General features: G+C 43.1%; 4 long non-coding RNA genes and 1 other non-coding gene across 5 annotated transcripts; 3 read left to right on the forward strand and 2 right to left on the reverse strand.

Annotated features, from left to right (window-relative positions):
- Positions 1-16,945: 16,945 nt before the first annotated feature.
- On the reverse strand, positions 16,946-29,274 carry LOC105747338 (uncharacterized). The gene is made up of 4 exons (XR_001119411.4): positions 29,160-29,274; positions 28,979-29,028; positions 27,582-28,163; positions 16,946-18,394 (listed from the first exon to the last, which is right to left on the reverse strand). It is a non-coding gene; the product is annotated as an uncharacterized lncRNA (long non-coding RNA).
- Positions 29,238-29,785, forward strand: LOC131274299 (uncharacterized). Its single transcript, XR_009181514.2, has 2 exons — positions 29,238-29,320; positions 29,487-29,785. It is a non-coding gene; the product is annotated as an uncharacterized lncRNA (long non-coding RNA).
- On the forward strand, positions 29,570-29,785 carry LOC131274425 (small nucleolar RNA U3). The gene has a single exon (XR_009181707.1). It is a non-coding gene; the product is annotated as a small nucleolar RNA U3 (small nucleolar RNA).
- A 14,338-nt stretch (positions 29,786-44,123) lies between these two features.
- Positions 44,124-44,598, reverse strand: LOC131274300 (uncharacterized). Its single transcript, XR_009181515.2, has 2 exons — positions 44,505-44,598; positions 44,124-44,229 (listed from the first exon to the last, which is right to left on the reverse strand). It is a non-coding gene; the product is annotated as an uncharacterized lncRNA (long non-coding RNA).
- A 6,708-nt stretch (positions 44,599-51,306) lies between these two features.
- LOC131274301 (uncharacterized) lies at positions 51,307-51,781 on the forward strand. Its single transcript, XR_009181516.2, has 2 exons — positions 51,307-51,400; positions 51,676-51,781. It is a non-coding gene; the product is annotated as an uncharacterized lncRNA (long non-coding RNA).
- Positions 51,782-72,089: the final 20,308 nt, after the last annotated feature.

The raw sequence follows: 72,089 nt of genomic DNA on the forward strand, positions 1-72,089 counted from the left end.
TGGAAAAAATTCTACATCCTATCTTTTTCTTTTTTTTTTCCCCCTAATTATTGAACTTCTCTTAACAAGAGCCAAGAGCCCTAGACCACAGCAAAACCCCCACACATCCACCACAAAACCTTTTCCCTTCCACAGCAATAATCTTACACCCTATTCACATCATATTTACTTAAAGTGATGTACAGAGTCTGAGACAATAGCTTTCAAACATGGTGGCATCTGTGCTTACATTGTGGTGCATACTTTAGGATACACAGTTTTCTAATTTTTTAGTTATCCTATGTTTTACATTATGGTTTACATTATCAGTCTGTCGTCTCCTATATGTTATGGTGTAATATTACATGTTTTATATCCATCCTTGTGTACTCTCACGAAACCCCTCTCTTACCCCCCATTTACCTTGGTTCCACACATTTAACATCCATTTTCCCATCCACCTTGGTGCCCACAGTGACAGCCAACCTCCGTTTCCCGAGGAGCCACGTCCAGAGATAGTTGGAATAGTGTTCAGGGCCTAACTTGCTCAACTGCCCAATGCCCTGGGAGCCACCCTTTCTCTAGAGAGATACAGTTCCCTCTATTTGATGGCATTAGTCCTACCCAGGATGTGGGTCCACCTCCACTCTCACTACTTGGGTCTCTACCCAACGGTGCCACCCACTCTGGCAAAATGAGCATTCAGACATTCCCCAGGAGCCCGTTCCACATCGGACCATCCCCTCCAGGCATTCTAAACAGGTAACCCCCTTAATTACATTTTGATATGATTTTCTCCGCATTTTACTCTCCACCAACACCTGACACTCTCCTATGTTCGTGTGCTACCCCTCCCTCCCCCCACTTTTGGGCAATATTACCCATCCACCCATCCCCAGCCACCCTCAAACCCGCAAAGCCCCTCCCAAAGGCAACCCCTTGCCCCCATTTTACCTCTTCTTTGTGTTCATACTTACCACCAGCTTGTCATAAATTCCACCCCTGCAGATGTCGGTTCACTTCCTTCCTCCACCCCCCGATTTCCTGTAAGCCTATCGTTCAGTCTCTTGCTCTCTGAGGCAGCTTGCTTATTTCATATCATTGAGGTCATGTAGTATTTGTCCTTCAATGCCTGGGTTGCTTCACTCAACATAAGGTTCTCAAGATTCATCCATGTTATCACGTGTGTTTGTAGTGTATTTGTTCTTACAGCCGAATAGTATTCCATTGTGTGTATATACCACATTTTATTGATCCACTCATCTGTTGATGGGCAATTGGGTTGATTCCAACTTTTGGCAATAGTGAACAATGCTGCTATGAAGATTGGTGTGTATATATCGGTTTCTGTCCTTGTTTTCAGTTCTGCTGGGTATATACCCAGCAGTGGTATTGCTGGGTCATATGGCAAATCTATGGCTAGTTTTTTGAGAAACCGCCATACTGTCCTCCAGAATGGTTGGTCCTTCTGCATTCCCACCAGCAGTGGATGAGTGTTCCCCTTTCTTCACATCCTCTCCAGCATTTGTATTCTTCTGTTTTTTTCATAGCTGCCAATCTTATGGGTGTAAGATGGTATCTCATTGTAGTTTTGATTTGCATTTCCCTGATAGCTAGAGATTTGGAGCATTTTTTCATGTGCTTTTTAGCCATTTGTATTTCTTCTTTGGAGAAGTGTCTGTTTAAATCTTTTTCCCATTTTTTAAATGGGTTGTTTATCTTTTTATTTTCAAGATATATGAGTTCTTTATATATGCAAGTTATAAGTTTCTTATCAGATATATGGTTGCCAAATATTTTCTCCCACTGTGTGGGCTCCCTTTTTACTTTCTTGACAAACTCCTTTGAGGTGCAGAAGGCTTTAATTTTGAGGAAGTCCCATTATCTATTAGTTCTTTTGCTGCTCGTGCTTTTGGTGTGATATTCATGAATCCATTTCCTATTACAAGGTCCTGTAGATGTTTCCCTACACTGCTTTCTAAGGTTTTTATGGTCTTGGCTCTTATATTTAGGTCTTTGATCCATCTTGAGTCGATCTTTATATAAGTCGTGAGATGGTAATCCTCTTTCATTCTTCTACATATGGCTATCCAGTTCTCCAGACACCATTTGTTGAATAGGCCACTCTCTCCCAGTTGAGAGGGTTTGGTGGCATTATTGAATATTATGTGGCTATATATGTGAGGTTCTATATCAGAGCTTTCAATTCGATTCCATTGGTCTGTGTGTCTCTCCTTATGCCAATACCATGCTGTTTTCACCACCGTAGCTTTGTAGTATGTTTTGAAGTCAGGTAGTGTGATTCCTCCAATTTCGTTTTTCTTTTTCAGTATGTCTTTGGCTATTCGGGGTCTCTTTCCTTTCCAAATAAATTTCATAGTTAGTTTTTCTAGTTCCTTAAAGAAGGCTGCGTTGATTTTTATTGGGATTGCATTGAATGTGTAGATCAGTTTTGGTAGGATAGACATCTTAATAATATTCAGTCTTCCTATCCATGAACAGGGAATATTCTTCCATTTATTTAGGTCTTCTTTGATTTCCTTGAACAATCTTGTATAGTTCTCGATGTATAAGTTTTTTACCTCTTTAGTTAAATTTATTCCTAAGTATTTGATTTTTTTATTTACTATTGTGAATGGTATTTGTTTCTTGATTTCCTCCTGATCTTGCTCATTATTGGTGTACAGAAATGCTACTGATTTTTGCGCATTGATCTTATAACCTGCGACTTTACTAAACTCATTTATGAGTTCTAGAAGCTTTGTTGTAGATCTCTCAGGGTTTTCTATGTATAGGATCATGTCATCTGCAAATAATGAAATTTTGACTTCTTCCTTTCCAATTTGAATGCGTTTTATATCTGGTTCTTGCCTCAGTGCTCGAGCAAGTACTTCTAAGACAATGTTAAATAGGAGTGGAGACAATGGGCATCCTTGTCTTGTTCCTGAGTTTAGAGGGAAGGATTCTAGGATTTCTCAATTGTAAAGAATGTTGGCTTTAGGTTTTTCGTATATACTCTTTATCATGTTCAAAAATTTTTTCCTTGTATTCCAATCTTTTGGAGTGTTTTTATCAAGAAAGGGTGCTGTATTTTGTCAAATGCTTTTTCTGCATCTATAGATATAATCATGTGATTTTTTTCCTTCAATCTATTTATATGGTGTATTATGTTGATTGATTTTCTTATGTTGAACCATCCTTGCATACCTGGGATGAATCCCACTTGGTCGTGGTGTATAATTCGTTTAATGTGTTGTTGAATATGATTAGCAAGTATTTTGTTAAGTATTTTTGCATCTAGGTTCATTAGAGAAATTGGTCTGTAATTTTCCTTTCTTGTGGTGTCTTTGTTTGACTTTTGTACTAGGGTAATGTTGGCATCATAGAAGGAGTTCGGCAATGTTCTTTCTGTTTCAATTTTTTGGAATAGTTTCACCAGGATTGGTGTTAGTTCTTTCCGGAATGTTTTGTAAAATTCACCTGTGAAGCCATCTGGCCCTGGGCTCTTCTTAGTTGGGAGATTTTTAATAACTGATTCTATCTCTCTGCTTGTGATTGGTTTGTTAAGATCATCAATTTCTTCTTTTGTCAATATGGGCTGCTTATGTGTTTCTAGGAATTTGTCCATTTCCTCTAAATTGTCATTTTTGTTGGAATATAGTTTTTCAAAGTATCCTCTTATGATAGTCTTTATTTCTGTGGGGTCAGTGGTGATATCGCCTTTCTCATTTCTTATTTTGTGTATTTGCGTCTTCTCTCTTTTTTTCTTTGTTAGTCTCGCTAAAGGTTTATCAATTTGTTGATCTTCTCAAAAAACCAGCTCTTGGTCTTGTTTATCTTTTCAAGTGCTTTCTTATTTTCTATTTCATTTAGTTCTGCTCTTATCTTTGTTGTTTCCTTCCTTCTTCTTCCTGTTGGGTTACTTTGTTGTTGTTTTTCTAATTCCTTCAAATGTGCATTTAGTTCTTCAATTTTCCCTCTTTCTTCTTTTTTGATATATGAATTTATGGCTATAAATTTCCCTCTCAGTACTGCTTTTGCTGCATCCCATAAATTTTGGTATGTTGTGTTATCATTATCATTTGATTCAAGGTAGTCATTGATTTCTTTTGAAATTTCCTCTTTGACCCACTGTTTTTCTAAGAGTGTGCTGTTTAATTTCCAAATCGTGGTGTGAAACTTGGGCTTCTGTCCCTTGTAAATTTCCAGCTTGACTCCACTGTGGTCAGAGATATTGTTTTGTATGATTTCAATCTTTCTGAATTCATTCAGCCTTTCTTTGTGGCCTAGCATATGGTCTATCTTGGAGAATGATCCATGTACGCGTGAGAAAAATGTATATCCTGCTGTGTTTGGGTGTAATGATCTATATATGTCTATTAGATCCAGCTCCTCTAATATACTGTTCAAATGTTTTGTTTCTTTAGTGATTCTCTTTTGAGCTGTTCTGTCCAGAGTTGATAGTGGTGTATTAAAATCCCCCACTATAATTGTAGATGCATCAATTGTTTCACTTAGTTTTTCCAGCATTTGCCTCACGTATTTAGAGGCGCCCTTGTTAGAAGCATAAATATTTATGATTGTTCGATCTTCTTGACAGATTTTCCCTTTCACTAAAATGTAGTATCCTTCTTTGTCTCTCACAATTGTTTCACACTTAAAGTCTATTTTGTCTGATATTAATATAGCTACTCTTGCCTTTTTTTGGTTATTGTTTGCTTGTATGATTATTTTCCAGCCATTCACTTTCAATCTCCATGCATTTCTGGGTCTAAGATGTGTCTCTTGTAGACAGCTTACAGATGGGTCATATTTCCTTATCCAATGTCCCAGTCTGAATCTTTTGATAGGTGAGTTTAATCCATTGACATTCAGTGTTATTACTTTCAAGGAATTATTTGTGTTAGCCATATTTTGATTGGATTTGTGTTTGTCATATTTTGTTTGTATTTTTTCCCTCTCTTTTTGTCTTTTTGTTGTTGTTGTTGCTCTTATACTCTCCTCCAACTTTGCCTGTCCTGTTTTTTCCTTTCTTCCTGCAGAACTCCCTTTAGAATTTCTTGAAGGGGAGATTTCTTGTTGGTATACTCTTTCAGTTTCTGTTTGTCTGTGAATATTTTGAACTCTCCATCATGTTTGAATGCTAGTTTAGCTGGATAGAGTATTCTTGGTTGGAAATTTTTTTCCTTTAGTACCTTGACTATATCATACCACTGCCTTCTTGCCTCCATGGTTTCAGATGAGAAATCAGCACTTAATCTAATGGAGCTTCCCTTGTATGTGATGGTTTTCTTTTCTCTTGCTGCTTTTAGGATTTTCTCTTTGTCTTGAGCATTGGATAATTTGACAAATATATGTCTTGGGGTGAGCCTGTTGGGGTTTACGACTAGTGGAGTGCGCTGTGCTTCTTGGATATGTACATCTGTCTCTTTCAGTAGATTTGGGAAGTTTTCAGCCATTATTTCCTGCAACACTCCTTCTGACCCCTTTCCCTTCTCTTCTCCTTCTGGAAGCCTATAATACGTATGTTTGAGCGTTTTGCATTGTCATTCAGGTCCCTAAGTCCTAGCTGGATTTTTTCTATCTTTTTATCGACCCCTTCTACTATCTGTTTGATTTCTGATGTACTGTCTTCCACATCACTAATTCTCTGCTCTGCCTCTTCTAGTCTGCTGATATTTGCTGCAAGTGTGTTTTTGATTTCTTGAACTGTGGTGTTCATTCCCATCATATCTGTTATCTTTTTGCGTATGTCTGCAATTTCCCCTCCAAGTGATGTCTTCATGTTGTTAACCTCTTTCATTACTTCATAAAATTTGTCAGTGATAAATGTTCTGAGATCTTTCATTGCTTGTGCAAAGTTCTGCTCCCCTTCCTGATTTTTGGTTTGTTGATTGGATTCAACCAAATTTTCCTGATTACTGGTTTGGTTTGTAGATTTTTGTTGCTTTCTGGTCATTATTTAATTTTGACGGATTTAATCAGTTCCTTAGCTTCTTTGTCTACTCTTGGAGATTAATTAGCTGTTGTTTTTGCGTAAGTGTTATATCTTCTCTTTGTCACTTTGTTCTTCTTATTCTAATTTCTTTTTTTTATTGACTTTGTAATAATATTACATTAAAAATATATATGTGAGGTCCCATTCAACCCACCCCCCCACCCCATCTCTCCCCCCCCACCCCATCTCTCCCCCCCCCCCCCCAGCAACACTCATTCCCATCATCATGACACATCCATTGGATTTGGTAAGTACATCTTTGGGCACCTCTGCACCTCATAGTCAATGGTCCACATCATGGCCCATACTCTCCTCCATTCCATCCAGTGGGCCCTGTGAGGATTTACAATGTCCGGTGATTGCCTCTGAAGCACCATCCAGGGCAGCTCCATGTCCCAAAGACGCCTCCACCTCTCATCTCTTCCTGCCTTTCCCCATACCCATCAGCCCCCATGTCCACTTTTCCCAATCCAATGCCACCTCTTCTATGTGGACATTGGATTGGTTGTGTCCATTGCACCTCTATGTCAAGAGGAGGCTCAGATTCCACATGGATGCTGGATGCAATCCTCCCACTTTCAGTTGTAATCATTCTAGGCTCTATGGTGTGGTGGTTGTCCTTCTTCAACTCCATCTTAGCTGAGTGTGGTAAGTCCAATAAATCAGATTGTAGGTGCTGGAGTCTGTTGAGGCTCAGGACCTGGCTATCACATTGTCAGTCCAGAGATTCAAATCCCCTAAATATATCTTAAACCCCAACATTAACTGCACCTCCAGCACATTCGCATGAAAGTCTTATGAAGGAAGATCCCATCTGAGTCCAGATCCATCACACATAAACACCATTTCCAAAGAGGGGCCATCTGACCTGGTAGTTAACCCCATCGGCCATGACCATAACTCCCATGGGTCTCTTTAGCCCTCAAAGGAACCAATATCTGGGGGTTGCATCTGCTTTATCTGTCTCTCTGACTCTGCTCAGTTGTGCATGAGGGCAATCCTTCTGACAGCCTCCAGACTCTTTTTTAGAAACTCGTAGCCATATAAACTCATTTCTCCTTTCCATTTCCCCCTTACTTTAGGTCAAACAGCATTTTAAAGTCATGTTATTTTATGTAGACAGGGATATTCTGCTGATCCGCATTGAACCTTCTGTTTAAGGTCATTTTCCAGTTGCATCATCAGTTGGTAGTTGATAGTGGTCCCTCGGTGCCAGGGAGGCTCATCCCCGGGTGTCATGTCCCACGCTGGGGGGAAGGCATTGCATTTACATGCTGAGTTTGGCTTCGAGACTGGCCACATTTGAGTAACATGAAGGCTGACAGGAGGAAATTCCCAGGCACAATGTTGCTCTAGGCCTTGTTCTTATTTTAGGCTTATCAGCTCACAAGCATAGTCATTAGCATCAGGGGCTCACTGTTGAACCCTCACTCCCTCCCGGTCCCCGCCGCTGTACCTGGGAGACTGTCGCTGCTCCCCTAGGGACCACGACAGAGCACCACTGGCCAGGAACCCAGTACCCCCCGTGCTGTGGTTTTTAATTGTTGCCACTATGAGTATATCCAAACATTACCATGCACCCTGGACATATGTTCTGTACAGCTCCCTGTCAGCCATATATCACCTGTCATTGGTATCCCATACCAGTATCCCTCCATTGCCATTGTTGAAACACTCTGTGATCCAGAACTCCCTGAAATTTGAAGCCCAATATAATGTCATGGTCCCTTACTAGGGAATGGCATATAGCGATGGGTTTAAAGGTTAGATAAAGAACATGGATAAAGTTAGATAAAGAACTTAGATAAAGAATGTTGACTTGAAAAAATTCTACATCTTATCTTTTTCTTTTTTTTTTTTTCCCCCCCTAATTATTCAGCTTCTCTTCACAGGAGTCCTAGACCACAGCAATGCATATATATAATATACAGAACTCCCATACATCCACCACAAAACCTTTTTCCTTCCACAGCAATACTCTTACACCCTATTCACATCATATTTACTTAACGTGATGTACAGAGTCTGAGACATTAGCTTTCTAACAAGGTGACATCTGTGCTTACATTATGGTGCATACTTTAGGATACACAGTTCTTTACATTCTTAGTTATCCTATGTTTTACATTATGGTTTACATTATCAGTCTGTCATCTCATATATGTTATGGTGTAATATTACATGTTTTATATCCATCCTCGTGTACTCTCACGAAACTCCTCTCTTACCCCCCATTTACCTTGGTTCCACACATTTAACGTCCATTTTCCCTTCCACCTTGGTGCCCACAGTGACAGCCAACCTCCGTTTCCTGAGGAGCCACTTCCAGATATAGATGGAATAGTGTTCAGGGCCTAACTTGCTCAACTGCCCCAATGCCCTGGGAGCCACCCTTTCTCTCGAGGGATACAGTTCCCTCTATTTGATGGCATTAGTCCTCCCCAGGATGTGGGTCCACCCCCACTCTCACTACTTGGGCTTCTACCCCATGGTGTCACCCACTCTGGCAGAATGAGCATTTAGACATTCCCCAGGAGCCCGTCCTGCATCAGACCCTCCCCTCTGAGTATTCTAAATAGGTAACCCTCTTTATTATATTTTGATATGATTTTCTCGGCATTTTACTCTCCACCAACACCTGACCCTCTCCTGTGTTCGTATGCTACCCTTCCCTCCCCCCACTTTTGGGCAATGTTACCCATCCGTCCCTCCCCAGCCACCCTCAAACCCGCAAAGCCCCAACCAAAGGCAACCCCTTGCCCCCCTTTTATCTCTTCTTTGTGTTCATACTTACCGCCATCTCGTCTTAAATTCCACCCCTGCAGACATTGGCTCATATCCTTCCTCCACCCTCCGATTTCCTGTAAGCCTATCGTTCAGTCTCTTGCTATCTAGGGCAGCTTGTTTTTATTCTAATTTCTTGTTGCTGGTTAAGTTCACTTTAAAGGAAAGTATTAGTGTCAGGGAAAGGCAATTGTGTAAGCAAGGGAAAAGTGTAAAGTAGTATTGGTGATATATGTTAACAAAGCAAGAATATGAGATCTGGGAGGATGGAGGTTAGATTCATGTAAATTGTGTAGAGTTATAGCAGTAGGTAGAGTACCTATTATGAGGTAGGTGATTGAATATGGGAGGAATATGGTATGAGCTAAAAAGCTATTGTTTTCGTGAGAGAGGGAAAAAGAAAAGAAAGGTAATAGTTTCAAGAGTAGATAACAGACAGAAAACAAAACAAAGGTATTAGAAATTAAGACTTAGACACTTCGTGGATCAAAGAAAGGGAGGTGGGAGGTGGAATATAGGAGAGACAGTAGATGATGGCGGATATCAAGATGTAGGGGAAAGAGGATAGTGTAGGTAGGCTAAATCAGTTCACACAGAAATGAGGCAGTGGAGGATGAGAAAACCCCAGCAAATGTGAGGTGTTTCCTGCTGCACCTATTGTATAATTGAGTTAAAATAAAATAAGTAGAAGATGAGGGACATGAGGGAGAGAGAAAACAGAAAAAGAAAAAAAAGAAAAAAGAAAATAAAAAGGGGGGAAGAGAAGAAAGGAAGAAAGGATATGGGGGTGGGCAAAGGGTGGGGAAAAGGTAGGGGAAAGAAAAAAAAAACAGATATACACGAACCACAATTAAAACACCAACTACACAACAACAACCACAAAAAAAACCCTAAATAACTGAATAAAAAAAAAAGACTTTGGGGGATACGCTGTGAGAAAAGACTAGGGGATAATGCGATGTTAGCAATCAGGACATTAAAAAAAGTAAAAAATAAGACAGAATGAAAATAAAAACAAAACAAAATGAAACGATAAAGAAAAAATGCCAACGTTGAAGGCTAGGGCATTCAAGGACCTCAGATGGACCTCAGGGCGTGATGGATTCAGGGGTGGAAAGTCTGAGATATTAAAGACTCAAGAGGTGTGATTCTCTGGGGTGTGGGCCACCAGAGTTTAGGGGATTCAGACCTGGCAACCTCCAATCTGGTCAACAGGAAGCCTAGGAGCCCCGCAGTGTAACACAGCCCTCAGGGATCCCCACAGCTGGGTGCCAGCCCTATGGGGGAAGTCAGATCCGCAAACTCTATATTATGTCTGAACCCTGCAATTCGCTTACTTAGTAGGGCTCATTAATGTGGGTATTTCGTCACTTCAGCTTTTGGACAGCTCCCGCCCTGTGCTTCCACAACACTGCCACTTGAGGGCGCCTTTACACCGCAGCCACTTTACTGGCACAGATCTGAAGCCCAGCCCGTGTCGCTGAAAACAGATTCCAAAACCGGAATTCCCAAGCTTCACAAAATATTCCCTAATCGGCTTCCAGAAGTGTCCCCCTCCCTCGCCGCACCCTGAAACAACTTCCCAATTACGTCCCTTTATTGCCTACAGCCTAATACGGTTGCAGATCGGCAGCCGGGCTTGTGGGGGCAGGGCTTCAGGCGGAAGCGCTATTATTTGTGTCCGCAATCAAAAATTTCCCCCGCTTCACAACAAAACACTGTCTATCTCCCCAAATCGATCTGCAAAGGTGACCCATCGCATCAACCCGCCAACAGCCTGCCCAGGACTCGCGAACTCCCCAGCACCGCAGAGCCACCAAAAAGCTGAGCCGCTGCGCGACACCATGGCTCCACCCACCCCCAAGAGGGAGGAACCCGTGTGCAGGTCTCACCTCCAGGCAATAGAACCCAAATTATATCTTATAGACCAATCCTCTCCGTTACCTTTCCACCAAATCGATGTCCAGACACTTCCTGCCCTGCAAAATCCCGAAAAAGCCCCGCCTCGGAGAACCTCCAGCCGCTCCCAGCCGTCTCTTCCCAGGAGAGACCGCAAGGCAAGTTCACTCAGTGACCATCTTGCTTCCTCCTCCCCAACATCACTCCCCCTTATATTTATTTTTTAATGTAACATTTTGTGTAATCTATGTATCTTTTTTAAAAAAGATAAAAAATGCAATGAATGTAGGAAAAAAAAGGCAGTTAAGGGAAGCAGATGTGGCTCAAGTGATAAGGCCTCCACCTACCATATGGGAGGACCTGGGTTCCATCCCTGGGGCCTCCTGGTGAAAAAGAAGAAGAGAAAGTGTGCCTGTGTGGCAAGCAGGTGGGCAGGAGGAAAGCAATTAAGAAGCAGAGGGTGATCCATGGTTGTGTAGCACCACTTGCCTCTCTGTCTCCTGTCTCTGCTCACCAAAAAATGTTAGCAGAAAGCTCTTGGGTCTGGGCTCTGAGGATCTTGGCTTATGTCACATAAAATAATTTAAGGGCATGCCATAGGGTAGGCAACAGAGTAAGGAGTTTATTAAGAAACAAGAAAATGAGAAAAGTACACAGTCCAAGGCATGGACTGTGGACATGCTGCAGAATGAGGTACGCACGTGGGGCCCCAGGTCAGGGATTTTTAAAGTCTTTCCTCCTCCCTCCTAGTGTTGTGGGAGGGGTTCTTCTGATTTGTTTGCCCACCTGTCATTTCTCAGGGGGCCAATGGTGAGTCCTTTTGAGGTATCCAGGACTTTCCCTTGACACCAAAAGGGTTTCTCATTCCAAATGAGATTGTCGTGGCTAGGATCTCACGGGATCCGTCAGGAGGTTTCTGGGCTGCCGGGCCTCAGCTGTGACCCAAGTCTTCCTTTTCCCTGTACTAACCTGCCTCAGGTCAGAGCATAGAAATCTCTGAAAATAATATTGGTAAAATGCTGGGTGTTTACACATGCAGAAGTTGTGAAATTTGATCTATGCAATAATTTTATTCTATTACTACTTCAACTGTTTGCTATTTTCCTGCAGTACATACTGAGACTTTAATTAAAGGCAAAAAGGAGAAAGTGATTTTTGTGAAATTATATGAGGATTTGGGTTTTTTTTTTCTTTTTAAGGCAGTACTGAGGATAGAACCCAAGACCTCCTACTTGGGGAGCAGGCACCAACCACTGAGCTGCATCCGCTCCCCAATGTGAGTTGGTTTTTTCATTTGTTTGTTTGTTTTTTGGGGGTACTGGAGATCGAACCTGGGACCTCATACATGGGAAACAGGTGCTCAACCACTTTAGCCACATCCGCACCCCCGTGAGGAGTTTTTGAGATGTAGTAAAAGAAGACCAAATGTATGAAATGCCTTCTGCATTTGGCATCAAATACACTACAGTAGGTTTATCATTTACAGTCCCTTCCTGGTGAAGCTGAGTTATGGGCCCCATTAAAGGGGCAGAAACAACCATATAAAACTACAGAGCTGATAAAGACCCTGGAGGACCATGTATCCAATGCCTGGCTTTTAGAGCTGAGGAATGAAAAAGATTAGCAAGTTGGTGATGGCTCCAAGATGCCAGACATAAGTTTGTGGCAGACAGCACAACACATCTTGACTTTCCTCTGTAAAACTATTTGCTGTTTCTCTGTGCTTTTAAAGAATAGAGCCCAGTTAACAATAAATACATACTTATTCAAAGACCTGACTGCTTCCCTTCAGGTCTTCTTAATTATGTCCTTATCATTTTGAGGGTACAGGTTTTTATCATCCTTACATGTTGAAAAGTATCTAATGAATACAGGTGGTATTGAAAATGTTATAAACAATACCAAAAGTACTCTGAGCCAATTATTTGTGGATAAAAAAAGATAACCAACTTAGCTTTTCCTCTATAGGAGAGGAGAGGACATTTTGCATACCAACAGGCAGACAAAAATCATACCTAACTGAAAACAAAAAAGCTACCCTTGACTTTTTGTGACCCTGCTTCCTGCCCATTACTCCATGATATACAAGGCCTAGAGTAATAAATGTTGTATTCTTAGAGAAAGCCATGACTCCCTCGCACATTTTCATGATACAAATCATATATATAATTATGCTTTGGATTCATCTCATATATCAGCAAGAGAGATACATCCCTCATGAGAATAGGGACAATCCATTCCTTTAATAAATTTGGCAATTCCAGAAGAAAGGTATTTAAATGATTTCTTTTGCCATGATTAAAATGATAGTGTTTTCCATCAACAGAAACCTGGAAAGCTGTATTTGGCATGTCTTAGTTTGCTAAAAGCAGCAATATACCAGAAATGGTTTGACCTTTGGTTTATTGGCTTGCCTGCTTACAGTTCTGATGCTGTGCAAATGTCCAAACCAAGGCTTCAACAGGTGATGCTCTTCTCTCAGAAGACTGGCTGCCTGTGCTCCTGGGCTCCTCTGTCACATGGCAAGGCACATGGCATCTGCTGCTCTCTCCCTTCTCTTCTGGCTTTCATTGCTTTCAGCTTCTGGCTTTCCTCTCAGCTACTGTGTTTCTGTGGGTTTCTTTCCGTTCCTGTCTCCTTATTCACCTTATTTATAAAGGTCTCCACTAAGAGGATTAAAACTCACCCTGGGCTACACAGTATTGAAATAATCTAATTCAAAGAACTTCAACTGAATCTAATTAAGAAAACACCACCTACAATAAGTTTACATCCCCAGGAATGGATTAGCCCTAAAAGACATGATATTTTGGGGTCCACAAAAGCCACAAACCTCCACATGGCAACCTTCGTATTATATTTCAAGGTCATACTGCATATATGCTAATTACAAATGTACAAGATTCTAGAGAGAGATGTACTGTCATTGTATCAGAGTGAGTAAAATTTCATAAAAGAGGAAATAATCCAACACTTGATTTTTTTGAAAGAGGGAACTGAAAGAAGGTAGGAAAGAAAGTAGAAACAAGCATTTGGAAAATATAATTTAATCACATACCAATTTTTGCACTAATAAATTCCTAGTCAAAATTACATCAATGCAAAATAGTCCAATGAAATTCAAACAAAAATTTAAAAAACAACAAAACAAGCAAACAATAAGCCAGTCAATGCAAAATATCCCCATAGCCTTTTTTTTTAAAGATTTATTTATTTATTTCTCTCCCCTCCCCCGCAACCCTGGTTGTCTGTTCTCTGTGTCTTACTTGCTGCGTTTTGTTTCTTTGTCCGCGGCATGAAAATCTGTGTCTCTTTTTGTTGAGTCATCTTGTGTCAGCTCTTCGTGTGGGCGGCGCCATTCTTAGGCAAGGCCGCACTTTTCTTTCACGCTGGGCAGCTCTCCTTACGGGGTGCACTCCTTCTGCATGGGGCTCCCCTACACGGGAGACATCCCTGCGTGGCAGGGCACTCCTTGCACGCATCGGCACTGCACATGGACCAGCTCCACATGGGTCAAGGAGGCCCGAGGATTGAACCGCTGACCTCCCATGTGGTAGACGGATGCCCTAACCACTGGGCCAAGTCCATTTCCCCCCACAGCCTTTTAAGCTTCAGCTTATATTACGCACGGTATTCAATACATTTCATAATTTTCATTCTCTGTGATAACTGACAGCTGAAAAGAAATCCCCCTTAACCTCCCCTAGAAGAGGTCCCTTCAGGAAGTAGAGGCAGGAGGTGAGCTGGACAATTGCCCTCTATCAGTCGGGGTCAGGGTGATGTTAGTATTCGAATGCAGGTCTAGTGTGAAATGAGAAGGGAAATAGAAATCTGTCAGAAAACAATGGACCCACAGTGAGCAAACTGAGGGAAGAGGGTCGCCAGCAATGGTGTCCTCCAGAACTTCAACAAAGGGCAGCCAGGGAGCCCAGGGTCATTGTCCTTTGGGCCACTCACTCCCAAAACCATCCTGAGATCCGTCACTAATACTCCCCCCATCAAGAACACAGGCCACTGTCTCTCCCCTTTCTCCCACTCTGCTCCACCCATTACCCAAACCCTCTCACTCCCATTTCAATCATCTCATCCAGAAACTGCTTAAATGGCAGCCCCACAGGCTCTGGGCTGGGAAGTTCTAAGCCTTCCTCACTTCCAGATGCCAACTTGGAGAGGGCCAGGAAGAGGGAGAGGCTGACCAGGGACTCCACAGTCATGTGCCACAGCGCCACCCTATGGCATGCTTGAGAACTTTCCCAAAGGGAAATGAAACTAATACGGAATAGAAATATCATGAAGAGCATTTTGGAAGAAACATTGATGGTACTTTATTTTAAAATATTTTAATTCAGGAGAAAATTACTTTGGATTTTACCCCAATAATTAAGGTTTAAACCATATATGATGAAAGACAGTAAATGAAACTGCGTACGTGGATCCAGTCGGAGAGTAAGAATGTGTTCATGTGCATTTGAGGGCCCTTTCATTTGATAAATTTGAGTCCCTGCTTGATCATGTGACTCCTTCTCACCTGGGCACAGTGGGCTGACTCTCCTTGAAAAAAAAACTTCATTTTTTTTGTCTTTATTTATTTTTTTAATATTACATTAAAAAAATATGAGGTCCCCGTATACCCCCCACCCCCCTCACCCCACTCCTCCCCCCATAGCAACAATCTCCTCCATCATCATGAGACATTCATTGCATTTGGTGAATACATCTCTGAGCACCGCTGCATCTCATAGTCAGTGGTCCACATCATAGCCCACACTCTCCCACGTTCCACCCAGTGGGCCATGGGAGGACATACAATGTCCGGTACCTGTCCCTGCAGCATCACCCAGGACAACCCCAAGTCCCAAAAACACCTCCACATCTCATCTCTTCCCCCCATTCCCCACACCCAGCAGCCACCATGGCCACTTTCTCCACACCAATGCCACATTTTTTTCGATTACTAATCATTATAGTTCATGAATAGAATATCAGTAAGCCCACTCTAATCCATATTCTATTCCTCCATCCTGTGGACCTTGGAATGGTTGTGTCCACTCCACATCTATATCAAGAGGGGGCTTAGATTCCTCATGGATGCTGGATGTAATCCTCCTGCTTTCATTTGTAGGCACTCTTGGCTCCATGGTGTGGTGGTTGACTTTCTTCACCTCTATGTTAGCTGAGTGGGGTAAGTCCAATAAATCAGAGTGTAGGAGCTAAAGTCTATTGAGGCTCAGGGCCTGGCTATCATATGGTCAGTCCAGAGATTCAGATCCCCTGGATATATATATTAAACCCCAGCACCAACTACAGTTCTGGTAAAAGTAACAGGAGAGGCTTGTGAACAAAGATCACATCTGAGTCCAGCTCCATCACACAGAAACACAAACTCCAAAGAAGGGCCAACTGACATGGCACTGAACTCCATCTGCCATGACCATAGAACCTGTGGGTCTCTTGTAGCCCTCAGAAGAACCATTACCCGGGGTTGTATCTACTTTATCTGTCTCTGGGACTCTACTGAGGTGTGCATAAGGGCAACCCCTCTGATAACCTCCCAGCTCTTTTTGGAGACTCATAGTCATATAAACTCATTTGTCCTTTCCATTTCCCCCTTGATTCAGGTCAAAAAGCATTTTTAACTCCTGGTATTATATGTAGACTGAGATATTCTGCTGGTCCAAGTTGACCCTTTTATTCAAGGTCATTTTCTAGTTACATCATCAGCTGGTACTTGGTAGTAATCCCTTGGCGCCAGGGAGGCTCATCCCCGGGAGTCATGTCCCACACTGAGGGGAAGGCAACGCATTTACATGCTGAGTTTGGCTTCGAGACTGGCCACATATGAGCAACACAGAGGCTCTCAGGAGGTAACTCTTAGGCACCCTGCAGCTCTAGGCCTTGTTCTTATTTCAGGTGCAGAGGCTCACAAGCATAGTCATTAGTATCAAGGGCTCATTGTTGGACCTTCATTCTTTTTTGGTCTTTGCCATTGCACTTGGGGAAAAACTTCCTGATGGGTGTGAAATGTTTCCTTATGAAACTACTTTTCCCCATAATGTTTTTGGTATCTCTGGTTTTGTTCTCCTCCGGGATGTCAAACCTTCTTTCTAATGCACAGACCATCTCCTGGAGCTCCTAATTTTACTTAAGGATAAGAATGACAAGAAAAGATGTTAATTTTGCAAATACAAGTGGATAACTCTAGCATGGGCTAGAACATAAGATGATTTGGCTATTACTGCAATTAAGTCAGAATTGTCAAATATTAAAACAATATTGTGTCAAAAAGCTGATTTTATAGTTTATTACATCTCATTTCACAGAGAACCATGCAAATGGAAAAAAACATCAATGTGTTCCTTAATTTCTGTTGCTGTACTTTGCTGCCTCAAGGGAGAATGTGTCAATTCACATCTTCCAGGCAAATGAAGAAAAACCTCAGGTATAGTTTAGACTCTAACCAGGAGCTGTCACCCAGCAGTTTTCATGTTGTGCTCAATCACGTTACACAGAATGACGACTACCCTTTGGCAGAACCACCAAGTATGAATAAATTAAAGGGGCTAATTGTCTGACTGGGTTATTTGTACCAGCACAAAGTTAAGTGAAAGGAATTCCTCAGGGACCCATTTATTGTACTACTGGGTGGATTCCACACAAAGATCACAGCAGGCAAATCAGTAAGACTTGACTCAGACTGTTGTAGCCCCTGCTGGTGCAGGTGCGCGCAGCAGGTTCTCTTTCTGTTTTCACTCTAAGTCAGGCATGGTTATTGTTCAATTTACTTTCCAGCCTGAGGTTATTTTACTGCTCCTGACTAATTCATCAAACAAGTTTATAAAACCAGTATAAAATTACTAGCTTATTGATTAGGTAGTAGGATTCTTTCGCCTTAATTTTATGACAGGTATTAAGGAAAGTATCACACAATGTTCCACTACTTAGATAAGTGAATATGTAGAAGAAACTTTTCCTAGACAATTAAAATGGCAAAATTAGGTAAAATGAAATGTTTATACTGATATGAAACAATTTTATGAAATTTAAGATATAGGCCATAATTTCAGATTGAAAGAGTCTAGTTCACTGTTTCAAAAAAGTACGCGTTACCATTAGAGAATGCATTTATAGGATGCACTTAATTGTGTGAGTCACTTAAAATTTCCAATCAGGGTATTAACGAGTCTTGTAAATTTCTTCACAATAATAAAATGAATCTTGATGTTATGTGGAACACAGAAAGATATTAAAATAACTTAAAAGAATCAATTCATTTCCACATATTCACTTCTTAAAGTTAATCAGAGAAAATAATAATAATAATAAAAATAAAGTTAATCAGAGAGTGATAACACTCTAAAGAATGTTACCCTATGTGTTAGGCAAGAGTTATTGCACACAACTTCTATATAACCTATCACTGAGACTTGTAGAACACATTTCATTAAAAGATAATTAAAGCTCAATAGTTTTTCAATTGTTAATATTATCTTATTAATGTACAACAGAGTTTTGATTTTCTTTTCTTTTTTTAAGAGGTACCAGGGATCGAACCTAGGACCTTGTACATGGGAAGCAGGAGCTCAAGCACTGAGACACATCCACACCCCTTTTTATCATCATTCAGTTCTTCCAAGATCTTCTCCTTGCTTGCTCTCTTGAGTTCCCCATTTGTGAGCAATCCATATATCGCTGATTCCTGTGCTTCTACATTTTCAGAGCTCTCACGGCTGAGCACTGACAAAAGAAACATTATGTGGTTTTCACCTGAAACACATTCTATTTCTAAAACTTTAATGAAGAAGTTCAAAACAAAATATAAAAACCCCAAGAATGCTACCATTATTAAACACAATGGAAACAGTTCCATATGAAATATATTTCTTCTCAGTGCAGAGATGCTTTTCAGAATTCTTTCATAGGCACGGAGCATAAACCACCAGAAACATCTCCCCATAATAGTTTATTTAATTTGCCATGGCTAAGGTGCTAACGAGCTGGGGCACTATTTGAGACCTCATGCAAATATTACTTTAGATTAAAAGGGAAGCGGATTTGGTTCAACTGATAGAACATCCACCTACTACACAGGGGATCCAGGATTCAAACCCAGGGCCTCCTGACACATATGGTAAGCTGACTCACACGCAGTGCTGATGTGCGCAAGGAGTGCTGTGCCACACAGGAATGTCCCCCGTGTAGGAGACACGCGCAAGGAGTGCACCCCATAAGGAGAGCTGCCCCACATGATAGAAGTACAGCCTGCCCAGGAGTGGTGCTGCACACACGGAGAGCTGACACAGCAAGATGACACAACAAAAAGAGACACAGGGGACGCGGACTTGGCCCAGTGGTTAGGGCGTCCATCTACCACATGGGAGGTCTGCAGTTCAAACCCCGGGCCTCCTTGACCCGTGTGGAGCTAGCAAACGCGTAGTGCTGATGCATGCAAGGAATGCCGTGCTGCACAGGGGAGCCCCACGTGCAAGGAGTGCACCCTGTAAGGAGAGCCGCCCAGCGTGAAAGAAAGTTCAGCCTGCCCAAGAATGGCACCGCACACACGGAGAACTGACACAAGATGATGCAACAAAAAGAAACTCAGATTCCTGTACTGCTGACAACAACAGAAGGGGGCAAAGAAGAACATGCAGCAAATAGACACAGAGAACAGACAACTGGGGTGGGGAGCAGAAGGGGAGAGAAATAGATAAATAGATAGATGGATAGATGGATAGATGGATGGATAGATAGATAGATAGATCTTAAAAAAAACAAAACAAAAGAGACACAGATTCCCGGTACTGCTGACAAGAATATAATCGGACACAGAAGAACACACAGTGAATTAACACAGAGAGCAGACAACAGGGGGGAAGGGGAGAGAAATAAAATAAATCTTTAAAAAATAAATAAATAATAAATAAATAAAATATCATTAAGATGTCAATTCTACTCAACTTGATATACCAATTTAATGCAATCCTGATAAAAGTTCCACCAGCATTAAAGAAAAAATTGAAAACATGACCATTAAATTGATTTGGAAGGGTAAGGAGTCCTGAATAGCCAGAACATCATAAAAAGGAAAAGTGAACCCTCATCTCTGGACTAAATCATAATACCTACCTACAGTGGTAAAAACAGCATGGTACTGGCTTAAAGACAGACACAATAGACCAATGGAATCAAATTTATTGTTCAGAAACAGACCCTCACAGGTATGGTCAAGTGATTTTTGACTAGCCTGTCAAACTCACACAGCTCAGGTAGAACTATCCACTCAACAAATGGTGCTGAAAGAATTGGATATCCATAGCTGAAAGAAAGAAAGAGGACCCCTATCTCACACCTTATCCAAAACTTAACTCAAAATTGATCAAAAAAAAAAACTAAAAATAAAAGCAAGAACCATAAAACTTCTAGAAGAAATTATTGGAAAATATCTTCAAGACCTGGTGGAAGGTGGTAGATTCTTAAAGGAGATAAGAGGAGGACTGAGTGGACTACTGATGTTTAATGTATGTAGAAGTTTTAATTAGCTTTACTGTAAAAGTGTGGAAATGTATAGAGTGGGTGGTAACACACAGTGAGTAACAGCTAGTTTATAAATGGTGATGTGACTGAAAATGGCAGTCTAGGGATGTAAATGCCAAATGATAGAATGTTAAAATAATCTAGGAACTGGATAGCACAGTAAACCAAGAGGTGGATGAGAATTGTGGTTGATGGTACAGATGGAAGAGTGTCCTTTGTTAGCTAGAGCAATGTATATCACTACTGCAGGGTGTTGGGAATGTGGAGAAGCATGGGAAAAACACAGCTGGAGTGACCTATGGACTGTGGTTAGTACAATTATATAATACTCTTGCATCTATGCGAAAGATGTACTGTGTTGATACTGAGGCAGTATGGAAAATGTGAGCCAAATGTACACTATGGACACGGTAACAATCAGGTGATATTATTTTATCTGTAGCAAATAACACACCATATTGTGGTGTGTTGATGGAGGGGTGTTGTTTGGGAATTCTGCACATGTGCATGATTGTTTCATAAGTTTACAACTTCTGTAATAAAAAATATATTTAAAAAATAATAATAGGGTGGGTTGGGGAAAAACACACCAAATGTAAGATAAGGACTATGATTAGTAGTAAGATTTTGATAATATTCTTTCATAATTTGTAAAAAACATCTCATGACAATGCAAGGTGTTGGTGGAGGGTTGATGTATGGGACCCCTGTATGATGTTATGCATGTTTACTTTGTAAGTTCACAATTTTTACTATACACTTAATTGTTTATGTATGTTCATATATAAATGATATAAAGATAATAATAATAGCATTGGTTGGGGGAAAACACTTTGTTTAGTAGTAATATTTTGAGAATGCTCTTTAATCATTAGTTAAAAAGGTTTAACAACAATGCAAGTTATGGGTGGTAGGGTGAGTTATGAGAGTCCTGTATGATGTTATATATGTTTGTTTTATAAGTTCACAACTATTATTATACACCACTTATTATTTATTTTTGCATATGTATGAGTGATATACTTCAATAAATTTTTTTAAAAATTTAAACAGGAAAATAAAATAATAAAATAAGGTTAGAGGATTTGGGGGCCATCTTTGCTAAGCATGCTTCTACTGGTATCAGATTAAGGTAGAATGGTTTTATCTTTAATTTGAGAAACAGAAGTTTCTGCAGCCCATTTGCTTTGTAATCACTGTATTTACATAAGCACATAGTTTGAAAATTGCCGAAGCACTGCTACCAAGAGTTAATTCTGTGGATTTCAGAGACAGCTCTTCAGAGAGTGGCCAACATAGAGGGGCAGCCATGCTGGGGGTCCCGGGTTCCAGCCCACCTCCCATCAGCCTCTCTGCTGTGATCACTATGGCATATTGGATTTTAGTTGTTACTTAAATGACACGGCAAGGACTCCTCTGGTCTCTACAACAGAAACTTCAGAGCTAGTTTTCTCATCCTTTTCCTTCCTCGTCAGGTGAAGGAACAAATGTACAAGCAGTTCAGTAATTATTCCCAAGCAACAGTGCTCAATACGAAGTATAACCAGGCCTTGAGTTGAGGTTGTTTTTGCATTGATCTACTCATCTTAAAAACATTTTTATACATACAGTTTCCAGGGAATAATGACACGTGGAAAATGTCACCTTAAACTATGCTTAAATGGAGGGCAAGACCACCACAAGCACGCTCGATTGTTTCATAAGGAGATGGAAAGCACAAGAACTTGGGTTCAGTGAAAACAGCAAAATGAAATCACAGACATTGTTAGCTTCGATTTGTTTCTGACTTTTGCAGATGGTGATTTTGATAATAATATATAAGGTGGTCCTTGTAAGAATTTGACCATATAAAGAAGTATAAATCAGCATCATTTCTCTAGAACATCAATTTCATCATAACTCCTGAACACTAGATAATGTCTACAAGCAATTCATTGAATATGAATTTGTCAAAGTTCACTTTTCCAAATACAGTAAACGTCTACCTTCGCCAACACCAGTAATTTACCAAAAATGTATTTTTGTGAAGCAAAAGCAAATTTACAGGCAATTCCTATTTGAATGAAATGATTTTTAACATAATTTAAGTTATAAGTGACCAGTGTCCACTTTGTTTAACCAATCTGTTAAAATTATTCATTTACTATCACAGTGGTTTTGGGTTTTTTATTTAATTCATATTCATTGTTAATGTCTACTTTGACATTAGTATCTCACATTTCATTACGAACTGAGGAGGAAAAAGATAAAAATCACAAACATAACCAGTTAAACAAAATCAGGAAAACATTAGTCTGACAGTTGAAAAGAAAAGGATTAGGAAATGACTCAGACAATACCTTGCCATGACCCAGAGTAAAGGGTCCCCATTTAGAGAAATTTCTGTAAAAAGATCCAGCAGGTAGACAGACCAACAAATCCTGAGTGATCAGAGACTCTGATGGAAAATTCAAAGGAAACTAACCCAAGGCAACATTGGATTCCAATAAATACAAGATTCATGGCAATGTAGAATCTTTGTTCTTAAAGGGTTGACACAAATAAAGATTTTAGTTTTAGATGTAGGAAATAAACTGAGATTTCCCATTTGCACCCTGTAGTCACATGTACCAGAAAACTGAGACCAGAGACACTGATGGAGGATTTAAGCAATAAAACATGGCAGCGCAGAATATTTCTTCACAAAAAGCACCAGAGCTTCCATCAGCCTTGGGTCAGTTATGGGAGCTGGTGGGGCATACAGGTCACATACCACTCTTCTCTCATCCCAGGACGATGTGGCATGACTCCACCATCACCATCCTCATCATATTCTCGGTAAACATCACCTCCAACTGCCCCTGGGGTTGGTAATGAGGTGGCCCTACTTGTCTCCCCAAAAATTGGCTAAATGCAGAAAGTACCTCATCAGGAAACATGGCAGTCTGCTGAGGCCAAGGCCCTCCTAAGCAGACCTCGTCCCTCGGTGAGTTTGTTCCAGCCTCATTTCCAAAACAGAGAACAGGTGAACCTTCTGATCAGCCTGCTTGCTGAAATCCAAGATGTTTCTTTTTTTTTTTTGAGATTTTAAAAGACTGACATAGGGACAAGTGTTTGGATTTGGGAACTAGAGTCAAAGAGAGAGACAGACAAAGAGGGTCAGCTCTGCTTCTGACAAAGGTCTTGTTTTCCAGGAACCTCACACCTCCCAAACTTCAAACTCATGAGGACTCCCTCTCTACTGGCTCAGGAGACTGACTTGCTTGTTGCAGGGAAGACCAGCCCCTGGTCTTGACTCTCAGACCTGAAGAGACTTCTCCCTCCCCTCCCGCACCCCTAAGTCTTCTCAGCTTTTGATGTCAATGGTTCTCGATGATGGCACTGAGTTCTGGGAAACACCTCAGAGTTCCTGCAAAAGGGACCAGAAACCCATGAAAGGATGCACATTGGCACATCTAACACTGGGAGCCCCCCTATATCAGTCAGCCAAAGGGGTGCTGATGCAAAGTACCAGAAATCTGTTGGCTTTTATAAACCCTATTTATTTGGGGGTAAAAACTTACAGTTACAAGGCCCTAAAGAGTCCAAGTCAAGGTATCTATGCCAACATACAGACCTCCAGCAAACACATTTGGTTTGGTTTTGTGGTTTGCTTTTTACAACTTTAAACATGGAATATAAATTAATTTTACATTAAAAAAAAAAAGGTCCTGCTGAGATTGTACTGAGGTCAGGGACAGTGTCTAACCAAGAATCTCTGAAGTTCTGGAAGACTCACTTAAATTTGGTTTATGGTAGTTTAATCAATGCTTCTTTCTGCTTGTACTAGCACTAAGTAAACAATAAACGTGTACAAACATATATGATTGAAAAATAGGGGTGGAGTCCAGACTCCAGCCCTCTGAGATAGTATCTAAGCCCCTTTATGGAATTTTCAATAATTCAGAGTTGTTGTTTTTTAAGATTTATTTAAGATTTATTTTTTATTTATTCCTCTCCCCTTCCCACCCACTCCCCATTGTCTGCTCTCTTCCCCCCCCTCTCCCCCCCGCCCCCATTATCTGCTCTCTGCGTCCATTTGCTGTGTGTTCTTCTTTGTCAGCTTGTATTCTTGTCAGCAGCACTGGGAATCTGTGTCTCTTTTTGTTGCGTCATCTTGCTGCATCAGCTCTCCATATGTGCAGCGCGATTCTTGGGCAGGCTGCACTTTCTTCATACAGGGTGGCTCTCCTTGAGGGGTGCACTCCTTGCACATGGGGCTCCCCTATGCGTGAGACACCCCCGCATGGCATGGCACTCCTTGCACACATCAGCACTGCACAGGGCCAGCTCACCACATGGGTCAGGAGGCCCTGGGTTGAACCTTGGACCTCCTATGTGGTAGGAAGATGCTCTATTAGTTGAGCCAAATCCACTTTCCCAGGGTTTATTTTGAAAACCTCTGATTATAGATGATCAGACAGACTTCCCCCCTTTAATTTTTTATGTGATCTACTACTCTGCTAAATTAGGTTCATTTTTAAACCTTGTGTAGGATCATTCATCTGTTTAAACCAATGCCCAATACAGGTCTAATGTTAAGCTTCCAATTTGCCACTATTAGAGAGAACAGTGATGGACCTTTCTATTTAGAAATCTTCGCAAACTTGTACAGTAATTTCTTAGGATAAATTAAAAGTTATAGAAGTAGATCAAATGTCTACTTGTCACTTATCTAAGTCTCTTGCTTTTTTGCTCTCATTTTTTTAAATAATTTTTTTATTATCTATATATTTTTTAAAGATACATAGATCACACAAAATGTTATGTTAAAAATTTAAGAGAAGTTTTGGACTACAGACAGGTTCAGCTATGGTGGGGGAGCAGCACTTGTGTGGGGTGTCATTAGTGGGGGGCACACGGTTGGGAGGGAGTTCTCCAGAGCATGTATACAGGGTACATAGAAAGGTATGGATATTTTCTTAGGATTTCAGTTGGAAACAACAGATGAGAGAGTGTTTAATTCCTGACCAGGGGAGCTCTATCACATTCCCCAATGGAACGACAACAATCCCCTAAGTGCAATGGCAAAGACCAATAAAGATGGATGGTCCAACGATGAGCCCTTGACACTGATGGCTCTGATTATGAGCCTGTGTGCCTGAAATATGAACTAGGCCTATAGCTGTGGGGTGCCTAAGAGTTACCTCCTGAGAGCCTCCATGTTGCTCAAATGCAGCCACTCTCTAAGCCAAACTCAGCATGTAGATGCATTGCCTTCCCCCAGCATGGGACATGACTCCCAGGGATGAGCTTCCCTGGTACCAAGGGATTACTACCAAGCACCAGCTGATGATGTAACTACAAAAAGACCATGAACAAAGAGGTCAACTCAGACCAGCAGAATAGCTCAGCCTACATGTAATATCAGGTGTTAAAAACTGCATTTTGACCTTTGATAAAAGGGGGAAATGGAAAGGACAAATGAGTTTATATGGCTATGAGTCTCCAAAAAAGAGCTGGGAGGTCATCAGGGGGTGATGCTTATGCATGCCTCAGCAGGGTACCAGAGACAGCTAAGGTAGATGGAAACCCATCTCCCTTGCTGGTTCTCCTGAGGGCTGCAGTGACCCACAGGTTCTATGGTCAAGGTTAGATGGCTCTCGAGTTCAGAACCATGTCAGTTGGCCCTACTTTGGAGTTTGTGTTCCTGAGTGTGATGGAGTTGGACTCAGATATAACCTTTCTACACATGCCTCTTCTGTTACGCTTACCGGACCTGTGGTTAGTGTTTGGGTTGGTGTATACTCAGGAGACCTGAATCTCTGAACTGTCCATGTGACGGCCAGGCCCTGGGCCTCAGCAGACTTGCAGCTCCTACCCTCTGGTTTCTTGGACTTACCCTGGCCAGCTGACAGGGAGGTGAAGAGGGTCAACCACCACACCAGGGAGCCAAAAGTGCCTACAGCTGCAAGCAGGAGAATTGCATCCATCATCCATGTGGAATCTAAACCCCCTCTTGATATAGAGGGGGACTGGACATAGCCACTCCAGGTCCACAAGATGGAGGAATAGAGTATGGATTAGAGTGGACTTACTGGTGTTCTGCTGGGGAACTATTGTGATTAGTACGGGAAGAAATTGTAGTAGTGATGTGGAGAGTGTGGCCATGGTGGCTGCCGATGATTGGGAGAGGGAAAAGAGATATGGTATGGGGGCATTTTCAGGATTTGGAGTTGTCCTGGGTGGTGCTGCAGGGACGGATGCTGGACGTTGTGTGTCCTGTCATGGCCCACTGGGTGGACTGGGGGAGAATGTGGACCACTGTCCATGTGCTGCAGAGGTTCTCCAGAATGTATTCGCCGGGTGCAATGGATGTGCTGCAATGATGGAAGAGTTTGTTGATGTGGGAGGGGTGGTGTGGGTGGGGTGGGGAGTAAATGGGGACCTCATATTTTTTTAATGTAACATTTAAAAGAAAATAAAGAAAAATTAAATTTTTAAAAAAGTTTAAGAGGTTCCCAAATACCCCACTCCCCACACCTCCTACTCCTCCCACATCAACAATTTCTTTCATTAGTGCGGTATGCTCTCATTTTAATAATCTAATATTTCTGTATAGTTATCAGAATGTTTTGTTTTTTAAAGATTTATTTATTTATTTAATTCCCCCCCCTCCCCCGGTTGTCTGTTCTCTATGTCATTTGCTGCGTCTTGTTTCTTTGTCTGCTTCTGTTGTCCGTCAGCAGCACAGGAAGTGTGGGCGGCGCCATTCCTGGGCAGGCTGCACTTTCTTTCACGCTGGGCAACTCTCCTTACGGGCGCACTCCTTGCGCGTGGGGCTCCCCTATGCGGGGGACACCCCGTGTGTCGCAGGGCACTCCTTGCGCACATCAGCACTGCACATGGGCCAGCTTCACACAGGTCAAGGAGGCCCGGGGTTTGAACTGCGGACCTCCCATGTGGTAGAAGGACGCCCTAACCACTGGGCAAAGTCCGTTTCCCTGTTTTGTTTTTATTACATATGTTTAGTGTAAAAACATAAAATAAAAGTATAAAATTAAAAGTCAACCATAACCTTTGACCTCTCCAACAGCAGAAAGATAATGAAAGTTTTTCATTCAAACCTCCTGAAATGTTCTAAATATAAAAGATATATAGATCAATAGGTAGATAGACAGGCAAATAGGCAGATAGGTAGATGATGCATAGATATACAAACATACTTGATCTATACAGACACTCTGTCCTCAGTCTTTTTCTATAACTTATGAAGATATTTATTGTTAATACCAATGTTTCCATGGCACAAATGTATAACTGACACATATAATACATCTATGTCTTTTGACAGCTAGTCATATTATGTGTAAAACTGGCTGTGTGCAATAACTCATCATCCAAAAATACTTACAGGAATACAAAAACTCACCTCAATTGGGGTAATTCCATGGTATTCAGGTGGTATCTGGGCTGGTTTCAGCTTCCAGGATGGCATCACTCACTTTCCAGTGCCTTGGAAGGGATATCCGGAAGGCAAGGTTCTACTGGTACTGCCAACCTGATGCCTACATGGCCCCTCCAGCCTGGTGGTCTTAGGGCAGTCAGACCTCCTACACAGGGATCAGGTGTCCCAAAGAGAGTGTTCCAAGGGATAGAAAGCAGGAGAGGCTAGTTTGTGTGTGTGTGGTTTTTTTGCCCAAATTTATTTTTATTTAGCACACATAGGAAACAGGATGCTATCAAAAGATAAGGGGAATCAGGGCAGACAATCTCAGAAATTCAGCACCCTGTCAGTGGGCCCTACTTTGGAATATATGTGCCCAAATGTAACACAGACTCATTTATAAATTCCCTGCACATGGCTCTTCTGCCCCTTTTATTTGAACCTGCAATTAGCACTATATTTGTTAAATGTATGTCCCAGTGACTTAAATCTTCAGTCTCTTCATGTGCTGGTTGAGTCTTGACTCAGCAGAGTTGCAACACCTACTGTCCAGTTCATTGGACTCACCTAGAACAACCAACAAAAGGTTGATGATGGACAACATCCATCCCAGGAAGCAGAGTGTCTGCAACTGCAAGACAGTTCCATCCATCTACCTCATGGAATCTAAGCCCTCTCTCAGTTGGAGACTAAGTATCACCATCCCAAAATCCTCAAGACTGAGGAATGAACAAACATAAATTTAAAATAAAATAAATATAGTTGCTTTCCACTATAGACTAACATAGACTTATAACTATTCTAGCAATGGAAGAACTTGTAACATTGGTATAAAGGCAGTGGCCACCAGAGGTTCTGAGGGGAGGGAGAGGGAAGAATAGGTGTAACATGGGGACATTTTGGGGACTTTGGAATTGTCCTGCATGACATTGCAATGACAGATACAGGCCATTATACATTTTGTCAAAACCTAAAAAATTGTGCAGGGCAAAGGGTAAACTATAATGTAAACTATAGTCCTTGGCTAATACAATGCTTTCAATACGTGTTCATTTATTGTAACAAAGGTACCACACTAATGAAGGATGTTAATGTGGGAAATGCAGGAGGGGGGTGGGGTATACAGGAATCCCCCGATTTTTGAAGTAACATTTATGTAATCTAAAGCTTCTTTAAAAATTGTGTGTGTGTGTGTGTGTGTGTGTGTATATATATATATATATATATATATATTTTTTTTTTTTTTTTTTTTTTTTTTAAGTTAAGGGGAAAAAGGGAATTAAATGAACTAAGTGTTGCAGAGAAAAGCATGCGCAGATCTGCCTCCAGTTTGCTCCCAACTGCGGGCTCTACAGACGTCAGCAGCCCGGGCGGGAACTCACCCTAAGAGGCGGCCGGATCCACCGCAGGACCCACAGCGTTCCAAAAGGTACTGCAAGCACACGGAACAAAACCCAAAAGGTGCAATTAAGAATAAGTGAAAAGATATCTTTTTTAGCCCTAGGTCTGAGCCACCCAGTACTCCTGCCTGCCACAGTCATGGCGACCTGCGTCTTAACTCACCAGCGTTGGAAAGTCAAACTCTCCGTCCGGCTGCAGCGTGCAGCGGCAAGATTTACTTGCCCTCCCCGCCCCGCTTGGGGACTGCTTTGTCACTAGCAAAGAATGGGGCGGGGAGGCTTTCCCAGAACTGCGGGCGCGAACACCGCCTGGGCTTTAATAATGTGAGTTGTAATTGGTTGGCTTTCAGCGTTATGCTAATTTAAAGCGATGGTCTCACTTTTTAAAATTTTTGTACAGTTTCACATAGAAAGTTAAAAATGTATTGTTAAGTGATAAGAATAGAAAAGCTTGTAGTGTAGCGCCTGTAACTCTCTTTTTTTTCTGTAGGACCAGAAATGCAGAAATTCGATCGCCATCGGTGAAATGTGAGCGGCTCCTGAAGCCCCAGCAGAGGCGAAGGGCGTTTACTTAAGACTATACTTTCAGGGATCATTTCTATAGTTCGTTACTAGAGAAGGTTCTCTGAACGTGTAGGGCACCGAAAACCACGAGGAGGAGGCATAGCGTTCTCTTCTGAGCGTGAAGCCGGTTTTAGGTGTTGCTTTCTGGCAACTTCCTATTACCATTGATGATCGTTCTTTTCTTCCTTTGGAAGAGTAAGAGGGAGAGAACGCAGTCTGAGTGGTTTTCTTTTTTTAACCGGGTAAGCGGAAAAATAGACTTATTTCTTTTTTTGCGGTAGTTTGCAATTTTATTTCTACTTGTGGTTCATTTTTTCCCTACCATTGTTGTTTGTGTCTGCGCATGTTTCACTGCTACTCTATCCCGTTAAAAACCTCTAGGCTTTAGCTATTCAAACGTGCTTCTTGCATTTTCATCTTCCCGAGAGAAACAGTGTACTTCCACAGAAAACTGCCAAAACGTGGAAGGACCTCTAAACATGCTCAGGTAGTATCACAACACGAATTTGATAATACCATTATTACACTCTTCAGATTACTGTTCGCCAGGAAAAAACGTGAAAATCAGGGAAATCCTTCTAGGTTGCATTCTACCTCTCTTCTCCACCAGGAGCCATACTGTAAACAACACGGAGTCATGCTCTATAAACAACATGGTGTTGCTATTATTGCATCTTTTATGGTTACCATTAACACACGACATGACCAGGAGTTGGCTCTTAAAATGTCACGCAAGATGCCCCTTTTACATAAATCCATGAAGTAAAATAGCTGCTGACAAGCAGGACTTGGAAGGGACTGTAGATATTATTAATATTTTCGTTAAGAACACCAGTAATCTATTTCATTAAAAGAAATTTCAAATATTCCTTAACTAATTCCCCATGCATAGAAATTCTGTGAAAAGGAAATTCATCCAAGAAATAAATTCATTCTAAAAGACTAGACTTCGAGATTGTTATTGTCAACAGTAAATTAATATCTTAACCACAGGGATACACCTGCTTAAAATATATTTCAAAAACATTTTAAAGTGATGGCCCTTTCACTGAAATCCTTCTAAATAAACTGGCTCTTCAAAAATAAGACATTTCTAAAGTAAGACATCTATTATTTTATTATCTTGTTAACAGGAAAGTTTAAAAGAACCATAAGATTTACCTTTTTTGTTGCTTGTTTATTGTTTAAAAAAAAAACACAATTCAAAGTCACTTACTGGATTGTCTTTGTGACAAAATTCCCTTCATATAAACATTTCCCGAGAAATAAAAAATCCTTATATATTATTGTTATCAGGAACTTTATTAAAATAAATAAAGCGGGTGTAGCTCGCTGGTTTGAGCACCTGCTTCCCATGTACGAGATTGAGCCCGGTACCTCCTAAAAAATAAATAAATCTCCAACCAAAAAAAAAAAAAATTTAAGGGAAAAAAAAATCAACTAAATAAATCAATCTCCAAGCACAACTGTCATTACTTTTCACAGAAACGTCTACTAACAAAACACCTGCAAGGAAAAAAACGGTGGACGAGTATTATTATTGTTACGACAGTAGCCAGTAGTAATTTATTGGTTAAAAAGTGTCAACATCAATTTAATTCTGTGTCCATTTTACAGAAATATCTCAGAAAATACATACTATGAAATAGGACTTCAGATAGACTGGAGATATTGCCTGCCATTTCCATTCATGAAATACCGCCAAGTATTGATGTCATTAAATACATCCATCAAACCTCCTTAACTGGGAGTAATCCCAGGTCACTGAAGGAGCAAATGCGATCCCGCAGGCAGGGCTCGGGAGGCCCGGGTTGGAAGCGGCTGGCTCAGACCGCGCTGCCTACCGCAGCCCCCCACCGGCTGCTCTAACCGCCCCCTCTCCCTCCATTTCCCGGTAGCGAAGCGCTGAAGCTGGCAGCAAGCCCTGAGTACGAGAATCTCCCACAGAGACCCCCTGAGCGAGAGGCTCCTGCAGGGGCTCCCGAGCCGGGGATGGAAATGAGAAGACCACGGAGAGCCCCAGCTGCACCCGCCCAGGGGTTTAACGGGCTGGCTCCAGTCCCGCAGGCCTCGTTTCACAGACACCCCACCCGAGGGTCCCGCAGCTCTGCAGGACCGGCAGACCGGGCAGCGGCCCTGCCACTTCCCCGGCACCCCTCGGGCGGCCCCGCAACGCGGCAGGGCCCTGTCCGGGGCTGGGCAAACCCCAGGCCTCGCGACCCGCGGCCAATGGCGAGGGTGAGCCTCCCGTTGCTAGGCGGGATCCTGTCTCCCGGCAACGAAGAGGTGGGAATTGCCAAGTTAGGGCAGAGACAGACAGCAAGCCTATCCAATGGCCACTTGCGCCAGTGAGCATCTTGACCAATGGGAAACGTGAGCAGCCTGTTCGCCTGAAACGGTCTGTAAGCACCGTGAAAAAGAGCGCGAAGGAACCGTTAGGAAGGATTAGAGAATATTTTCTGCAAACCAAATTTAAGTTTTGTTTGCCTTTCGAAGCCAACCACACTTTTACTGTACTTCACCCACTCACCGTGGGAGATTTTGCCGGTGCCTCCGACCATTTGTTTAGCCTTTAAACCCCTCGGCGGTGCTAAGGCTTTGTCTCTGCGGATGGGGAGGGCGAGCAGGCCTTAGCGTCTTCTGTGCTCCCTAGGAAACGCATAGGACACTGACGTTAATAATGTGGGGTTTTTGGGTTTTTTTTTTTTTGCTTTTAACTTTACTTTCAATATTTATTTGGGAAAGAAGAATCGCATTCCCATGGGTGAGAATTTAAAGGCTGAGTCTATGGGGGCCTGATTTCTGATCCAAATGGGGCGCGGGACAGGGATGTGTCGAGACCTGAGCTGGAGAAGGGAGGGTGCTGGGGCCAGCCCACCGCACCCCCTGCCTTTGGTGGGGCAGGATGGTCACTGCATAGCTGGATGCCAGGGGTGCCCAGAGATGGTCTCAGGAAGCTTCTGTTCTGCAAAGTCTTTACAAAGTGGGCTTGCACGAGTTACTGTGCTTTCCGGGTCCCATGTCCTGCCGGACAGAGAAGGGACTGGATCCTTGCAAGCTGGATCTTCCTGGGATCGCCTTTGCCCCTTTCCCTCCTCCTCAGCCCTTCTGCCCCATGGCCACCTTTTCCCATGGGCCAGCACCTGCCCGAATGAATAATGGAAAAGGGGGAAGGACATGTAAATAGAATCTAAGGCAACAAAGCCAAGTCCACCTATAATAACAATGCTCAAAGAGGTTTAAATGGCTCACGTGTTGTCTTGCTTCACAGGAGATACAGCCTGGAGGGTCTCAACACTAAGCTGGAGCCAGGCGAGAAGGATATTTCCCACCCCCAAACCACAAGCAGGGGTTTCAGCCGTCCTGAGCCCCAACCAGGTGGGAGAGATGGCTCTGTGGGGTGTGTCCAGGTGTGCCGGGCGTGGATAGCTGGGAAAGTCCAAGCTGGTCAGAGATGTGTCATGCCCCATCAAGAGCCACAGCACCAGTGAGGTTCGCAGGAGGATCGCATGTGTGCCGGACGCAATGGGGCAGCTCCAAATCTAGCGTCATGATGGACCAGTTCAAGAAGGTCTTTCAGAAGCAGCTTCATAACCCCTGACTTGGCACCAGATGAATCTCCCACAGGATATAGTCCTTGTTGAACAAGTTCATCTTCCCACTTCCAAGCTCACTGCACGTTGGATGCCAATGCCACCTCAAGACAGAGTTTAAGTCGCTGTGAGTGAACAGAGCCATGATTGGGAGGACATCAAGGCCACATGGCAGCAGATGCAAATGGACTAACTCAGTGAAGGGAGGCCTCCGCAGCAGCAGGGCAAGTGGCCAGAGGCACCGGTGGCCCAACCCACATCTGAGACCGCGCCCTCAGCCCATCACCCCACCACCAACCATCCCACAAGAGCCCGTGAAGATAAGATGGCAGGGCCTCCAGGTTCATCCCCTCACCCCCCACAGTGCAGCCTGGGACTGTTGTCAGGCACCAGCACAGGCAGAATCCGCAGATCCCTGTGCTGAGCCACTACGGGGAGGAGCTACCCCTCCATAATCACTGCATCTCTACGGTTTCCTGATGACCTTCAGCCTCTGCTCCAAGAAGGATGTCTGGATGCTGGAGAGCAAGCCCAAGAGCACCTGAAACAGGAGGACACTTGGGAAATGGACACTTGGGAAATGGACAAGGGGCCGCCACAGGGGCCCTGTGTATTAGGGGCCTTAAGCCAGAAAGGCTAAATGAGGACACAGACCCTGTGACTGCCCCAGCCACCAGCATCTTCCTCACATTGCTCATGTTCTCATGGTGTAATCCTTGACCACACAGTCATACCAAGGTCTTGTTAGCCTAGGCAGCAGCAGCCCTGGACAGAGCTAAGCAGACCAAGAAGGGGTACCAGGACTCGCCGTCTAGGTCACTGGAGATGACAGCATGGACTAGGTCCTGGAGCTGGTTCCCCACAACCTATCTACAGCCCCGTTATGCCCTTGGTGCAGGCAGGACACGGGAGCATCACCAAGCTGAACAGCACCTCTCAGCTCTAAAGGATAGGGCCAGTTCAGTGATAACAAGGTCCAGGTGTAGCCAGGACAGTTCCACCTTTGGGACCGGCTCACCCATATGGACACTGGCAACAGGGGAGCCTTAGGTGGACAAGGTGGGAGTGGATCCCAACCACTGCTCCTCTCATCAGGGTGTCAAGGAGCCTCCATGCCCCAGTGCCTAGAGGAGGAAAGTTAGAAGCGGAGGGCACCTTCCCAACCAGAGCTCCCCTGATACACTCACTGCAGTCTGCAGTGGCTGCAGCAAGTAGTTCTGACCCTTTCAAGGGGCCACCACCCCCTCCTGTCCCCTACCCTGGTGCTAGATTTCCTGCAGTTCCCCTCAAGTACTCCTTGGTTTGGCAGTTGTTGTCACTGCAGCCAGAAGCCCTCTTCATGCCCTTTAGACACAAAACAACAAAACCTGGCTCCAGCATAACCAGTTCCCACCAAACCAACACTTCCTACATAATATTGGTTGTCCTGAGGATTGCAGTAAGACCAAACTTTTTTTTAATGTGCTAAAAATTTTGAGAACACAGAATATGATGTGTAGAGTAAAATGTTATAGATAAGTGTGTGTCATTGACCTCCAGCCAAGACAACCAGGAATTATTTACAGCTCATTGCAGTGAGAGAATGCACAAAATGGAACCCCAGGGCATCTCAGTAAACGGGGTGCTATAGGGCCTTATGATAGGATTTGAACTTGTGTTAGATGGTTTTGGGATGGGTTCATGGAAGGGGGTGTTGCTTTAGATTGTGTGCTGTCTAGAAGGAGGGTGATTTGTTGTCTTAATAAATCTTAGATATATGAAGGGGAAACTAGAGTTAGGCTACAGGCATAGCTGGTAAAGAAGGAGCAGTCACTCATAATGGGTGAGAGAAGGGGATAGATGGTATTTTGTGGCTCAGTGTTCATAGTTGTCTGTATTCAAACATGAGTACAAGGTGGACTTTATTCTGTCTTTTTCCATCACTATCACAGAGTGGCCTTTTCTGAGAATCCTGGCTGGGGGTGCCAGGCCAGCGCCTGGACGTGAGGGCTTGCTTTACTCTTTCTCGTACGTACAAATGAAGAGGGAAGGCAGGGATGAGCTGGAGAACTGCAGCCCATCTGCTAGGGTCTGTTCTAGAATCCAGGTCTGAAATAGAAACAAGAGGGGGAAACCCCATCAGAAAATAATGGGGCCCCAGCGAGCCCGGGAGACACCCAGGAAGAGCCAGTGTCCGGGCAGACAGCGAGGCCAGGACTGGGCCCCTGAGGGCTCTCCCTCTCCAGGATCTCCCTATATCTGGCCTGAGCTCCCCTCCACGGGGAGCAGATGTCGCTTCCTTGCCTTCTCCCCTCTCATCTGCCCACTGCCATCTCCTCCCCCTTCCACATCAACCAGCTCAGCCCCCAAACTGCTTAAATGTCAGCAGAGAAGGACCGAGAAGGGTTTAGGGCTGGGAAGTTCTGAGCCTCCCTCCCTGCCAGATGCCCACTTGGGGAGCTTCAGGAAATAGGAGAAGCCAAGTGGGAGCCTCATTGTTGTGCCACAGCGGCTGCCTTTAGGCGCATTAGGAACATTCCAAAGAGGAAACAGATATGCAGTAGAAATTTCTACCACGAAAAGCACTTTGCATTAAAGATTCACAGCACTGAAAAGTGATTTAATTCAGAAAAACAAATGACTTTGGCTCTGATTCTGCAAATAAGTCTTAAACCATGCAAGAGGAAGCAGCAAATGACACTGTGCCCATTGGATCCAGCAGGGGAGGTGGCACTGAGTGCCTTGGCCAGCACATTCACTTGAACGCCAGGTCCCTGGCTGACCAAGTCATCATTCTCACAGTGCGCTGCCTCTCCTTGAGAAAAGTTTCCTTGTGGGTGTACAAAGTTTCTTTATGAAACTAGCTTTGGGGCTCTGAGGGAATTTTTTTTTTCCCCAGGAGGGTATATCTTCTTTCCATTTCCCAGATTTTCTTCTCTAATTTTTTATCTGCTCTCTGTGTCATTCACTGCATGTTCTTCTGTGTCTACCTGTATTCTCATCATGTGGCCCAGGGAACCGATCCTGGGACCTTCCAGAGTGGGAAAGAGGCGATCATTCTCTTCCACCACCTCAGCTCCCTGTTCTGCTACATCTCTTATTATCTCTCCTCTGTGTCTCTTTTTGTTGCATCATCTCACTGTGCCAGCTCTCTATGTCGGCCAGCACTCCTGCATGGGGTGGCACTCCCACGTGGGCCAGCTCGCCATGTGGGCCAGCTTGCCTTCACCAGGAGGCCCTGGGCACCAAACCCTGGACCTCCTAGATGGTTGACAGGAGCCCAACTGCTTGAGCCACATCCACTTCCCTCTAATTTTAATAAGGAAAATAAGAAGAGCTTAGTAATTACTAAATGCTAGTGGGTGTTCCCACTGGTATATAAGGAAACACAGGACTGTTTCCTTATTCATGTTTTTAAATTTAAATTGTCAGATTTTAAAAGAATATTATATTGAAACTGATGATAGATTCTAGCCCATTTTGTGTAAAACCAAGGAAGTGGATTTTTTATTTCTCTGTGGCCAACATTGCTACTTCATTCACATATGGCTCCACATATTCCGGGCACATACATTTTAAAATAACATAGGGAAGCGGACTTGGCCCAGTGGATAGGGCGTCCGTCTACCACATGGAAGGTCCGCGGTTCAAACCCTGGGCCTCCTTGACCCGTGTGGAGCTGGCCCACGTGCAGTGCTGATGCGTGCAAGGAGTGCCGTGCCACGTAGGCGTGTCCCCTACGTAGGGGAGCCCCACGCACAAGTAATGTGCCCTGTAAGGAGAGCCGCCCAGCACAAAAGAAAGTGCAGCCTGCCCAAGAATGCACCACACACATGGAGAGCTGACATAGCAAGATGATGCAACAAAAAGAAACACAGATTCCCGGTGCTGCTGATAAGGATAGAAGCAGTCACAGAAGAACACACAGCAAATGGACACAGAACAGACAACTCCGGGGGGGGGGGGGGCGAGAAGGGGAGAGAAATAAATTAAAAATTAAATTAAATTTTAAAAATTAAACTGGGATCTTTAAAAAAAAATAACGTACATTTTAAACCTTAACTCAGGGTCTATCTGAGCTCCTCATTCTGTGCTCATTCACATACCACAGAACGAGCAACTCCTCCTTGGTGGAGGCACCAACTACGTATAAATTAAAGAGGCTAATTACATGGCTGGATTATTTACAGCGAATACAGTTAGGTGGTAAGCAAAACGTGGTCCATCCATAAAGTGAAATAATATTTGGCCATAAAAAGAACGAAGCACCGATACATGCTACAACACAGATGAACCTTGAAAACATTACCCTACATGAAAGACGCCAAACAAAAAGGGCTACATATTGTCTGTTGCCCTCAGTTTGAAGTGTCCACAACAGTCAGATCCATAGAGAAAGATTAGTGGTTGCTGGGGGATGGGGGGACAGGGGGGTAGACAGGACTGGGTGTAGGGAAGCATGGGGAATGCCTGCTGATGAGTATGGGACTTCTTTTTGGGATGATAAAAATATCCTGGAATTAGTAGTGATGGTTACATAAGTTTGTGAATACTAAAAGCCACTGAATTGTACACTTTTTTAGGTTTTTTGTTTTTGTTTTAATTGTACACTTTAAAGTGGTGAATTTTGTGCTGTGTGAATTATATCTCAATAGAGCTGTTATTTTAAAAAGAATAAATTTTAACAAGACTTAAGAGAATAGTTGTACAGTGTTCCACTACCTGGATAAGTGAGTGTGCAGAGGAAGCTTTTCATAAGACAATTAACATTGCAAAATTATGTAAAGTGAAATGACAAATGGAAATGTCACACACTAATATGAAATTTTAAATCATTAGTATATCACTCATCAATATTTTCTAGGACAGAGGCCACAAGTTTGAGATTAAAATGGTCTAGCTGACTATAACTTAAATATTCAACAAAGTATTTTCACCAACAAAGAATATACCCTGCATTCAATTTTGCAAATGAGCATATTAACATATGTTGGAAATTTCTTCAAAAGTATAGAGCAAAAGATATAATTTGATTATGTGGCTAATAAAAAGACTGTAAAACGTAACTTGAAAACATCCATTCATAGCCAGGTGTTTATTTTTCAGTCAGTCAGAAAACGACACCAACTTTAAGGAATATCACTTAACCTTGGCCAAAAGGTATTATACACAACTTCTATATAGATCTTACTGGTAAATTTGGAACTCATTCACCTAAAAGGAATATTAAAATTTAGTAATTTGCCAATCACTTATATAATATTGCTAGTAATAAAAAGATTATGTTTTGGGGAAGTGGATGTGGCTCAAGTGATCGGCTCCCCCTCTACCATATGGGAGATCCAGGGTTCAATTCCCAGGGCTTCCTGGTGAAGGCAAGCTGGCCCATGCAGAGAGCTGAGCAGCAAGATGACACAACAAAAAGAGACACAGATTCCTGGTCCTGCTGACAAGAATGCAAGCAGACACAGAAGAACACACACCAAATGGACACAGAAAGCAGACAACAGGGGATGGGGAGAAATAAATAAACAAATAAATAAATAAATCTTTAAAAGTAAATAAATAAATGAAGAAGTTCCCAAAAAATGTGAAAAGCCTCAAGAATATTAACTTTTTAAAATACCATTGATACAGTTTCATATATTACTTTTCATTCAATACAGGAATGCTTCCACAACTGGATCATACATATGTGATCATAAAGTACCAGAAGCATCTCCGTATCAACAGATCAGTTAAGCTGCCATGGCTGAGATGCTGATAAATTTGGAGACTGTATGAGACCTCCGGTAAATATAGTTTGGGCTGACACCTTGAAATTTTCACTCAAGTAGCCAGACCAACATTATAATAAACTTTCCAATTTCCTTTATTACCAGCTTTTATGCCATATCACATCTTCTTACTTCTGGTTTTGCATTTGTGCTAACACGTACTTCATCCATCACTGAGTAATAATCTCAATCAGCCCTTCCTAAACCCCAACATATAACACACAAGATATAAATGTAAATACCTTGTTCATAAATATCCTTCTGTTTTGTCTAAGAAAAACATTGCTTGCCATTATGAAACCTGAAGTGTTCTAAATATTCTATCAATAGCAGTAAATAAAAATGACCTCATAAAACCTACCCCTGGATCAAAAAACTGGAGTAAGATGCTCCAGGGTCTGACCCCGAAAGAAGTTTTAAACACCAAACAAGAGCTGGCAGAACCATCTTCCTCAAAGCTCTGGAAAGCAGTTAAAGGTTTGCAGTACCCGGGTGAATGCCAAATCAAGAAAAGACAACTTAAAGTAGGAGGATCTCAATGCTCCCTTTCTGCTCCCCACCCCCACCCTGTCCCCACCCTGGGTTGGCACAGAACTGGCTGTGCTTCCAGCGCAATCCCCTGATGCCAGTTCCGGAGGGAGCAGAGGAACCCTTGTGCACATGCTGGATGTGTTTTTGTCCATGCCAGTCTGTCTCGTAGCACACTGAGGGTCTGAGGCAGGACACTCATCCTGGGCTTGCCATCCTGGAACTTGCGCTGCACCCAGAGGTGGTTCACAGAGCCTTCCTAGGGAGAAGAGTCGAATCTCTGCACCCTGGGGCAGGGGATTGCTGACTGTGGACTATACAATGTGGCTTGTGGGACCATGAGGCAGCAAAAGCTTTCCTGGGGAAAAGGGGACATTCAGATACACGTAAGCAGGGGAATTCCTAGGGCCATGTGTGCGTGCCCAGGACAAGGCAAATATACTGAAAAGACAGGAAGGTCCTATGCTTTTGCCTTGTTCTATTCTCTAAAATTGTTAGAAAAGCTGAGCTCTCAAGGAGAGAACGCTCACGGGCCAATCTGCAAAGATTGGGAAAGGCGTTTTCTTTCAGTTTTGTTTTGTGTTTTTTATTATTATTTGTTTTTGCTGTTGCTATTGTTGTTGTTTTGTAAGCTCCCAGCATTCAAAGAAACCTCTTTCATGACACTAGGAGGATAAAAGTTTAAGGAACAGATGCCTCCATAGCTGAATTCCAGAGATCACACATTAAAATATCACAGTGTCCAGGTTCCAACAAAACATTACAAAACACACAAAGAAACAAGAAATAGTGGCTCATGCAATGAAACAGGATAAAGCATTAGAAATCATCAACAAGGATGACCAGATTTTGGACATACCAAAGGCCTTTTAAAAACTGTCCTAGGGAAGCAGATATAGGTCAATTGATAGAGCATCAGCCTACCATATGGAGGGTCCAGGGCTCAATACCCAGCGCTTCCTGACCCATGTGGTAAACTGGCCCATGTGCAGTGCTGCCATGCACAAGGAGTGCCGTGCCACGCAGGGGTGCCCCCACATAGGGGTGCCCCACATGCAAGGGATGCACCCTGCAAGGAGAGCCACCCCATGCGAGAAAAGCACAGCCTGCCCAGGAATGGCATTACACACATGGAGAGCTGATGCAGCAAGATGATACACCTAAAAAGAGATGCAGTTTCCTGGTGCCGCCTGCAAATGCAAGCAGACACAGAAGAACACACAGCAAATGGACACAAAGAGCAGACAAAGAACTAAAATAAATACGGAAAATGTTAGCTAAAAATGAAGTGAACAGAGAGAGAAACCCTGGAAAGGAGTGAAACAGAGCTGAAGACCATGATAACAGAAATAAAAACTTCCCTAGAGGGGTTCAGCAGCAGATTGGAGCTGGAAGAAGAATCAGTGAACTTGAAGTAAGCCAATTGAAATCTTTCTGACTAGGAGCAGAAAGAAAAAAGAATTTTAAAAAGTGAACTGAATCTCTGAGATCCGCAGGGAACCATTAAGTGTACTAAAATACACTTTATATTCATTGAATCATACAATATGTAGTCCTTTGTGTCTGGTTTCTTTCACATAGCATAATGGATTCTTGGGTTTTTGGTTCTTGGTTTTTCTGCCTGATATTAACATACATTTGTTCAGTTTTGAAGAGTCTTACATATGCAATATTACCAATATTCATATTTCACATGAAGTTTCATTATACTATACAGTCTCATATTATATTTTTTAGCTTTCCTTCTAGTAATAAACAGGATCTTAGACTTTTCCTTTCAACCACCGTCATTCCAATATAATAGTAATGCTAGTTACAAACGCTATAATGTGTTTTCACCTTTTCTATTCATTTCCAAAGATTAACAAACAACATTTTAACAATTCTGCACAGATTAACCCTCAGTTTTCCATTCTCTAACCTCACTCTATTTTCTGGTGACCTATATTCTAGTCATTAACTATGAATTTATACAATATATTTAATTCATTATAGCACAATCATACAGTATTTGACCTTTTGTGTCTAGTGTCCTCCAGGTTCATCCATGCTGTCAAATGCTTCATGATTTCATTTCTTCTTACAGCTGCAAAATAGTCCATTGTGTGTATACACCACAGTTTGTTTATCCATTCATCAGTTGATAGACACCTGGGTTGGTTCCAACTTTCAGCAATTATAAATAATGCTGCTGTGAACATCGATGTGCAGATGTATGTTCGTGTCACTGCTCTCAGTTCTTCTTGGTGTATAGCTAGTAGTGGTATTGCAGAGTCATGTGGCAAGTCTACATTCAACTTCCATAGGAACTACCAAACAGCCCTCCACAGTGGCTGTACCATTCTACATTCCCACCAACAGTGAACAAGTGTTCCTATCGCTCCATATCCTAACACTTGTAGTTTTCTGTCTCTTTTATAGTGGCCATTCTAATAGGTGTGAAATGATAGCTCATTATAGTTTTTGACTTGCATTTCCTTAATCAGTAGTGATGTTGAACACTTTTTTCTTCCTTTTTTTTTTTTTAACCATTTTAAAATTAGGCATTTAGGGCTTGATTCTTGGTTAAACCTGTTCTTGGTCTTTAGGATTGTCGCTGTAAGTTGCACAAATCTGGGCCATGGACCCAGTAAAAGGTTACAGACCCACTTCCAAGGGCCTTGGGGAGGGAGGCTGTATAGGCCAGAAAAACTTCTCTAATTCACTTTTTTTTTACGTTACCAGGGCTGGGAATTGAATACTGGACCTTGTATGCATGAAGCCAGCACTCAACCACTCAGGCACGTCGATTTCCTCACCTGCACTTCCTTGGTCCACTACCTCGTCTTTGTTCCACCAGCAGATGGCGCTCTTCCACAGCCTTCTCAGTTCAAAGTCTGGTCTGAGGGTATTTGCAGCAAAATCCACAGTGATAAGGTAACAGAAGAACCTGCCTGGAGGCTACTCAGAGCCTGGCAATTCAAACTTTCTCACAGTTATCCGTCCTTTGCTGGCAGCTCCCTCCCTTTTCCCAGGTAGGAAATAATTCACTCCCCACTGCATCCTCAACAAGTCCTGGCCAGTAAGGAGAGTGCTTGAAGGGTGGGATCTCTTTAGTCCTGTGCTGGCTCCCGGAGCAAACAGTGGTGCAGCCACACCCTGCTGGGAAGGGCTCCTGGGTCACAGCAGACCAAATCTTTTGGCCAAAAGCTGGATCAGCCTTAGGTTGATCCCTCTCTCTCCTGTGTCCTGGGGAGGTGGATCCCTGCGGTTCTTCTGTCCATGGCTGCTGGCCAGAGGCCAGAGAATTCAAAGCTGTCTGCTTTGGGGGTGGGGGGAAGGGGACAGCAACTGCAGTTGCAGGTTTTACTCACAGTCTTTCCAGCAAGATACTTTTCCTTTGCTCCTCTGTCTTCTGGATGGTGTCCAGCCTTCCCCTGGTATCCTAAACCCTAAAACATTTTTTCCCCAGGCCGTTTCTGCCTGTCCTCTAGCTATTTTTCTGGGAGAGAAGTGAGTCCTGTGTCTCTCTAATCTGCCATCTTCCAGGAGGTCTTCACGTATATGATACAAGTTAAAACCTCTTTCTAATTGTTGTATTTCATTTTTATTTACCAGAAATATAAAGGATTCATAAATCATTGTTATATAATTAAAATGAAGGATAGATTGAATAAGCAATGCTTTTTTTTAAAATTTTTTAAATCAAAAGTCCTCAGGCAGGGACACAAAATCCCAAAGATTAAAAATTTTGGATATGGGAAAATATTAGTAGAAACAATGCCATTGGGTCCATGGTTGCTGACAGAAAATAAAGAAAATGCATCGTATCTGAGAACGCAAAGTTGATTTCCTCCATCTTTATGCCCATCCAGAGAAACACATACGTGATATTATTAGATTCAGAGATGGAAAAATGATGCAAAAGGTAACATGATAAACCAAAGAGAAGAGCTGAATCTAGAACTGAGACAGGTCTGTCCTGTTCTCTGGCAGAAGCAGACACAGGGATTGTAGCCTTTGTGCTTTCTCAGCTGCTGCATGTTGGAGAATGAAGGCAACAGCTCTAGGTTGAAGCACCAAGAACCCCAAGCTCTGCCCCTGGCCATCCTGGGCCAGAGAGGGAAGGAGGGCTCTCCATCTGCTGGTGCTCAACTTAAAGAAGGGAGAAAGGACCCGAGGCCTGACTTCATCCTCTATCCCTCGGGACTCCTCCCCAGAAGTCCCAAGTAGCACTGGGGTCAGTGGTCATCTATGGCCAGCCACATGGTATTCCCACAGAATCCTGACTTCCAAGTTGTCCCCTCCATGTCATCGCTGCTCCCCACCATGACCCCAAGGGGTACAGATGGGATGACCTGCACTTTTAGAATGCACAAAAAAATACCTGGAGGAATTTTTTATGGGACTGATGTTTCCCTGAGCAAGGAGCCCAAAGGGCTTCTCTCCCTTCCCCCAACTCTAGGTTCCCTAACTCAGTGATGGCCCAATACTTTCAGGCATGTTCCATACATGATTCTCCCACCAGAATCCACAAACCCAGGCCCAGGCATGCAATCTCTGCTCCAAAATAATCAGTTTCCTCCAAGGAAACATTCCAGTATTTTGTTGGACGTCCCTGGGGCTTTTCAGGAGTGGGCTAACTAGGCCTCCCAACTGAACGCATTTTTCTACCCTAACAGTACTGCAGACACAAGATTCAGTGTGTGAATTTCTTAAATAGATGTTTATTTATACGTGTACACACAGTTCAGTTAAAATATTGGTAGTTTATTGGCAGGGGCCATCGTGGTGTCTGCTGTTTACACTGGGACTAGGGTAGAAAGAAGGGAAAGAAAAATCTGTCAGGAAATAATGAATCCGGATGAGCCTGACTTGGGCAAGAGGGAAGTCTGAGCAGGAGTGGCCTCCAGGAATTCAGCAAAGGGCGGAGCCAGGGGCCAGGGAACCAGGGACCCCTGGTTGTTCCCTTTAGGGCCACTCCCACCCCAGCCTCTCCTGAGGCCTGACCCTCCCCTCCATCAGGAACAGATGTCACTTTCCTCCCATCTCCCATCTCCCCCCACTCACACCCGCTCCCACACCCACCATCTCAGTCCCAGAAACTGCTTAAATGTCAGCCCCGCAGGGCTCAGGGCTGGGAAGTCCTGAGTGTCCCTCGCTGCCAGATGCCAACATGGAGAGAGTCATGAAGTGAGACAAGCCGAGCCCTCCCCCACATTCTGATGCAACAGTGGTTACGTTATGACACGCTTGGGAGCATTCCAAAGAGCAAGTGAAATCAATGTGAAATTGAAATTTCTACCATTGTAAGGGTAAGGCCACATTAGGAACTTAGGGATAAAGGCCACATTGAGAAAAATAAGAATTGCAGGTGCCTTCAGATAAAATTTTAAAGCTTCTCACTTAATGAGGGAGGAAGCAGCTGTACAGGAACCAGCAGCTGAAATGGGAGCTGTTCACCTGATAAGAAGGGAGGAAGCAGCTGCAGAGGAACCGGTAGATTAGACCGGACGGTGCGCACAGGAGGTGGCTTTTCCAAAGGCAGATATGCTCTCTTCAACTAACCGCAGTGTTCGCTTCTGTGCCTGCTTGCTTGCTTGCTTACCAGTAAACCCCCCCCTCCTAAAGGACTATATAAACACCGCTTCCCCTAAACTCGGGGCTGCTCTCTCCTCTGCGCAGGTAGAGGCAGACGCCACGCGGCTAATAAAGGCTCTCTAATTGGCTTTCAGTCCTGAGTATGAGTGTGATCGATATCGGTGAGCTACAACACCATGAAGAGCATTTTGCAAAAAAAACATTCACAGCACTGAGAAAGAACTTCCCTTCAGAAGCACTGTCTTTGACTTTTACTCTGAAAATAAGCATTGAAACCACGTGTGAGAATGAAACGTAACAGAATAAAATGAGACTGTGCACATTGGACTATAGGAGATGGAGCGTGTGAGTGCGTGTGCTATTTCCCACACTTTGGTCCCCAGTGGACTATGTGGTCATTCTCACCTGGGCGCTGTGCTGACTCTCCTGAGAAAACTCTTCTCATGGCTTACAATGGACCTCGATAACACAAATTCCACCCATATTTGTTTGGGATTGGAGTTTCTTCCTCCTCCAGGAGGGCACACCGACTACCCACTTCCCAGACTTTCTTCCCTAGTTCCTGAATTTTACTTAAGGAGAAGAACCACAAGGAAAGATGCTAATAATTAATAACTGCTGCTTGGATGTTGCACAGAAACATCTTTAGCACAGAAATGGTACATTGGACTGTTCTGCTATTACTGCTAGGAAATCTGAATGCTCATTGAAATCTACTGCAGCTCATTTTGTAGTCCACCAGGAAAGTGCTTCTTATTTTCCTCTGTGACATCCATGATTGCTTCATGTGAACATGTGCCAGGCAGATGAAGAAGGAAAACCATTTCAAACTCAATCTCGGAGTCCATCATCCAGCAGCTCTTTGAGCTGTGCTTATTCACACTACTGCAGAGCCACCAAATATACCTAATTGTATGCCTGCTCTGCTTGGAGGCAACACAAAGCTAGGTGAGAACTCCTCGGGGTGGGGGGCATTTACTGTTGCTGCTGAGTGGATCCCACACACTGATGTCTGCGATGAGTCGCTGACCCTCGGCAGCTCCTGTTGAAGCCTGCACCGGTGTATGCAGTTGGGCCAGAGGATTTGTCATCACTCTTTTCTCTTCTAAGTCAAGCATGATTACATTGTTATTTACATCCACTACTACACTATTTTACTCATCCTGACCCATTCGCCAGACAAATGGTGATTACCATTTTATCAACTGCATAGTAGGCTTTATTTGCCCGATTTTTGAGAAAATAATTAAGGGCAGGATGTCCACTAACTGAAGAATGGATAAACATGTGAGAGAATATTATTCAGGCATAAAATGGAACAAAGTACTGATACATGGTACAACAGGGACAAATCTTGAAAGTGTTAGGTTAAGCAAAAGACGTGAAACAAGAGGGCCACATATTGTGAGATTCCGTTGTATGAAATATCCATAAGAAGCAAATCTATAGTGTAGAAAGTCGATTTGTGTCTGCCGGTGGCTGGGGAGGGGGCTCTGGGGATTGCAATTTAAAAATCAATAGTATTGGGGAGCTGACTTGGCCCAGTGGTTAGGGCGTCCGTCTACCACATGGGAGGTCCGCAGTTCAAACCCCGGGCCTCCTTGACCCGTGTGGAGCTGGCCCATGTGCAGTGGTGACGCGCGCAATGAGTGCCCTGCCACGTAGGGTGTCCCCCGCGTAGGGGAGTCCCACGCGCAAGGAGTGAGCCATGTAAGGAGAGCTGCCCAGCGGGAAAGAAAGTGCAGCTTGCCCAGGAACTGCGCTGCACACATGGAGAGCTGACACAGCAAGATGGCACAATGAAAAGAAACACAGATTCCCATGCTGCTGACAACAACAGAAGCGGACAAAGAAAAACACACAGCAAATGGACACAGAGAACAGACAACTGTGGGGGGGGGGGAGAGGAAGGGGAGAGAAATAAATAAAAATAAATCTTAAAAAAAAAAAACCTAAAATGTGAGAGATGGTTTTAGATTTGAATCTATTTTTTTTTGTAGTTTTTTTTTTAATTTTTTTATTTTTTATTGACTTTGTAATAATATTACATTAAAAATATATATGTGAGGTCCCATTCAACCCCACCCCCCCACCCCCCCTCTCCCCCCCCCCAACAACACTCGTTCCCATCATCATGACACATCCACTGGACTCGGTAAGTACATCTCTGGGCACCTCTGCACCTCATATACATTGGTTCACATCATGGCCCATACTCTCCTCTATTCCATCAAGTGGGCCCTGTGAGGATTTACAACGTCCGGTGATTACCTCTGAAGCACCATCCAGGGCAGCTCCACGTCCCGAAGACGCCTCCACCTCTCATCTCTTCCTGCCTTTCCCCATACCCTTTGTCCATTATGTCCACTTTTCCCAATCCAATGCCACCTCTTCTATGTGGACATTGGATTGGTTGTGTCCATTGCACCTCTATGTCAAGTGAATCTATTTTTGTAGGTTTTTTTCCCTTCTTGGTTTTCATTTGATTTACCCTAAATATTTCGTTCATATATATTACATGAGATATATATTACATGAGATAATTAATTATATTACATGAGATAATTAAAAAGTAATAGGGATTATTATGTGAAAAATTACAGTATTTCATCATCAATAATACTAATTGAAGTTATGGAGGTAAAATTATTTTATTACCTATTGTATAAATGTTGGGTGTATAAAAAGAAAAAATGATTTGGTATTGTTTCATTGTAGTTTACAGCAACATTAATAATATTTTCTGTGTACAGCAGTAACCTTCAAAGTTCTTTTGCAATATGATAGTTTTATACTAGTTTATACTAGTTAGATACTAGTCAATTGCTACTAGTCTGTGGTACCAGATTGCAAACATCTATTGATAATATAGTATGGCTCTGTTGAAGTCAGCTCCCACAATAAGGATAGGAAGAGTCTGACATATAGAGATTTCTAGAGATTAACATCCTGCAACAGTTTTTGTTTTAATCAGAGTGTCTTTTGGGAAGAGGAATTAGGAATGCAAATTTTAATAACCTACAGACAGTTGCCATGTTTGTATTTCAGTGCAATAAAAATATTTCAGAGCTATGCACTTTATTTCACAACATTTTAATTTTGATCATCATCTTTTATATTCACAAAACCACATTCACACACACATATATGGCATCTGAATTAGCAAGAGACATAGTAATTGGCATACGCTTAAATGGCATATAAATTTAAAGAATTTAGAACGGAACAGAGCCCTGAGAGATTCTTCATCTCTTGAAATCAGCCATTTTCAACAAATGTTTTTACTTTGTGAAATATTTTGGGCTTTTATTTTCACAGGCCATTATCATGGCCGTATTAGTCTCTAATTATCAAAAATTTAATATGAATTTTTCTTAAATCTCAATTGGGATAAAAATAAAAGATAATTCCTTTTGAAGATCATTAGGGGGAATTTCATTGTAATCAGAAATATTATACATGTGCAACGTTTCCACTGTATTTAATACAGTGAATTTTCATGGGACCTTCTTATTTTACTTTGAAAATTTTAATATAAATATTAGAAATAAAATGACTGACTTTTGTTACGTTTCTTCCTGCAGCATCTAGGTGGTCACAGCTCTCATTTGTTAGGACAGCAGAAATCAGTGATATGTAGCTTGTTCTCATATCTGAAATTGGCTAGAAAAGCCACCAAAAAGATCTTGGAAGATCTCAATATTACAGTATCTAATGTTAAAATAGAAGGGTAAACTTTAATTATGTTATAATTAAATATTAACTTGAATGTTCTAATGGTAAACATATAGTCATCTTATTAAAATTATTTCTATATTTGAACTTATTTTAACTTGAATAATTATCAATAATATTTTATTAATATAATAATTATGTAGTACTATTAAATATTTATGAATAAATCATGTTTGAATAAAAATATTATATTACCAATATTAAGTTAGTGATTGATGAAGTATTAAATGTAATAATCTTTTAATGAAATCTTTTCTAAGTTCTTAATATCATTTATACAGAAGTTGTATATCCAAGGGATACTGGCCAGCAAATAAAATATTTATTAAAGTGTTAGCATTTCTAATTGAGAAAAGAAAGTGAACATTTGGGCATGAATGGATACTTTCAAGTTGTGTTTTAATATCCTTTCATTGTGCAAATTATTGTGCACATTATTTATTTAGTTTTTATTTATGAGGAAATTCCCAATATTTGTTTCTTTATCCTCATTTGCAAAATTTAAGGGATTCACAAAATTTAATATTTAAATATTAAGATAATAGTTTAGTCAAGAAGAATGTTTTAATCACACTTGTGAGCAGTTTCCTATAGAATGCTGACAATTACTAATACTATTGATTTTTAAATTGCAATCCCCAGAGCCCCCTCCCCAGCCACCGGCAGACACAAATCGACTTTCTACACTATAGATTTGCTTCTTATGGATATTTCATACAACGGAATCTCACAATATGTGGCCCTCTTGTTTCACGTCTTTTGCTTAACCTAACACTTTCAAGATTTGTCCCTGTTGTACCATGTATCAGTACTTTGTTCCATTTTATGCCTGAATAATATTCTCTCACATGTTTATCCATTCTTCAGTTAGTGGACATCCTGCCCTTAATTATTTTCTCAAAAATCGGGCAAATAAAGCCTACTATGCAGTTGATAAAATGGTAATCACCATTTGTCTGGCGAATGGGTCAGGATGAGTAAAATAGTGTAGTAGTGGATGTAAATAACAATGTAATCATGCTTGACTTAGAAGAGAAAAGAGTGATGACAAATCCTCTGGCCCAACTGCATACACCGGTGCAGGCTTCAACAGGAGCTGCCGAGGGTCAGCGACTCATCGCAGACATCAGTGTGTGGGATCCACTCAGCAGCAACAGTAAATGCCCCCCACCCCGAGGAGTTCTCACCTAGCTTTGTGTTGCCTCCAAGCAGAGCAGGCATACAATTAGGTATATTTGGTGGCTCTGCAGTAGTGTGAATAAGCACAGCTCAAAGAGCTGCTGGATGATGGACTCCGAGATTGAGTTTGAAATGGTTTTCCTTCTTCATCTGCCTGGCACATGTTCACATGAAGCAATCATGGATGTCACAGAGGAAAATAAGAAGCACTTTCCTGGTGGACTACAAAATGAGCTGCAGTAGATTTCAATGAGCATTCAGATTTCCTAGCAGTAATAGCAGAACAGTCCAATGTACCATTTCTGTGCTAAAGATGTTTCTGTGCAACATCCAAGCAGCAGTTATTAATTATTAGCATCTTTCCTTGTGGTTCTTCTCCTTAAGTAAAATTCAGGAACTAGGGAAGAAAGTCTGGGAAGTGGGTAGTCGGTGTGCCCTCCTGGAGGAGGAAGAAACTCCAATCCCAAACAAATATGGGTGGAATTTGTGTTATCGAGGTCCATTGTAAGCCATGAGAAGAGTTTTCTCAGGAGAGTCAGCACAGCGCCCAGGTGAGAATGACCACATAGTCCACTGGGGACCAAAGTGTGGGAAATAGCACACGCACTCACACGCTCCATCTCCTATAGTCCAATGTGCACAGTCTCATTTTATTCTGTTACGTTTCATTCTCACACGTGGTTTCAATGCTTATTTTCAGAGTAAAAGTCAAAGACAGTGCTTCTGAAGGGAAGTTCTTTCTCAGTGCTGTGAATGTTTTTTTTGCAAAATGCTCTTCATGGTGTTGTAGCTCACCGATATCGATCACACTCATACTCAGGACTGAAAGCCAATTAGAGAGCCTTTATTAGCCGCGTGGCGTCTGCCTCTACCTGCGCAGAGGAGAGAGCAGCCCCGAGTTTAGGGGAAGCGGTGTTTATATAGTCCTTTAGGAGGGGGGGGTTTACTGGTAAGCAAGCAAGCAAGCAGGCACAGAAGCGAACACTGCGGTTAGTTGAAGAGAGCATATCTGCCTTTGGAAAAGCCACCTCCTGTGCGCACCGTCCGGTCTAATCTACCGGTTCCTCTGCAGCTGCTTCCTCCCTTCTTATCAGGTGAACAGCTCCCATTTCAGCTGCTGGTTCCTGTACAGCTGCTTCCTCCCTCATTAAGTGAGAAGCTTTAAAATTTTATCTGAAGGCACCTGCAATTCTTATTTTTCTCAATGTGGCCTTTATCCCTAAGTTCCTAATGTGGCCTTACCCTTACAATGGTAGAAATTTCAATTTCACATTGATTTCACTTGCTCTTTGGAATGCTCCCAAGCGTGTCATAACGTAACCACTGTTGCATCAGAATGTGGGGGAGGGCTCGGCTTGTCTCACTTCATGACTCTCTCCATGTTGGCATCTGGCAGCGAGGGACACTCAGGACTTCCCAGCCCTGAGCCCTGCGGGGCTGACATTTAAGCAGTTTCTGGGACTGAGATGGTGGGTGTGGGAGCGGGTGTGAGTGGGGGGAGATGGGAGATGGGAGGAAAGTGACATCTGTTCCTGATGGAGGGGAGGGTCAGGCCTCAGGAGAGGCTGGGGTGGGAGTGGCCCTAAAGGGAACAACCAGGGGTCCCTGGTTCCCTGGCCCCTGGCTCCGCCCTTTGCTGAATTCCTGGAGGCCACTCCTGCTCAGACTTCCCTCTTGCCCAAGTCAGGCTCATCCGGATTCATTATTTCCTGACAGATTTTTCTTTCCCTTCTTTCTACCCTAGTCCCAGTGTAAACAGCAGACACCACGATGGCCCCTGCCAATAAACTACCAATATTTTAACTGAACTGTGTGTACACGTATAAATAAACATCTATTTAAGAAATTCACACACTGAATCTTGTGTCTGCAGTACTGTTAGGGTAGAAAAATGCGTTCAGTTGGGAGGCCTAGTTAGCCCACTCCTGAAAAGCCCCAGGGACGTCCAACAAAATACTGGAATGTTTCCTTGGAGGAAACTGATTATTTTGGAGCAGAGATTGCGTGCCTGGGCCTGGGTTTGTGGATTCTGGTGGGAGAATCATGTATGGAACATGCCTGAAAGTGTTGGGCCATCACTGAGTTAGGGAACCTAGAGTTGGGGGAAGGGAGAGAAGCCCTTTGGGCTCCTTGCTCAGGGAAACATCAGTCCCATAAAAAATTCCTCCAGGTATTTTTTTGTGTATCCTAAAAGTGCAGGTCATCCCATCTGTACCCCTTGGGGTCATGGTGGGGAGCAGCGATGACATGGAGGAGACAACTTGGAAGTCAGGATTCTGTGGGAATACCACGTGGCTGGCCATAGATGACCACTGACCCCGGTGCTACTTGGGACTTCTGGGGAGGAGCCCCGAGGGAGAGAGGATGAAGTCAGGACTTGGGTCCTTTCTCCCTTCTTTAAGTTGAGCACCAGCAGATGGAGAGCCCTCCTTCACTCTCTGGCCCAGGATGGCCAGGGGCAGAGCTTGGGGTTCTTGGTGCTTCAACCTAGAGCTGTTGCCTTCATTCTCCTTAATCTTATTGGGTATCCCTTATATGTTATGCGTTGCTTTTCTCTTGCTGTTCTCAGAATTGTCTCTTTGTCTTTGGCATTTGACATTCTGATTAATGTGTGTCTCAGAGTTGGTCTATTGGGATTTATTTGGATGGGAGTACATTGTGTTTCTTGGACATGGATATCTATGTCCTTCAAAAGGGTTGGAAAGACAAAAAAAAAAAGGTTGGGAAGTTTTCTACCACTATTTCTTCAAATTTTCCTTCTGCTCCTTTTCCCTTCTCTTCTTCTGAGACAACCATGACACCTACGTTTGCACATCTCCTGCTGTCATTTAGTTCCCTGAGAACTTGTTCAATTTTTTCCATTCTTTTCTCCATTTGTTCCTTTTGTATGTTTGCTTTCAGAGGCCATTTCTTCAAGCTCACCAGTCCTTTCTTCTGCCTCCTCAAATCTGCTATTATATGATTCCAGTGTATTTTTAATTTCATTTATTGCGCCTTTCATTGCCATAAGATCTGTTATTTTTCTATATATGCTTCCAAATTCTTCTCTGTGCTCATCCAATATCTTCTTAATATCCTTAATCTCTTTAGCCATCTCATTGCATTTGTTAAGGAGATCTGTTTAAACATCTATGATTAGTTGTTTCAACTCCTTTGTCATTGAGGTTTATCTTGTTCCTTTAACTGGCCCATAGCTTCCTGTTTCTCAGTGTGGATTGTAAGTTTTTGTTTGTGTCTTGGTATCTGGCTTACTAGATGTATTTATGCTGGGTGCAGTTTCTCTCTTTAGTTTAGGGCTTTCTTGCCCTTTCTCCCTTGCCGGTAGTGTATTAGGAGCCAAGGATGTAGTTGGTGCTGTAAGCTGTGGAGTCTCAAGCTGCCCTCATTTCCCCAGGGACCAATGAAGCTTCTCCCAACTTTCTCCTTGCTAGGGGTAGGGACAGAGCCACAACTGTGTGTAATAATTGAAGTTGTGCAGGTCTACACTGGAGTTGCCCAAAAAGACTGATGAAGCTTCACATCCCTTTCTCCCCTGCCTGGGGCAGGGATGGAATTGCAGGTGTGGGCAGTAATCTACATCGTGAGGGTCCAAAATGACCGCAGCTGCCCCAGTAGACTTCCGACTATTCTTCCTGCCTGCCAAATGTATGTGCAGTTACCTGGAAGGCTGGTGCAGGGTCTGCCAGTTTCTTCCCTGCTAGAGGTGGGACTGAAGCCTAGGCTAGGGCTGCAAGCTGATCTGGGTGAAAGAAGTTGGTCCCTATCATCACTGTGCTTTTCAGTCAGCCCAGCTTCCCCTCATGCTGGGGGTAGAGTCAAAATGGCAGCTACTGGCCTCTTTCTGACTTGGACAGGTTCAAACTTTAGCTGTTCTTAGGATTATACTTTAGCCAGCCGAATTGACTAATCAAAGCTGAAGTTGGTGCCCAATCATCTCTTCCTCCCCCGTTTTGGGGAAGTAGAGCTTCCAATTCCTTCTGTGGAATAGCTCCCAAGGCAGCTTGTGCCTCCAGTGGAGGATGGGCATCAGCCTTTGGGGAGTGGAGTGCTCTACTTATGAATCTTCTCTGTAGATGGGCAGTCTCCTCCTTCCATTCTTTCAAGGATGTTGAAGGATGCTCTTCTGGGGTCCTGGATCCCCCAAACAGGTGCTTTAGATAGTTCTGGGTGATTACTAACTGCCCTGTAAGGAGCTGACTCTAGGAGTTCCTTACTCTGCCACCATCTTGCTGGTTGTCCAGATGTTCCTTATAATTTGATTCTATAGAGAAGTGTATTACATCAGTGCAGTCCTCTGCTCTGGATGGCCACTTCCTTCGTAACTGCTGAACATAGTACATTGTCTAAAATCCATTTGTGAAAATAAATTTCTAAAAAATCGTACTCCAAATTCACCAACATCACTTACCAAAAACTTATTTTTGTCAATCATAGAATTTTAAGGCCAATCATATTTGTAAGGGATGTTTTTAACATAATTAAGGATAGGTAGAAAGTTTTAGTTGACCATTTTCCATTTTGTTTTAATTGAACCATTAAAATTATCAGAGTAGTTTAGTCTTCCAATGAATAAAATAATCATGTGAAATTTTATACTTTTTCATGAGTAACCCAAATTTAATTACAAAATGAGCCAGAAAATGAGATAATCACAAAAATTTTTTTAAAGGAGCAAAATGACAGTTAAACCAAGAGGATCAGAACTAATGAGAAAATACCTTTCCACAACCAAGAGTATAGAGTCCCCATTCTATAGAAATTTCTATGAAAATTTCCAGTAGTTAAAGAAACTCAGAAAGTCTGCATAGCCAGAAATATTGAGGGAGAATTTAAAAAACAAACAAACAGAGGATTCAAAAAAATACAAGCTACCATGGCTACATAGAATCTTTGATCTTAAAGGGACTCCACCAGTCAAAGGTTTTAGGTGTAGAAACCTATATTGCACTGAGCTCAAATATTCACTGATGCATATTTTATACTTAGTAGCAATTTTAAAATATTCCCTTCTCTCTCTTTTCATAAGGGCCAATTAAGGAGATGTTTGTACATATGCTGCACCACCCAAATCACCCCATTTCTAATTACCGGAGACCTGATCCCTCTCTTCCACCTGATATCCCTGAGATATTCCCACTGATCCTTCAATAAGAATGAAAGCCATCCTGTAAGTGAAAATAATGTAATGAAAGAAATCCAAAGTGATTTTACACATAGGAAAGGGTCCTTCAATTCTAAAGACCACAACCTTATTATTGATATATATATGTTGTGTGTGTACATATATATACACACACACACATAGCCTGGTGATTTTTCACAAAATGAGTACAGCTAAACAACCCAGTGATGGACAGACCTTTCAGGCTCCCTCCATCTTTACCCCTTCTGAGAGTAATCACTGTCCTGATTACCCACACCCTAGACAGGTTTTGTCTATTCAGCTTTATATAAATAGTACAGTGTGGCTCTTTTTGTAACAGACTTCTTTGCTTAACAATAATTCTGTGAAGCTTACCTTTAATATTGTCTTAGCCGTTGCTCATTTATTCATTTTTCTGAATAATATTTGTCTGTGGGATATGCCATACTTGATTTGTCCATCTACTATCATAGAGACTGTTTCTGGTTCTTAGGAATCATGCAGCTATGAATAATCTAGTACACATAATATGCTTTCATTTGTATAAGGAAAAAGGGAAAACAAGGAAAATATCCTTTTTGTAAAAGTAATCATAAATATAACATGAACATGTAAAAAGATCATGGCTGGGGAAGGGAGAAAAGGGTTTGATGTTAGATATATGGGAGTCCCCTATATTGTATACATGACTTTCTGTGACCTAAAACATTTTTTAAGACAAAATTAAAAATTAGGGGGAAAAAAAAAAAGGACGTAGACACTGAGGAAGAAATGAAAGAAAATGCCTTGCCACTGTACATACAGGGCAATACCTATTAGAGTGATGAAAGGCAAACCGTCAAAAGCAAAGTTTTAAGATTTTTTCATTTTTACTTTATTTTATTTTATTTTTTATTTTTTATTTTTTTAAAGATTTATTTATTTATTTAACTTCCCCCCTCCCCTGGTTGTCTGTTCTTGGTGTCTATTTGCTGCGTCTTGTTTCTTTGTCCGCTTCTGTTGTCGTCAGCGGCACGGGAAGTGTGGGTGGCGCCATTCCTGGGCAGGCTGCACTTTCTTTTCACGCTGGGCGGCTTTCCTCACGGGGGCGCACTCCTTGCGCGTGGGGCTCCCCCACGCGGGGGACACCCCTGCATGGCAGGGCACTCCTTTGCGCGCATCAGCACTGCGCATGGCCAGCTCCACACGGGTCAAGGAGGCCCGGGGTTTGAACCGCGGACCTCCCATATGGTAGACGGACGCCCTAACCACTGGGCCAAAGTCCGTTTCCCTTTACTTTATTTTAGTGTTTCTAAATTAGTATGTATTCTATTTCTAATTTTTAAACATATCACTACTGATACATTTTCCTATTAATTGAATTTGGCAATATATTAGGCTTCATTTTTGAAGAAGTTTTGAACCACAGAGGGGTTCAACTATAGCAAGGGAGGAACACTAGTGTGGGGTGTTATTGATGGGGGACACAAGGTTGGAAGGGAGTTCTCCAGGGCATGTATATAGGGTACATAAAAATGTTCAGATATATGTTGGGTATTTTCATAGTAGTTACAGTTACAAACAACAACTGAGGGAGTGATGAGTTCCTAGCTGGGGAACTCTTGTCACATTCTCCAGTGGAACAGCAACAGTCCCCCAAGTGCAAGGGCAAAGACCAGTGAAGAAGGATGCTCCAATGATGAGCCCTTGATACTGATGACTAGGCTTATGAGCCTGTGTGCCTGAAATTTGAGCTAGGCCTAGAGCTGCAGTGTACCTAAGAGTTACCTCCTGAGAGCCTCCATGTTGCTCAAATGTGGCCACTCTCTAAGCCAAACTCAGCATGTAAATGCATTGCCTTCCCCCCACTGTGCAACATGATTCCCAGGGAAGGCCTCCCTGGTGCAAAGGGATTACTACCAATCACTAACTGGTGGTGCAACTTGAAAAAGACAGTTTATATGGCTAAGAGTCTTCAAAAAAGAGTCAGGATATCATCAGAGAGGTCATGCTTACACATGCCTCAGAAAGATCCCAGAGACAGCCAAAGTAGATAAACCCCAGGTACTAGAGTTCCTGAGAGCTATGGAGACACACAGATTCAACGATCATGGCATTTGGCTCTGGAGTTCAGTGTCTTGTCAGTGGGCCCTACTTTGGAATTTGTGTTCCTAAGTGTGATGGAGTTGGACTCAGATGTAACCTTTATACACACACCTCTTCTGTCACTTTTACTGATCCTGTGGTTGGCACTGAGGTTGGTATATACCCAGGAGACTTCAATCTCTGGACTGCCATATGCCAGCTTGGCCGTGAACCTCAGCAGAATTGCAACTCCTATTCTCCAATTTGTTGGACTTACACAGGTCAGCTAACAGGGAGGTGAAGATGGTCAACCACCACACCAGGGAACTGAGAGTGCCTATAACTCCAAGCAGGAGAATCGCATCCACCAACCATGTGGGATGTGGGATCTAAGCCCCCTCTTAGAGGTGGAGTGGACATCACCAACCCAGGGTCCACAGGATGGAGGAATAAAATATGGATTAGAGTGAACTTACTGGTATTCTACGACAAAACTATTGTGACTAGTAATGGAAGAAACGTCAGCATTGATCTGGAGAAAGTGGTCATGGTAGTTGCTGAGGGCAGAGAGAGGGAAGTAGAGATGAGATGTGGGGCCATTTTTGGGACTTGGAGTTGTCCTAAGTAATATTGCAGGGATAGATGCTGGACATCATCTATCTTGCCATTACCCACTGAATATACTGGGGGAGGGTATAAACTACAATGTAAACTATAATGCATGAAGTGCAGCAGTGCTACAAAATGTATTCACTAAATGCAATGAATGTGCCACAATGATGAAAGAGGTTGTTGATGCAGGAGGAATGAGGGGGTGAGATGTGGGGTATATGGGAACCTTATATTTTTTACTGTAACAATTTCTGTGACCTATGTATCTTTTAAAAAAAAGGACAATTAAAAAAAAAAGAAAACGCTTTAAAATATTATAAACCAGGAAGCAGCTGTGGCTCAATCAGTTGGGCTCCCGTATACCATATGGGAGGCCCTGGGTTCGGGTCCTTGGGCCTCCTTGTGAAGGCAAGCTCACCTGCACACTGCAGAGAGCTGCCCGGCCCACAACTGCTGCAGAGCGCTGTCTGGCCCGCAAACACCACAAAATGCCGCCCGGCCCACAAGCACCGCAGAGAGCCGACTCAGCAAGATAACACAACAAAAAAGGGAGACAAGCAAAAAAAAACACAGAAGAGCTCACAACAAATGGACACAGAGAGCAGACAGCAAGCAAGCCGCAAAGGGGGAGGGGAAATAAAATAAATAAATACAGACACGGAAGAACACACAGCAAATGGACACAGAGAGCAGACAACATGCAAAAAGCCACAAGGTGAGGGATAAAAAAAAGATTTAAAAAAAAAATACTCTAAAAAAATCTTATAAATCTATCAAATCATAACCAACCTTGACCATGATATATAAAATCCCTTTTCTGTAAACCCCTCTACAACTTTTTTTTTTAAGATTCTTTTTTTAAATTTTTTAAATTAAAGTTAATAGATCACAAGGAATGTTACATTAAAAAGCATAAAGGGAAGTGGACTTGGCCCAATGGAAAGGGCAGTCTGCCTACCACATGGGAGGTCCGCGGTTCAAACCCCGGTCCTCCTTGACCCGTGTGGAGCTGGCCCATGTGCAGTGCTGATGCGCACAAGGAGTGCCCTGCCACACAGGGGTGTCCCCTACGTAGGGGAACCCCACGCGCAAGGAGTGTGCCCCATAAGGAGAGCCACCCAGCGCGAAAGAAAGTGCAGCCTGCCCAAGAATGGGGCGCACACACGGAGAGCTGACACAACAAGATGACACAACAAAAAGAAACACAGATTCCCGGTGCCGCTGATAAGGATAGAAGTGGTCACAGAAGAACACACAGCGAATGGAAACAAAGAGCAGACAACTGGGGGTGGGGCGGAGAGAAATTTTTTAAAAAGAAACAAAAAAACAAGAAACATAAGAAGTTCCCATATAACCCACTCCACAGCCCCCACCACATCATTTTTGTAAATTGTATTTTTCTGAAGATACATACATCACACAAAAAATGTTACAGTAAAAAATATAAGAGTTTCCTGTATACCCCCACCCCCTCACCCCACTCCTCCCACACCAACAACCTCCCTCATCATTGCGGCACACTCATCACACTCAGTAAACACATTTTGGGGCACTGCTGCACTACACAGATTAATAGTCTACCCTGTAGTTCACACTCTCCCCCAGTACATTCAGTGGATTATGGCAGGATATATAAGGTCCAGCATCTGACACTGCCATATCATTTAGGACAACTCAAAATCCCAAAAATGCCCCCACATCTCATCTCTACTTCCCTCTCCCTGCCCTCAGCAACTACTGTGGCCACTTTCTCCACCTCGATGCTAAAATTTCTTCTATTACTCATCACAATAGTTTTATAGTAGAATATCAGTAAGTCCACTCTAGTCCACATTTTATTCCTTCATTCTGTGGACCCTGGGATGATAATGTCCCCTCCACCCCTAGATCAAGAGGGGGCTTCGATTCCACATGGATGATGGATGCAATTCCTCTGCTTATAATTGTAGGCACTCTTGATTCCCTGGTGTGGTGGTTGACCATCTTCACCTTCCTGTTAGCTGACGTGGGAAAGACCAACGAACCAGAGAGTAGGAGTGGCCACTCTGCTGAGGCTCAGGGCCCAGCTGGCACATGAGCAGTCCAGAGATTCAAGTCTCCTGAGTATACACCATCCCTAGCGCCAACCAGAGGTTCAGTAAAAGTGACAGAAGAGGGAAACGGACTTTGGCCCAGTGGTTAGGGCGTCCGTCTACCACATGGGAGGTCCGTGGTTCAAGCCCCGGGCCTCCTTGATCCATGTGGAGCTGACCCATACATCAGTGCTGATGCGCGCAAGGAGTGCTGTGCCACACAGGGGTGTCCCCCGCGTAGGGGAGCCCCACGCGCAAGGAGTGCACCCATAAGGAGAGCCGCCCAGCGCGAAGGAGGGAGCAGCCTGCCCAGGAATGGCGCCGCCCACACTTCCCCGTGCCGCTGACGACAACAGAAGCGGACAAAGAAACAAGACGCAGCAAAAAGACACAGAAAACAGACAACCGGGGGAGGGGAGGGGAATTAAACAAATAAAAATAAATCTTTAAAAAAAAAAAAAAGTGACAGAAGAGGCATGTGTAGAAAAGTCACATCTGAGTCCAGGTCTGTCACACTCCCTCTACAAATTTCTATATTCAGGATTGTCCTACATATTATTGTTTCTTGTTTTCCAACATGTCATTTTACTTTATGACAAAGCTCTTTTCCTTTCTTTTAACAAAACACATCTTGCATACCTTATTATTTAAGTTACCAAAAGATCTTGCATGACATGAGAAATGTTCTCAGGAAGCATATGCTGAAAAATGTATGCTTGGAATTAATCTGGCAATAAATAATTAATGAATTGGAAACTTAAAAAAATTAAATAAATAAATAAATAAATTTTAAAAAGCAATCATAGAAAGGATAACCAGAAACTAATAAAATCAGTTTCCTTCTGGTGGTAGGCAGGAATACACTGGCAGGGATATGAGAAGGAGTGGCATTTCTGATTATACCTTTTTGTACAGTTTTGATTTTGGAACTTTTACTCAAATATAAAATTAAATCACCAAAATAGAGAAAATCCTTTAAAATTGATTATATACAAAAATAAATGGGGAAGCGGACTTGGCCCAGTGGTTAGGGCATCCGTCTACCACATGAGAGGTCCACAGTTCAAACCCCAGGCCTCCTTGACCCGTGTGGAGCTGGCCCATGTGCAGCGCTGATGTGCACAAGGAGTGCCGTGCCATGCAGGAGTGTCCCCCGCGTAGGGGAGCCCCACACGCAAGGAGTGCACCCCATAAGGAGAGCCGCCCAGCGCTAAAGAAAGTGCAGCCTGCCCAGGAATGGCGCCGCCCACATGGAGAGCTGACACAGCAAGACGATGCAACAAAAAGAAACACAGATTCCTGTGCCGCTGACAATAACAGAAGCAGACAAAGAACATGCAACAAATAGACACAGAGAACAGACAACTGGGGCATGGGGAGAAGGGGAGATAAATAAATAAATAAATAAATCTTTTTTAAAAATAAATAAATAAATGAGGAGAGCAGATGTAGCTCAAGTGGTTGAGCACCTGCTTCCCATGTACAAGGACCAAGGTTCAATCCCCGGTACCTCCTAAAAACACAAATGGAAAAAAAACAACTCTCGTTGAGAAGCAGATGTAGGTCAGTGGTTGGGCACCTCCTTCCCATGTAGGAGTTCAATCCCCAGGACCTCCTAAAAAAATAGTAATAATAATAATAATAAACTTAGTGTAAGTCAAACCAATTCCTCCAGCACCACAAAGGAGAAATACATCTTTCAGTGAGGAGGTGATTTATTGTGAGTACACAAGCAAGGAACTGAGGAAAATCTTCCCCAAACCAGGTCAAACTGAGAATGGGAGCTAGTGTTTTAATAGGCAAAAAAGAAAAGGGGTAGGTGAGAACAAAAACAAATTAAAAAAAAAAAAGTGACGCCAGGGGTCTTGTGAGGAGGGTACATGCAATTTCTCAGTCCTGTGTTGTCTCAAGCACATCAAATTTGTCCTTGGTTTCAGCAGCTAATAAACCACAGTTTAGCATGGTTTTCACAACTCTTTCTCAGCCACCTGCTCAAGGATATCATGCTTTTTTCTGGGAAAAGGTACAGATATACTGCGTCATAAGGTGCTCCTGACATCATTCTGTCTGGTTTTGCTTTGAATCGTTATCTTATTCCTGTGAGCAAAGCTGAGAAGGTTTGGTTAATATTCTTCAGGGAACTAAACACAAAGACTAAGCTTCTAAAATTAGATTAATAGAAAACCAAGTCAATTAGTTTTACAATTTTCAGACCTGCTTAAGTGAAAAAATTTTAATAAGCACATTTTCCAACTATCATAACCACACAGGAGAAATAAACAAGCAAAAGGTAACTTTTGAACACAAGACCTTGAATATATTCATTGAGGTTAAAGAAAGAATAATTGCAAAGGTTTTTAGGGCCCCTTAAAGGGTGCTTTAATTTAAAAAGATTTATTATATTTATTTCTCCCCCTCCCTCACAAAGGGTGCATTTAAAAAAAAACGTATGGGTGTAGTAATTCTGAAACTCTTTGCCTATGTATTATATGACTGAGTACAAGATTAAATTTACTGTGGTTGTCGAGCCATAGGTTCTCATTACTGGATAAAAGAGATACAGATACTGAAGAAGGAGGAGAGGACAAGTCCCAGGATGCAAAATGGAATTAGTTATTAGCATGAATTCATAATGTCCATTTATGTGTGTGTGTGTGTTTTCTAGCTCTGTCCACCAAAAGGGTCCAGAAACAGTGACACATCGGTAGCAAGGAGCAGAGCTAGCTTTCAAATGTTAGTTTCTAAAGTCCATTCTACACCAAAAACAATAACAACAAAAACAGAGTTCCCTGGAAAAAGGGTTAATTCAAACTTGGGAACTACAAGATTGAGGTTGGGGTGAAGATGAACCTGGGCTATCTTTTGATGGAAAGTAAAGTACTCACAAAAATATGGGGACATGTCAAAAAGACTCAAGAGTCAGAATGAAGGGGATGCCACTGACCAAACTTGAAACAATTTGAGTATCACAGTGAATAATTGCAATAATGGATTTTAATCCCTACTAATGGTCAATTTTAGGTGCCAGGGAAGCAGATGTGGCCCAAATTGAACTCCTGACTACCACATGGTAGGTCCTGGGTTCAGTTCCTGGTGCCTCCTAAAGAAGGTGTCATGATGGGCAGGAATGGCAAGCTGACACAATAAGAGACACAAGAAGAAAAACATAATGAGAGACACAACAAAGCAGGGAATGGAGGTGGCTCAAGCGATTAAGCGCCTCCTTCCCACATTGGAGGTCCTGGGGTTCAGTTCCTGGTGCCTCTTAAAGGCAACAAGGAAGAGGAACAGACACAGCAAGTGCAAACAACAAGGGGGTGAGGAGAAATAAATAAATAAATAAATAAAATAAATCTTTTTTTAAAAAAATTTAGGTGCAAAGTGGAAGGCTTTATTCCCCAGTTATTCAATAAAACACTCACCCAGGTGTTAGTGTGAAAGTGCTTTGTATCTGCAATTAACATCTACACTCAGTTGGACTTTAAAGGAATTAAACACCTTGATAATGGGGGCAGGACTGATCTAATCAGTTGAAAGATCCCTAGAGCAGGACTCAGCTTTCCTGAGGGAGAAAAAATTATGCCTGTGGACTGCACCTTCAGCTTCTGCCTGCCCTTCCAGACCAGCTGCCCTACAGATTTCAGGTTTGTATCATCAGCTCCCACAGCACATCAGCCAATTCCATGCAATAAATCTCCTTGATAGATACATAGATAGAGAGATAGATAGATAGACAGATAGATAGACAGACAGACAGACAGACATCCTACTGGTTCTGTTATCTCTTGTGAAACTTGATTGATACTCCCCTTGACTAAATAAGGACTCAAGAGACCATCCTGATAATAATCAAATACATTAATATATGTCCACACTAATATTAAATATATACATATGCACATTGGGTGAAAGGAACCGCATTTTGGGGGAATTTAATGATGTCCCCTGAAAAAGGCAGGTTCAAGTCTTAATCTGGGAAGTGAACTTGGCACAATGGATAGGGCGTCTGCCTACCACATGGAAGGTCTGCGGTTCAAACCCCGGGCCTCCTTGACCCGTGAGGCACTGGTCCATGCGCAGCACTGATGCGTGCAAGGAGTGCCGTGCCACACAGGGGTGTCCCCCACATAGGGGAGCCCCATGCACAAGGAGTGAGCCCCGTAAGGAGAGCTGCCCAATTCAAAAAAAGTGCAGCCTGCCCAGGAATGGTGCAGCACACATGGAGAGCTGACGCAGCAAGATGACACAAGAAGAAGAAGCAAAGATTCCCAGTGCCACTGATAAGGATAGAAGCGGTCACAGAAGAACACACAGCGAATGGACACAGAGAGCAGACAACTGGCGGGGGAGGGAATTTTTTAAAAAAAGTCTTACTCTGCCCTCCTGTCGGTATAAACACATTTGTAAATAGAAGCTTTGAAGATGCCCTTGTCAGTTAAGGTGCAGACTCATTTGTGAATAGGATCTTCGAAGATCCTATTAGCTGAGGCCGAACTCAATCGGGATGGGTCTTAATCCATATGACTGGAGTCCTTATAAGCAGAGGAAATTAGGAAGAAGTCGGTCAATAGAAGGCAGAAGGCAGTGGAAATCAGAGGAGCAGGCTCCAGGAGAGAGGGCTGGCCATGCGACGGAGGCAGAGGTGCCAGCCCAGGAAGCCCGAGGAAGCCGACCAGCCAGCATCAGACCCCAGGAGACACCAAGTCCTGCCAGCCTCCAAAACTGTAAGATGATCAATTCCTGCGGTGTGTGCCAACCCACGGTGTGCACCTGGTATCGCAGACCTAGCAAACTAAGACAGCGCTCTCCTACAGAATACCAACCTCAAAATGGAGGAGGGGTGGTAGAATAAAGACCACTCTTTCGCAGTATCTTAAGGGTGAGGACGTTTGGTGGACGCCGCTTTAATTACGTGACCAAGTTCACGCCATCCGTAATGCACCCTGAGGAGATGCCCTGAGAAAGACCCAGCCTTACTCTCCTAGTCTTCCTGCCAAAAATACCTGGATCTCATCACAAGGAAACAGGAGGGGAAGAAAACTGGGGAAATTCCAGGGAAGAGCCAGCAAGTACTCTTCGAAAAATGGCTGTCTGAAGACAAGGCTAAAAACTGTTCTAGAAAACAGGAGCCAGCTGAGTGCCAAGTCTGAATGTGGGAGAGATTGCTCTAAGCACCATGAAGACGCGTGGTACAATTTTAGTAGAGAGTGTCTATTAGATCATTGTATTTTGTCAAGGTTACATTTCCAGAATTTGATAGTTCTGTGGTGGTTATGGATGAAAACACCCCTGTCCTGGGATGACACAGGCTGAAGTATTAGGGAAGAAGTCAGAGAGAGTTGAGAGGAAGACTAGGCGAGTCTGAGAGAAGGCGAAGGCCCCAGAGGGCAGGGTGAGGAAGCAGGAGCAGGGCTTCCAGCGCCAGGAGCCACTCACCCTGGCACCACCGGCTGATGAAGAGTGAAGGTGGCCGCCCAGGTACAAGGGGAGACGGGGCTCCCCGCCACCCACCAGGGCTGACCCCAAGGCCACTGCATCCCCTCTACCACCCGATCTTCTGCCGCCCTGGGCCATCCAGGCCCCCATTAAATTCCATCTGACTAGGAGAATGGTTGATGATTCCTTACAGGTTACAGACACTGTGCCACCAAGGGTGGGGTAAGGAGTCTCGACAGGGTGCATGGCACGGGGGTGATACTGGAAAGTCAAATGGGGGTAAAGAGGCAGATGGCGTGAGGGTGGGAGAGAGACAGGGAGCAAGAGAAGGATTCAATAGGAGATGTGAAGAGGGAGACCGTGGCCAGAGGCCCCTGTGGTAGCCTTGGGCCCACCAAGGGAGTCTGAGTCAGAAGAGCTGAAGAGACACCCACTGCCTGCCCCTGCCCCCCGTGGTAACCTGGCTGAGCCTTGGGTGGGCTCTTCCCAGGCTGGAGCTCTCCTGAGGACCCCACCCAAGTTCTCAGAATAGGGATGCAGGAGAGCATGGGGAAGAGGAAGAAATATATATTCCTACAAGTAAATTACGTGTAGGGGAGAAGAATGGGGCAAAAAGCAGAAAACAACAGCAACGAAAGGAGAACACAAGTGGTCCAACTGTTGGGACAAATAAATGAAGGAAGATACCTAATAGATTTCTTTTTTTTTTTTTAAGATTTATTTTTTTATTTCTCTCCCCTTCCCCACCCCTGCCCAGGTTGTCTGCTCTCTGTGTTTATTTGCTGCGTCTTCTTTGTCCGCTTCTGTTGTTGTCAGCAGCACAGGCATCTGTGTTTCTTTTTGTTGCATCATCTTGTATGTCAGCTCTCCGTGTGGGTGGCGCCATTCCTTGGCAGGCTGCACTTTCTTTTGCACTGGGCAGCTCTCCTTATGGGGCGCACTCCTTGCGCGTGGGGCTCCCCTATGCGGGGGACACCCCTGCATGGCACGGCACTCCTTGCGCTCATCAGCACTAAGCATGGGCCAGCTCCACAGAGGTCAAGGAGGCCCAGGGTTTGAACCGCGGACCTCCCATGTGGTAGACGGACGCCCTAACCACTGGGCCAAGTCCCCTCCCCCCTAATAGATTTCTTAACCAAAGGAAGATTTCATGGAAATAATTTTAAATCGAATTCTACTTTCCTCTCCCAACCAAACCACTAAACCAGGAGATTTTGATATCAATTTATCTTTTAACATTGATATTAAATTAAGATATGGCCAGAGGTTAGCTATTAAAACTTGACTGTCCCTTTCACTCTAAATTCCTCAAAATAAAACACCTGCTGACAAGATTTGAAAGTGATGGTAGATACTAAATTTCTACTAAAATTCTACCATAAGTTTATTTCACTTAAAAAAATTAAGCCTCCATAACTGGCATCAAAAAATCCTTCTAATAAAATATCCGACAAGGACCAAGAGCGTTTTAAAGTGGTTGGGCTTTATTACTATAATCCTTATTTTCGTAAGAAAAGCCTACCCACGTGACATGGCCCCTATGGCCTCCAGGTGGCGCTAATACCCTATGGCTTCGTCATTAAGGAACCCGCGGGGGGGCGGATGGCGAGGGAAGGGCGGAGCGTTTGCCATCTGAAGGTCTGAGACTTTTCCGGACCCCACAGAGGACACGGGGACCTGCTGACCCCTCATAGGGGACCCAGTGTAGGAGATATAAAAATAGAGGGAGGGGGAATGACACAAAAGGAGCATGAGTCTGTGGACTGAAAATACCATTTCCATTTCCCGTGGTGTGGGGAGGGACAGGAATGGGACTGGAGGAGGGGTATATGGGTTTAGCATAAATTACAGAGACTATGAAAACAAAGGCATGTAAAATGTACCTTAGCTGCTTATAGAGACTGAAAAATAATCCATGTTCTGTACCTTTATGTATACACACACAAAAAAAATTATACTTATATACTAATACTAGAGATTTAATTCTAAATGGATGTAAATGTTTAAATAAATAAACATATGTGATAGTTAACGTGACTTTCACTGGTCCCCTGGTCTGTAGCCAGGCTTGTTTAATCAACAGCCGAGAGGGGCTTTGGGCTTGAGATCAAGACATTAAGTGTTGGGAGAGAGACCTGTAAGTCTTCCCCTGATTGAAGAAGCCAGGCCTGTTTAAGAAGTCCAGACAGTCTGTGCTTTTAAAAGAGTCAGTTTGGGAAACGGATGTGGCTCAAGCAATTGGCCTCCTGCCTACTATAAAAGAGGTCCAGAGTTCGATATCTGGGGCCTCCTGGTGAAAGGCAAGTTGGCCCATGCAGAGTGCTGGCCTGCGCAGGAGCGCTGGCTGGCGCAGCAAGATGAACAACAAAAAGAGACACAGGGAGGGACAATAAGAGACACAGCAGATCAGGGAGCTGCTGTGGCACGAGAAAATAAGCACCTCTCTCCCACTCCGGAAGGTGCGGGGATCGGTTCCCAGTACCACCTAAAGAGAAGACAAGCAGGCACAGAACACACAGAGAGCAGACAGCAAGTGCAAAAAAAAAACAAGGTGGGGAGGGGGAAATTTAAAAAAAAAGAGTCAGTTTGAGGGAAGCAAATGTGACTCAAGTGGTTGAGCACCCACCTCCCACATGGGAGATCCCTGGTTCAGATTGCAGTTCTGGTGCCCCCTGAAAAAATGAAACAAGCAAAACGAACGAACTCAGGGTTGCTGATACCTCAGTGGTGAATGCCTGCATTGCACATAAAAGATCCCAGGTTCAATCTCTTGTGCATCCTTAAGAAAAAACACTAAAATATACATACATATATATATATATATATATGAAAACCATTAGAAATGGCAATTTTCACAGAAAGTCACTAAATAAATAGATACAGAAGCACGTCTTAAGGAAGTAAATATGCAGAAGTAAAATAATTTTGGAGAGTTTAGGTATTGCTATTATAATTATTAATAAATTAATTACACTTGAACTGCTTATCTATCTGTTAAATCCTTATGAATAAAGTGACTGCCCAGAAAAAAAAAAAGAATTTAAGGTATTAAGAGGCTTTATAATTAAAATATTAAATTAAGAAGCAACTTGGAGAACTGTTATTTCAAAATAAAAATATAAAGCCACTTTAGCTGGCTGCCCCTTTCTCCTGAGAAGTAGAAGGAATTTAAAAGATTGGAGATATCATTGCTATTATTCCAATTATAACACAAGCTGAGGATTTTATTACCAAAAAAAAAAAAAAATTAAATCACTTTAACTCCTGTTGCTTTCACAGAATTCCCTCCAAATAAAACCTACCAGGAAATTTTTAAAAATTCATTATATAATTATTATAATTTTTCCTTTAAAAAAGAGCCAGAATTTTCAAAAGAAAGGGCTGACCAAAACAGGGAATGTGAACACCAAATAACTAATGATAGCAATTGAATTTGCACCAATATAAATCAATAAATGACTAATAAATGAGGGAGAAGGGAAAGCTCTTTCTTATAGAATCCCAATGAACTAATATAGAGGAATGGTTAAGTTAGAAAATCATGCTCTATCAATATGACAATAACAATGGATGATAAAACACATGGTTGTAATTTGAGAAGGAACAGGATATTTACATATCGCAAAGTGTGTCCCCATTACATATTTATTCATGACAAACAGGAAAAGATAATTTTGTGGTGAAGAAGCCTTGCAGACACCACGTAAGGATCAAAATTACCATCAGGTGTGAAGTAACAGCACCTGCTGATATGATACACAGAGAACACAGCATCCCGCTGGTGGTATCCTTGCTGAAGAATCACGGGGGTGGGGGGATGGGGGGGTGGGATCAGACAAACCCAAATTCAGATACATTCTTAACAGGTGTCAAGGTCAGCCAATTAAAAAAAAAAATGCGGGATTGTTCCAAATTGAAGAGTTTTAAAGAGACATTTAAATTAAATGCAATGCACGATCGTGAACAAGATCCTTTTGTGGAAAAGAACACATCCGGGTCAATTCCTGAAACTTGTCTGAAGATGTGATGGTGGTGTGTCCATGTTCATTTTTAAATTTTGATGGTTAAATTACTGTTATGTAGGATTGTGCTTTTGTTTTGGGAACAAATACACCAACATATTTGGGGGTGATGGGGGCATATTTCTGGCAACTTTCTCAGAAATAATTAAGAAAAATATATAGGGAAAGCAGGGAGGATATGAAGCAAGATGCTAAAATGTTAATATCGGGGAATATAAGTAAAGGGTAAACAGTTCTTGCAACTGTTATCTAAGTTTGAAATGATTTCAAAATAAAATTAACTGGTTGCTCTTTTCTGGAACCCCAGCTAAACTAAATGCTTGCCAATAGTTAATCCTTTGATGTAATAAAGGATATTATCCTTATTAGGAAATAGTGCTAGACTCAGCCAATGGGAAACACGATGGTCAGTTACTAGGCAGAAACCAGGCTCCAGGCAACCGTGAGCCGGACTGACCAAGAGGAGGCTTGGGCTGGCTCCGTTCCCAGCCAGGTGAAAACAGGTGCAAGTCCATCCAAGAGGTGTATCTTGGCAGCTTCTGTCCCCTACGCTGGCGCATTTCCAAGGACCTCTAGTCCGTCGCCCACCACCTCCCGCGCCCCAGTTCCCTGGAGGGCTAGTCGCCGACCTGCTACCGTCTGCACCGCGAGCCGAGGGTGCGGTCTGCAGAGGTGGGCCCGCGGCCTCCCCCACCATTACCCGCAGGGGCTGGGGGTGGAGTTCGGAAACCGCGGGGTCGCCGGGGCTCCCTCCGCCCCTCCCGCTGGCCTGAGGTCCAAACTGCAGGGTCCAGTCCCAGCCCTAAGGCGCCCCGCGGGCCCCCATTTCTCAAACACCTCCGGCCCCGCCACCTCCCACCCCTCAGGCGAGGGTCCCCGCAAGACTGAAGCCCCCGCCGCCGGGCCCTGTCTTTCCGGGGCTCCCCGCAGCTCTGCAGGTCAGCTGACAGCAGGGTCCAGCAGGCCGCCCCAGCCCTGGCGCCAACGCGGCCCCCAACTCCTTTCCCCTGGCCCGGACTGGAGCCGAAGCAGAGGCTGCGGGAACCGCCGTGATCGACGGCTGGACGCCGGGGTCCAACGGCCAGTGTGAGCCGCGGGGAGACTGGCAGAACCTGTTTCCCGCACTGCGCAGCTGGGGCCCGTGGCCCGCGGCGCCCTGGGCCGCGGGAGACAAGCAGAACCTGTCTCTAAGAACCGCGTAAAGGCAGCCAAGAAACCGTAACCAAATTTAAAGTTTGCCTTCCGAAGCAGAGGCGGCACTCACACTTGACTGGAACGAGCACTTGAAGTGTAGATCCCAGTCCCCAACAGGCTTTCACTGTTCTCCAGCCTCTGGCACACATCTCGTTGATTTTGGGTGTACCTCTGCCTTGGGCTCCCACCTTTTCTGGGTTTGCTATTTGTTTTCCCTTTAACCACCCCTAACAACCCAGTGGCAAAATTAAGGGTTTGTCACTGCAAATGAGGAAGGCAAGCAGCACTTAACTGGGAATGCTTTTGAGGAAACTCAAAAACACTTGCACTAATACGTGCTTTTTTTAAAAAAAGGTTTCTTTTTTTACTTCTCTCCCCTTCCCCCATTGTTTGTTCTCTCTTCATTCGCTGTGTATTCTTCTGTGACCACTTGCATTATCTGGCAGCACTAGGAAAGAGCGTCTTTTTTTGTTCAGTCATCTTGCTGCCTCAGCTCTCCTTGTGTGCCACGCCTCCTGGGCAGGCTGCACTTTTATCACATGGGGCAGCTCTCCTTGCCGGCCGCCTTCCTTGTCCATGGGGCACCCTTGCATGGCAGGGCACTCCTTGCGCATGGCAGCACTGTCCATGGGCCAGCTTACCACACAGGTCAGGAGGCCCTAGGGATCGAACCCTAGACCCTCCATATGGTAGGCGCTCTTATCGGTTGAGCCACGTCTGCTTCCCTACTTCTGCTTTTGATCTTACACTTTCTTGGGAAAGAAAGGCCATATACCCATGGGTTAGAATTTAAATGTGGAGTCTGTGGGGGTCAGTGGTCAGGGGTCTGTAAGCTAAAGTGATGGGGAAACCGGGGTGTCTGATGGAATTCTGAGGCTCAGCCATGAGGACAGAGATGTCAGAAATATGAGGCCTACTGGATGAATGAGGGGTCTGTGGGTCAATGAAAAGAAAAAAAAAAAGCCTTTCAAGTCTGAGTATAATGAATTAGCTTACATGTGATTAGACAAAAACTGGGATTTCTAGCCCCATAAATCCAAAGCCAGACTATAGGCTGTGGTAACTTCACTAAGGCACAGAAATCCTAGGTGATGTCTCCATTTCATCTCCCAAAGCAATGGTTTTCAACTACCCCAAATCATATCAGAATGGAGGTGAACACATTTTAAACAAATGCCCACCATTCGACCCCTTCCAATCCTACTTGAGAATTACTACTACTCAGCTAGTTGCTACACGTTAGATACCTCCAGCATGCTGAGTCAGGTTAAGCACCTTGATTTATGCTGGGTTTCCCCAATGTGGACCATAAACCAAGAACTTGAGTGCAATCAATACTTGAGAATTACTACTACTCAGCTAGTTGCTACACGTTAGATACCTCCAGCATGCTGAGAGTCAGGTTAAGCACCTTGATTTATGCTGGGTTTCCCCAATGTGGACCATAAACCAAGAACTTGAGTGCAATCAATAATTCCAGGCCATACTAGGAGAGGAGTGGGTAGAGATGTGAAAAAGAATAAGTCAATGCAGGGTACATTCATAAACTATACCACTGCGAGCAACTATGCTTAATCCCAACCAGGAACCTCTGACCAACGGCATGGAAACCATT

This window comes from Dasypus novemcinctus, chromosome 18 (assembly GCF_030445035.2).
Source record: "Dasypus novemcinctus isolate mDasNov1 chromosome 18, mDasNov1.1.hap2, whole genome shotgun sequence".
NCBI lineage: Eukaryota > Metazoa > Chordata > Mammalia > Cingulata > Dasypodidae > Dasypus > Dasypus novemcinctus.